The following is a 71,837-nucleotide window of genomic DNA, read 5'->3' as shown; positions in this document are numbered from 1 at the left end:
AGAGATCTCCCTATGCTACCAGACAAACCTAGGATAGAGGGGATAAGTAGAAGGAAACTATGCACTCCCCCAATGACACCACCCTTTGGGAGAGAAGGGAGAATAGAAGCTCTACCAGTTTATTAATTATAATAACTGACATTTATATTGAACTTTAGGAGCTGGGAGGTGTCACCATAGTGCATAGAGATCTGGGCCTGGAGTCAAGAAGACTCATCTTCTTGACTTCAAGTCTGGACTCAGACACTTACTAGCTATATGACCCTAGGCAAGTCATTTAACCCTGCTTGCCTCAGTTTCCTCATCTGCAAAATGAGCTGGGGAAGGAAATGACAAACCATTCCAGCATCTTTGCCGAGAAAACCCCAAATGAAGTCATGAAGAATCAGAGTGAAAAAATTACTCAGCAACAACAAATAGAACTTTATGGTTTCAAAAGAGTCTTACTTAAATGACCTCATTTGATCCCCACAACAACCTTGCCAAATAGAAATTACAGATACTATCGTCCCCACTTTACAGATGGGACAACTGAGATTCAGAGAGGTATGTGCCCTTCCCAAGGTCACATAGCTAGTAAGGGTCACAGACTAGAACCCAACATGGAGGACTCTTTCCACTACAACATGGTACTGTTCTTTTACAAAGCATTCACTCTCAGCAGCTCTAGGACGGAGGTAATGAAAGCATAGTTGTCTCCATTTCACAGATGAGAAAACTGAGGCTTAAGCAGAAGCATCTTCCCATGGTCATAGCTCACCAGTGACAAAGTGGGGCTCTTGTAGATGTTAACAGCAGAACTCTCAGATCAACAGGCCTGAAAATGGTTCTTTTTCCCTCCCAGCCCTACAAGTTTTCCCTTCAAGAAGTTAAGAATAAAAATTCTCATTTCAAAACCAATTTATGGAAGGCAGGGGGAACATAAAAATGGTATAAAACAGTTTGTATGACTTAATTAAAATGGAATTAATGACATTTTTCCTTAGATTAAGATAAATTCTGTACCTCCGGTCACCTTATGTGTTGTGACAATGCAGTGTCTATCGCTGTGATCTCTTCCTATCATTCACCATGTTTACACCAATTTGAAGCTGCCAATTAATCAGATCCTTATCAACAGAAAGCAGAAATTGGCAAATTGCTCCATATATCAGTCCTGAAGCTAACTTTTCTATGCCTCCAGGAGAGTCTCTGAAATTATTTAAACAATCTGATTTGTTATGAGTCCACAACACCAACAGTCAGGCTTCATAGGACAGCCCAAACTTAGATCTGGGACCTGGGCCCACTGGAACACTCGCCTTCTGCAGGGAGAATGCTCTGCAAAGCAAGCAAAAAGGGAGACAGTCGTCTCCTGTTGTAAGGGCCAACTCACGCTGTCCCCATGGTGTAGGGGGCCGAGTGTGGATGCAGAGCTGGGAAAGCCTGGACCTGCATCCAGTCTCAGACCCTTACTAGCTCCATGTACCCAGAGAAGGGGCTTAAATTTGATGAGCCTTAGTTTTCACACCTGTAAAATAGGATTCACAGTATCTGCAGCCCCTGCCTCACAATGTCATTGTAAAGTTCTAATGAAATGATGGATGTAAAGTGATATAATAATAATAGTAATAATAACTCACACTTCTAAAGTGCTTTACATATTACTTTGGTCACCACCAAAGCTCTCGAAGGTGGGAGCTATTATTGTCCTCAATTTACACATCAAGAAACTGAGGCTAAGAGAGGTTAGGAAACTTGTCTGGGGTCACACAGCTAATAAGTGATTTTGGCAGGATTTGAATTCAGATCTTGCCACTTTCCAGACCAGGACTCTCAGCTATAACTCCTGCATTCATTCCATATATGTTTAGTAAGCACTTACTGTGTGTCAGGCACTGTGATGACCACTGAGACAAAAACAAAGTAGCCTCTGGATGCACAGAGCTGAAGGCTAGGGTATATATATTCTGTAAACAGAATTTACATGAAACAGCTTAAAAAATAATTTGGGGAAGGGCATTAGCAACTGAGGGTGAGGATATGCTACATGTCAGGAAATGGCCCCTGATGGGAGGGATGAAGGAAGCCTGGGATTCAGTCTGACCGTGATCTGGAGCACTTCAGAACAGGCATGTGGCAGGGGATGCAGGGGTACGAGATGGAGGTGCAACGAGACAAGAAAGCCAGCCCTGGCTCGAGCCAGATGGCCAAGGCAAGATGGCCCTAGAGCCAAGAGGAAGCACAGGAGCTTCCTGAGCAGGGGAGCGCTATGGTCAGACCTGGGCAATATCAATATGGCGGTGATGTGGAAAATGGACTGCAGAGGGAAGGAAAAAGGAAAATATCCAGATCCATGAGTAGGCTGCCACAACAATCCAGGCAAAAGGCGATGGAGGGTCATGTTAGTGGCAAGAAAGAAGTGGGTGCAAAAGATACTGTGCCAAAGGTATTGGAAGCTGACTGGATATGGTGGGTGAGAGTGATGAGCACCAGATGATCTCGGGGTTAATTCCCTCAACCGAGCCCGAGAGGTGTAGAACATTCTGTACACGTCTTGTGTTGGTTGGCTTTGACACACTAATGGAGTTTGGGGTTTTTTCCCTCTGTTATTCTTTGTTATAAGGAATGGTTCTCTGGAAGGAGAAAAGGATGCATTTAGAAACACAGGCGATATGAAAACACAAGAGAAAAAAACAGGCATTTAAGGAAACAAGAAGGAAATTGAGGAAAAAGGGCTTGTTTGGGGGAGGACAGTGAGTTCTGCTTTGGAGTTGAGTTTGAGATGCTTCCAGGACATGCTGTGGGAAATGTCCAATGGGAAGCTGGTGATATAAAGCTAAAGAGAGAGAATGGGGCTGGATTACAGGTCAGAGAGTTATCTACCTGGAAACTATAGTTAAAACTCCGTAGGCTGATAAAGCCACCAAGAGAGAGTGTAGAGAGACAAGAAGCAGGAGAAGAGAGAATAAACATCTACATGGCACCTACTGTGTGGCAGGCACTGTGCTAAACACGTTCTACAAATAATATCTCAGTTGATTCTACAACAACCTTGCAGAGTAGGTGCTATTATCACAGGAAACTGAGGCAGAGGTTAAGTGTCTTGCCCAGTCACACAGCTAGTAAATGTCTGAGGCTAGATTTGAACTCAGGTCTTCCAGATTCCAGGCTCAATGTTCTATCCACTGCACCATCAGTTGCCTTGAGAGAATAAAAGCTTCTGGGTAATTCTGAGAGATAGCCTAATGCATCTCTTTTTCTATCACTGTGCCCAGTTTTCTGCAGGTTGGACACAAGGCAAAAAGTATTGCTCCATCATCAAAGGCAATCTGGCCCCAGGAACAAGGAGGAGGGGATGAAACAGCAGCACCAAAGCTGACTCCCTTCCCCTTCTCTGCTCCCCAGATTCTGTCTAATCCTCTGCTAGCATTGGAATTTGGCCGACCTGCAATAGGGAGAGAGTGCAACCCTACCCTAGACCATCACACACTGAGGATGAGAGCACTGTAACATCCGAGAGTTCGAGAAACCACTAGACTAGGGCCAGCCAGACCAGAAGGCAGAGGAGTGCTCCTAGGCTGCACCTACCTAGCTTGCCTTCTCCCCAACCCCATTCCTCAAGGCTTGACTCTCACCTAAGTAGCAGCTTAGACATTAAAAAAATCTAATAATTAATTCGCTGTAAGGTTTTAGTGATAGGCAGCATTGTACAGGAGAAAGACCGTTGGATTAGGAGTTAGAGGATTTACTGCCTGGGTGACCTTGGGGAAATCATTTCACTTCTCTCGCCTCAGTTTCCTCATCTGAAAAATGATGGGTGAAGTCTTTCCCAATTCTAAGTCTTTGATTCTAGCCAAATAATGGTTTAATCTCAGGGGATCTTAACCTGGGATCTACAACATTGTTTTTGGCAACAGATACATAGACAGATACATAGATAGATACATAGACAGAGAGACAAATAGAGACAGATGGATAGACAGATGACCTATATTTCAATATAACTGATTTCCTCTATAATCCCTACGTATTTTATTTTGTTCACTTAAAAATATTATTTGGAGAAGGGGTCCATAAGCTTCACTAGACTGCCAAAGGGGCCTATAACATGAAAAAGGTTAAGAAGCCCTGGTTTAATAGGTGTTGCTCCTGGATTAATGCACATTTTAACACAAGTGCTTGGGCATATAACGTTTTAACCAATGGAGTGACTATAACCAATACCAGTAATGGAAAGATTGCTGGGTTTGGAGTCAAAATACTGATGTGACAATCCCAGCTCTGTCCCTTACTATCTATGTGACCTTGAGCCAGGCTATGCCTCAGTTTTCCTCATCTGTAAAATGCAGGTAAAAATGTTTACATTCCTAACTCCCAGTGAGGACCAGATGAAGTCATTCATGCAAAGCTCTTTGTAGCCAGAAAGTGACAAATGAACAGGTTGTTTCTGTTACTGTTTACTCCTTTACAATCGTACTGGATTTTGTGACTCTGTTTAGGGTTTCTTTGGCAAAGATACAGGAGAGGCTCACCATTTCCTTCTCCAGCTCATTTTTTCTTCCAAATGAGGAAACTGAGGTAAATAGGGTTAAGTGACTTGCCCAGGGTCACACAACTAGTAAATGTCTGAGGCCAGATTTGAACTCAGGAAGATGAGTTCTTCCTGACTCCAGGCCCAGTGCTCTACCCACTGTGCTACCTACCTTTCCAGATAAATGAGGATCATTATTCATTTCATATACTGTAGGTAGAGGAAATTTTCCATTCCCCTTTACATTATAGCACATAGGTCCCTGACGACAACATGATGTGAGGTGGGCCGAGGGCTGGACTTGGAATCAGGACATGGGTTCAAATCCTGTCTTTCATACCTACTACTTGAGTGACCCTGCACAAGTTATTCAAGCTCTATACAGATCAAGAAACTACCAAAAAAAAAACATTTTTTTTTAAATCCCTTGGATTTATCCATGAAATCATACACAGGATGTCCAGGGGGAAAGGGTCACAGAGCCTCCTGTATTTTCATTTAATATAAAAAGCACTTATTAAACTGCAAAGCAGTGAATAAATATAAGGTATTATCATCTGATGTATTTGAGTAAACACAAAGCCAACCAGGACCTTCCATTACCAGCAGGGAAAAAAAATCCATGTGCTGCGTGAGCCTTCAGCGCCATCCAGTGGCTGGTCGCGCACACGACACCAACATTTCCGAGATCTTTTGAAAGACAAGCCCTTTTAAAAGGTGATGCAGAAGACGCCCCAGACACCTAACCAAAACCTAAAATAAAATCAGGGCATTCAAGCTCGTGGACTGTGGACTAATCGTTGTGACCCCAGGGCCGAGGGTTTGCTGCAAAGGCCCCCAGACCAGAACAACTCGGGACCTGGCAACCTCCCCCCTGTCACATGCTGCATTTCAAAAGCCCAAGTAGATCCAAACCAGTCTGGCACTAATTCTCCATCGCCTTACGGGGCAGGCCAGCATTCTTACTGTATTCCTCTAGCAGATGGAAAAGGCCTTCCAAATAAGCACCCGACAGAGAGTCGGGAGATCGGACAAATGGCGTAAAGAGAGAAGCTCCACAGGTGTTTTCAGATATCATGGAAGGGGCTGAAGACTGTGGCTCTGCGCTTTACAAAAGGGAATATTTGAAAAACGAAGAACTCTCCTCCTTTTGTTAATATGTGCATGGATGTTGGTAGCCTCCTCACAACGATGTGAAAGAATGGAACTTTGTAACAGTGAGCATCTCAAGATCACTGAAAACTGCTCAGTTCTCTAAATAAGAGCCCAACTCGTTTCCTCCTCTTTGCTCAGTTCTGGGTCCACTTCTTTGTTCTGACACACATCAGTCCTGGCATTGTGGACTAACTCATTGGGTGGCCATCTAGCTATGTGTCCAAAGCCTGAACAATATTTTCTTTCAGCCACTTTGTTTTTCCAGAGAAAAAACACAGAAGGTGCTGGCTTGGAATGAGAAAGGGTGGATGGACAGAAAGGTGTTCTGCTGTGGGTTTCACCAACTGAGGCCAGTAGATCAAAGGGGCAGATACCAAAGGTAAGATGTGGTATTGGTAACCCACAGAAGACAGAGAGAAGGGAGGAAAACAGCGGCTGGCTCTTGAGTTCTGGCATCTCACATGATTTCCACGAAGTCTCAACACCTACCTGTGGCTTCACGGGCTGTTCCTGTGCACAGAAAGCCAGCAGGAAGCCCTACCTGTGAGTGATTAATGTCCACTATCCCTCCCTTTGTCTGCTAGGGAGACAAGATGCCCACTGGGAGCTGAGATTCATGCAAATAATGAGTCCTGAGAAGCACTTTCATGTACTCTAATTCATGTTTGAAGTCATAATTATACGAAATGTTGTCACTGGTTTCAACCCAATGGAGATATGCATTGTGAATTGGAATGATGTGACCACTGTATGGGATTCATGATTTGCACTACTTGGGATTTAGTTATGCTTGTGAGTTGTTGCGGTGGTGAGAGGGTGAGATTTGAACAAAAAAAAAAAGTAGCCGACAGACAAGTAGATATGTGATAAATAGGTAGATAGAGAGATAGAGAAATGGATGAGATAAACGGATGATAGATGGATGATACATATACAGATAGATGGATGAAAGATGGATGGATGGGTAACAGATAGATGGATGATAAACAGATAGATGGATGATAGACACATAGATGGATGATAGGTAGATGGATGACAGATGATAGATAGACAGACAGACAGACAGACAGACAGACAGACAGACAGACAGACAGATAGATAGATAGATAGATAGATAGATAGATAGATAGATAGATAGATGGATGGATGGATGGATGACAGGTGGATAGGCAGGTAGGTAGACAGAGGTAGATAACAGATACTTCCATTCTGTGGAATTTCTTACCCTAATTCTAACTCTAGCCCACTTGCCCATCAGCTGAAGCTAATTAAACTTTCTTCTAGCCTTGCCTCTTGACCTATTGACCTCCAGTCAAATGGACCAGGGGGGAAGGAATTACTCTGCAGGAGAATCTTGGGATGTCTGGGCTGAGAAATTCCCCAACACTAGGGAATCTGGGTGAAAGCACTTCAGATTTCTTTTTTTTTTTCTTTTAATCCAATAAGCATTTATTGCACCAGTACCTATGCTGGATGCCAGGGATGCAAAGGAGAAAAAGTCCCTGCCTGCAAGGAGCTTCCATTCTATTGGAGGCCACTAAAGGAAAGAGAACCCTAACTCTGACATGTTTAAGAGGCCTCAAACTGCTTCCTGCGCTTCAAAAGAAGCCTTCAAATGCTGGCATGCAGATGTTAACAAATCAACTCATGGCAATAATATCATATCAAAATTAATATTAACGACAGAATCACGTTATCACTGCCGCCACTTTAATAGGGTCAGTGAGCCTGTATCCAAATTCCTTTCCTTGCTCATGGATTTGCCTTTTGTGAAAAAAGCATCATTCTCTGGTGACAACTTTGGCTAAGCGCCCTTTGGACCATTCCATTTACAAGGGTAGAACAGTGGGAAGGCACACTCTACCAGGAGTCAGGGTGTATGGGTCCAAATCCCAGCACTGACTCCCACTGGTTGCATGACCATGGGCAAGTGACTGCTTTGCTGAGCCTTTTTTTCCTCATCTATATAAGGGGGGTAAACAACACTTCTGTAATGTCTACCTCACACAACTGCCATCCCAAAAATATTTTGTAAACCTTAAAAAAAGACCCTATCTCCCAGTTCCATAGCATTTAAAAATTTTTAAATTATTTTCTTCTTAAGAACCCAGTGAGACAAGCAGTGTATTAGCTCCATTGAAAAGATAAGAAAACTAGCTTTGTGGGTGATTTGCCCACAGCGCCACCACTAATGAGTCTGGGGCAGCATTTGAACCCAGGTCTCCTGGCTGGGCACTGTAGCCACTACAAGATCATTAAGAATTCCCTGCCTCCTTTGGAAAGTCCCTTATTGTGGCTATCAACTCTTTTATTCTGAGCAAACAGCTGCTCCAGTAATTAGCTGGTAATCTGCTTTCCTCTATTCAAGCAGAGCTGAATCCCCACTTCCTTTTTCTTCCTTCACAACACAGAGGAGTTGTGATTACTGATCCCCTGGACAGCAATGCACCAGGGCAGCCGTGGCTTCTGAGATCTTGCACAGAGCCGCAGCCCACGTTGGCAGAGAAGTCTAAAATGGACCCAACCAAACAAAAAGAGGCTTGCAGGGGGTGAAAACAATAAAATCAACATTCTTCCTACCCACCCCTTATCAGCCCTTACTTTCAGGAAAAATGCCTGTAATCCAAAGCCCTGTGACCGATAAACCTATTTTCCTAGAAGAGACTGACTAGGGCTGACTAGAGTTTAACTAGGCAAAAACACAATGAGGCAAATTCAGCTTTGGGGAGGGCTGGGGGTGGCAGCTCCAGCATGCACTGGACATGGGGGAGGGGAGCAACAATATAAAGGAAAAAGGCAATCGGAGGAGACAAGGGTGAGGAAGTGCGCCTTCTCCAACTTCTGTACTTGGAGCAAAGCGCCATTGGCCCAGAGCTGGTGACAGCTCTCAATGGGACAAGAAACAGAAAATACCCTAATGACCTTGGCAACTGAGGGCAGTGGCTGTAGACAACATGGGGCAAGCAAAGTGGGCTAGATCTTTAGAGTTATGCTATTCGTTTCATTATTTTAAAGGCAGTGCAAATAAGAAAGAAATTGACATTTCTATGATTCTCTTACTTTGAATTTTTCAACTTGAAAACAGCTAGTATTTGTAGGGCACTTCAATAACAATAACAGCTCACATTTATGTCGTGCTTTCTACACTACGGGTCAGGAACTAGCATCTTTACAATTACTATCCATTTGATCCTCACAGCAACCCTGGGAAGAGTGGTTATTATCCCCATTTTACAGATGAGGAAACTGAGGATGACGGAGACTAAAACGATTTGTCCAGTCTCAAAGCCAGTGTTAGTGGCTTGATTCAAACTCAGATTTCCCAAACCTACCTTCCATTACACTCCTCCACCCTCAACCCCATACAATCTAGCACTTAATCATACAGTATCTTATATTGTCCTCTAGGGGCAGCAGAGCACACTTACACTGCATGGCCCTCTTTGCCTCCAGCCACTCCATAGGACTCACCTACTGAGCCCTGGATAGGCTTGGAATCTGTGCTGGTTAAAGGGACCCCCATGCCGATGGCACCCCAGAACCTTCGCTCCCCCATTGTTTCCTGTGTGCCAGCTACCCTTCTTATGCTGGGAAAAGTTCCTGCTCCCTTACTGGCTGTGCGATCCCCACTCTCAACCCATTTTCTCATCTGCAAAATGAGAATTCTCTTCCTAATTGGTTGTTGTGAAGAAAGTGCTCTGTAAACTCACACATGGCATACAAATATGAACTATCATGCCCACACATACACACCCAATCCAGTGGGGATTGGCTTAAGCATAGGAACCAAGTCTTCTCCATTCCCCACAAATCTGGGCACACTCTTGGCGCTCAATAAATACCCAATAATTGACTTTGCATCTGATTCTCCAGAAAGGTGCTTACATTTACTATTTGCTTACATGTTGGCATCACGGCTACAGTGTGGTGCAGGGGAAACGCTTGGTTCTCAGCGTGTTTCCTTATTTGTAAAATGGGGGTAAGACGGCACCTAGCTCCCAAGGTTATTTTGTGGCTCAAATGACATAACAAAAGGGCATATGCAGACCTTAGACAATGATATACATACTAATATCAGTACTAGATTCTTAAAGGATCCAACAGGATGTTGGTAAAGTGCCTAGTACACTGCCTTGCACACAGTGGGTGCTTAATACTTGTTCCTTTCCCTCCCCTAAAATAGAGTGGGATCCTTCGGATCAGAAATGTGTTCCTTTTGACCCCAGTGCTAAGAGGAGGGTTTCACATGCTTGGTACATGCTTCGTGCATGAGTGAAGGGAAAAGACGGGTGGACGTGCTCTTAAACCATGCTTTCTCCCCATTTGACTCTGTTTATTCTGCACCAAGTAAAACCACCTGGCTTCTCACTCAGATTTGTTTTCTTTCATGCTCCAGATGTCGATATGGTGAACAAGCAAATGTCCATCACTCAAACAAGCCCTTCATAAAGGCCAGGGGAGACCCCGGGTCCAAGGCATGACAGGCAGGCTGCGTGCAATGCAGAAGTTGTTTTCAGCAGCCTGAGCTCGGGCTCACCCCTTGGCCTCCTGGGGACGCAGAAGCCCTCCGTACCTGGCTTTACATACGGGTGATGCCCTCCTGCCTCTGCACAAAGGATTCCAGCCACCCTAGGACTCAAGGGGCTGGGGATCCCTCGGATCAGCCTGAAAGCATCAGAAACTGTCAGGGACTTAGTCCCTGACCTCAGAACCTCAGTCCACCCAGAAGTAAAGAGCAAACAAGTCAACAAAGGCAGATTCCCCATCCCAGGATTCGAGGACTCCTTTACTCAACTGCAGCTTCCCTTTCACAAAAGGGCATTGGACTGGAGTCACAGGTCCTGCATTCAAATCTTTCTTCTGCCATTCAGAACCCAGGAGACCTTTGGCTAGTTACAAGGTGTCTGAGCCTCTGTTTCTCCTCAGTAAGATGAGGGGATTGGACTAAACCATCGCTCAAGTCCTTCCCAGGTCTAAATCTATGGACACTGAACTCGGAGTCTAGAAGATTGGGTTCAAATTCCACTTAGTAGCTGTGGCCCTGGGCAGTGCCCCCAGTAACTAAGTCTATACTTAGAGGAAGCTGAGCCAGTCTGCTTTGGTAGAGGAAGCTATCCATACCAGGATTCCCTGAACTGACAAAAACTCAGGTCTGGTATAAAAATAATTTGTTCTTTGTTTGTTTCCATCATTTCTCACTCTTTGTCATCCCACCTGGGGTTTTCCTGGCAAAGACACTGGAATGGTTTGCCATTTCCTTCTCTAGCTCATTTTAACGATGAGGAAACTAAGACAGAGTTAAGTGACGTGCTCAGGGTCACCCAGCTAGGAACTATCTGAGGCCAGAACTGAACCAGTCTTTTCCTGACTCCCAGATCAGTACTCTATCCACTGCACCACCTAGCTGCCCCCATAAAAATAATTATTTGTATTAATAAAGACTTAGTTTACTATCTCTCAGATCAGAGATAATAGACAGTAGTGAAGAAATGGCCTTTAGGAGTTAGATGAGTCTAAGGACAGCCATGCTGCTTATCACTCCTGTGCGTTCTCTATAGAGCCCATCACTTTTTAAATTAACACCCTCATCTGTGCTATTAAACAGAAGGGAAAAGTCAACTTAGATAAGCAACACCACACCAGCTCAAAGAAAATAACATCAGCTACAAAAACATAAATACAACCCCAGGAGACAGGAACTTTCCAGATTGGCTGGGCAGGGTAGAAGTGATGGAGACAGTCTTTTTCCTTCTTTGTCACTGTGACTCAGGTCAACAGACTTACTTTCGAGCCCCCTCTGGACAGTGACCCGAATATCACATTACATCAGTCATGTCATCCCTTGACAAGGGTCTAACCAAGGCTTTGGCAGCACTGAGCACTTTGCAGAATCCCCCTTGGACAGGTCATAGTGGCAAACATGATGAAATTCCTACATTTCCATTTTGCTTTCCCACAAGGGGCAGGAGCAAAAACGGTCGCCATGGAGGACGTTGGAGGCTTAGAGGCCAACATCTCCTTGCAAGACAAGCAGTGCCAGATCGTTGAGAACTACAAGAGGGTCTACCTCCCCCTGACCTACAGCATCGTCTTTGTGCTGGGGCTGCCCCTCAACAGCGTCGTTCTCTGGCTCTCCTGGTGCCGCACCAAGCGCTGGACGTGCACCACCATCTATCTCTCCAACCTGATGGTGGCCGACCTGCTCCACATTGCCACGCTGCCCTTCCTGATCATCAACTACTCGCTGAGGGACCGATGGCCCTTTGGCAACTTCTTCTGCCGGCTGGTACGGTTCCTGTTTTACACCAACCTCTACGGCAGCATTCTGCTCCTGACATGCATCAGCGTGCACCGCTTCCTGGGCGTGTGCTACCCCATCCAGTCCTTGGCCTACCGCACCCGGAGACTGGCCCTCACAGGAACAGGTACCACATGGGCCCTGGTCATCCTGCAGGTACTGCCCACCCTGGTCTTCTCTGAAATGGGGCCCAAGAATGATCACATGGTCTGTTACGACCTGAGCCGACCCAACGTCTTTGGCTACTTCTTCGTCTATGGGATGATTCTGACTTTCTCGGGCTTCGTCTTGCCTTTTCTCATCATCCTCATCTGCTACTCACTAATGATCAAGAGCCTGGTAAAACCCATGGAGGCCCAGACAGGGCTGGGCACAGCTGCCCGGGCCAAGTCTGTCCGCACCATTCTCGTGGTGTGCAGCCTCTTCGCTCTCTGCTTTGGGCCCTTCCACGTCACTCGCTTCATCTACTTCTTGGCCAGGTTCTATGCCACCAAGAACTGTCCCCTGCTGAATGTGACCAGCATGGCTTATAAGGTTTGGCGGCCTCTGGTCAGCTTCAACACCTGCTTAAACCCAGTGCTCTTCTTCCTGTCTGGTGGCAGCAACAGAATCAGGCTGGCCCAGGAACTGAGGCGAAATAAGTGAAGCCAGGGCCTGCAAGAACAGCGAGAAGACACAGCCATGGATAGGTCCATTCATTGTGGAGACGGACCTCAGACACAACAGTGGTAGCTAGAACTCTTGGAACTAGGGCAAAAGTAATTTAATTAGGAAAAGAAAAAGGGCATTACAGTCCACTCTTGGTACAATCACATGGGAGGAGGGGGAGCAACTCATTGCTAACAGGGCAGCCTATCCCCTATTAGCCCCTTGCATTGCCACTGATTCCTGACCCTCCAGAGGAAACTGGCAAGCAGGCAATGGGGGAAAGGAAGCCCTGGAAAAGGACAGGTGGCCCAGGGTTAAGTCTGGGAGGGCACTTACCACAGACAGTTGGAGGGACCACAGGATGCCACAGGTAACAGCACATCCCTGCAGTCAGTGCCCTGGGCCAAACCCCTGACTGCCCTACCCTCGTTATGGGCTCTGCTCTGATGACTTGACTTCAGGAAATGTCTTAATGGAGAAGCGATGGAAACATTCTGGAAGATCAGAGATGATGACAAGCAAGGGAAAAAGGATCCTATCCAAAAACGTGAGGAACATGGCACATTTATTTCTTGCTTTTCTAAGAGGTCCCAGTGAAATCCCACACAACTAGTTCAGCTGAATCCCAACAAGCCCTGCCCCAAATGCCTTTCAGACTAAAAGGTGGCCAGCTCTTTGCCAGAGCTGCCGACAGCAGGAGGAGGTATGGGAGCAGCTGACATGAAAGGTTTTCAACTTCCCAAGCAAAACCTAAGCATTCAATAGTCAACCTAAATTCAAATTAACAGCACAAGTTATTGTAGGAAATATTTTTGAACACCACGTCCTGAAATTCATGATGGTGTCCCTCAGGTGTCCCCTTAAACTGCAAATTATACATGAGTCAAACCGCCTTAATGGAGAGAGGTAAGTTGAGGATGGGGGGGGGTAGGAGAAGGGAGAGGGAAGGGGGAAGGGAAGGAAAGGGAGGGGGAGGGAGAGAAAGAGAAAGAGAGAGAGAGGAAAGGAGGAAGAAAGGGAGGGGGGGGAGGCAAAAAGAGGGTGAAGGAGAGGTGGAAAGGGAAGAGAGAGGGAGAGGGAGGAAGAAGAAGGAAATAAGAAGGGGAGAAGAAGAGAGAGAGAACAGAAAAGAGGGAGAGGGGGTATAGTGTGATTTGAAGAATAGCAAACATAGGTTTGCTGCTCTTAAAATGCTCACCACAGTTTGAAGAATACATCCTAGATGTAGGAGTTCCTTGCAATTCTTTCTTTTAATGAAAAAATGTGGCCCTAAAGAACTCTCTAAGTTGCAGGGCAGGTACTGATAGATATTGGTAAAATCTAGCTTTTTAAAAAATCCTAGCTTATTAATATGACAAAGAAGGGAAATGGTGGCTGTTGGAGGGGATGTGGGAAAATGGAACACTAATGCACTGTTGGCAGAGTTGTGAACTGATCCAGTCATTCTGGAGAACAATTTGGCACTATACCCAAAGGGCTACAGAACTGTCCATACCTTTTGATCCAGAAATACCACTGCTAGGTCTTTACTCCAAAGAGATCAAAGGAAAAGAAAAGGACCTAAATGTACAATAATTATAGCAGCTCTTTTCCAGGTGGCAAAGAACTGGAAATTAAAGGAGTGCCCATCAACTGGGGAATGGCTGACCAAGTTATGGCATATGATTGTCATAGGACACTATTATAATATAAGAAATGATGAGCAGGATGGTTTCAGAAAAACTGAACTTACATGAACTGATGCAAAGTCAGGTGAGCAGAACCAGAAGGACATTGTGCACAGTAACAGCAATGTTGTACAAAGAAAAACTGAATATGATTTAGCTATTCTCAGCGATCCAATGATCCAAGACAATCCTAAAGGACTCATGATGAAAAATGCTATCCACCTCCAGAGAAAGAAATGATGTTGTCTGAATACAGAACAAATCACACCTTCTTTCTTTCTTTGAGTTTTCTTGCACAAAATGACGAATGTGGAAATGTTTTACATGATTACATGTGTATACCTGTATCAGACGGCTTACAATCTCAGGCAGGGGGTGGAGAGAAAGTGATAGAATTTGGAAGCCAACACTTTAAAAAAAACCTGAACATTAAAAATTGTTTTTACATGTAAATGGGGAAAAAATCAAAAAATATTAAAAAAAAAATTTAACATAGGTGAAACAAACCCAGTGCTCTTTTTCCTGTCTGGTGGCAGCAACAGAATCAGGCTGGCCCAGGAACTGAGGCAAAATAAGTGAAGCCAGGGCCTGCCACAACAGTGAGAAGACACAGCCATGGATAGGTCCACGCACTGTGGAGACGGACCTCAGACACAAGAGTGGTAGCTAGAACTCTTGGAACTAGTGCAAAGTAATTTAATCAGGAAGAGGAAAAGGGCATTACAGTTCCATTTTTCACAAGGATAAGACTGGGGAGGCACAGTGAGGCAACGAGTACCATGAAGATCTGGTGGGTTCAGAGGACCACAAGCTATGGGCCCAGCATGGTGCCACAGCCTGACAAAGGTCTATGACCTCGGATGCATTTGGAGGGGCAGAGCTCCCAGAACTAGGGAGGGGACTGGCCCACTGTCCTCCACTCTCTGTAGACCTCATCTCTAGCACTGAGCACCACAGTGTCACAAGGGCATGGACAACATGGACAATGCCCAGAGGGGGGTACCTAGGATGATGAAAGGCCCCGAGTCCATGACATTGGAGGATATCAGTTTAGCCAGGATTAAATAACACACAGGCTGTCTTCAGGAGAAGGTGGAGGGTTGTCCTGTGTGGTCCCAGAGGACAGGACCACAAGTAAAGAGGGAAATTTAGCCTTTGATGTTAAGAAAAATGATCTAACAGTTAAGACTGTCCCACAGTAGAGCAGGACCCCCATTCTTGGAGTTTGGTCACCTATCAGGGATATTAGAGCAGAGACTGCTTTCGTGTTTGGTTGGACTGGACAGCCAACTAAGATCCTTCCAACTCAAATTCTGGGACTGGCAATGATCATATAAGTTGTAACAAGATGTTATTAGAAAGTATAATTAACCGGCAGAGGAGTAAAACATAAGCCAAGTTACCAGGTGCAGTGAAACTACACTACAACCGTGTTAAACATTTTTTTTCCTGAGACAATGGGGGTAAGTGACTTGCCCAGGGTCACACAGCTAGGGAATGTTATGTGTCTGAGGCCAGATGTGAACTCAGGTCCTCCTGACTCCAAGGCTGGAGCTCTATCCACTGCACCACCTAGCTGCCTCTCATGTTAAACACTTTAAATAAATATTTTAAACAACTTTCACCTCTACCTGTTGTAGAATGTGATTAACTCTTGCCACAGTTGAATATCTGACTTACCAACAGCAGGCCCCAGGCTCGTAGAGGAGTACTGAGGATGGCTTTAGACTTTGTTCCTACAGAAGCTAAAAATATAAATGTTATGAGTCTAGGGAAAGATTTGTTTCCAAAATTAATTCAGTGGCTGTAATCTGTCCACATTTTCTTTGTTCTGGATCATCTATTAATTTCTAATTAAGAATGGAAATATTATTTAGTCACAGCATAAAGATAAAAATAAATGCTTGCTTATACATTTATTACAATAAAAATAGAAATAGGATTTTCCTTTTGTAACTTTTTATCTACTTGTATAAAGGTATACAATCGTCATCTTAATTAGGACATGTTTCAGTCGTTACAAAAAATGTAAAAGATATTTTGCCAACAGGACTACTCTAAGATAAAGAGAGGTTAAGAAATTTAAAGAGCTCTACCTAGCTAAGGAGATCTAGTCGTGATTATTAGTGAATTTTCCCTACATAAAAAGACCTTTTATCACCTGCATGTTCCCCATTACAAAAACAGAAGCAAATACACATTTCCGCTTACACTCCATTTTATTTGAGGTAAAACTCCAAGGTTCTTTTGGTTGGCTGGGGGCTGCTGGGTTGTTTGTTTTGGGTTTAAAAAAGGATAACCTACTCAAATGTCCAGATCCGGAAAATACAAAAATGAGATGACCTAGTAAAAAGCCCCTCAGCAGAGGCCGTCTTGTGCCCTTTCATTGACTGACCCTGGCAAAGTGCAGCAAGGCTTTCCAGAGCATTTGGCCAGACTTGGACACTAAATAAATTATTAGCAAGCAGGTAAAGGTGACCCCTTTGCAGCAAACCATACAAAAGACATGATCTAAGATAATGTACAATCTTACAGAAATATACTTGGAGAAAAGAACTCTGGAAAGAAGCTGTTAAACACACGCTAGAAGGCCCCTTCCAAAAGGCCACTTTCCACCTTCCAGACCATCCCTCCTTCCCCAGTGTCCGGCTCTCCCAAGCACAGGATGGCAGCTGCCTCTCTGGTGACGACTGCTCTTCAAATTCATCTGCAAACACACGTGAAAATGAGTCATGAGCACGAAAGCAGGACTGAGACTCTTGAGGACTTACAAGAAGGGTCCCAAACAGCACAGCCTCCACTTCCATTCTGTCCAGTCCTGGAATTCTCTGTCTTGCTCCGCAACGCCCAAAGCCCCGATGCACATGCACACAGGGTCAGGGCTCCGTCCCAACTCCCTCCAGGCCTACAGGCTGTTGGACACAGAGGCCCCAGGATGCCCTCGCTGCTCACATTACCATTACCATCATCGATGCTGTACAATACCACCTCCCCAGTGAGAGGGAACAGAGACTTTCTGAAGGGATGGCAGTCTTGCTGTCCCCTCCCTGCCTCATTCCTTTCGCTTGGTGCCGAGGAGTCTCGGCAGTGTTCTTAACCCAGCGGGCTTTCCCGGGTAGGGTCTCTCCAGAGCACTCAATCTCACCCCATTATCACAGCTTCTTAGGAAGAGCAGAGGTGCACCAATCAAAGCTGCCTAGAAACGACCCTAAGATCTGGCAGGGTGTCCAGCTGCCAGGAGGCTTCATTCAGGCCAATCCCAGCCAGAGATGAGGCCCAGCCTTGCTAACTCAGGGAGGCCTACCACAAATGGGCTGGCCCCAAGGATGAACGCTCTAGCTATGACAACCCATGAAACAGGGTTCTAGACGTTCAAGGATTAAAATGAAATGTCTTACAAGCTGCTACCTGGAATTTCTTTCAACCTCCAAAGTCAGCTGAGTAATAAATACAACGTTAACTGAAACACAGACCTTAAACCACGAAATCTGTTTGGGGCCAATTTTGAAAAGAAAACCAACTCTAGTGGACCCCGCACCCTTCAGATTCAATAGACTTTTCAATCAGAAACAGAACTTTTCTAATGGCTTCAGTAGGCCAGGCTAACCAGAAGAGCCCTAAATTTTATGTTAAGATATCTTAAAGCATTTTAACATCAACTAAAGTACGTTACGTAAAATGTGCACATCATTTAGCAATGTCTGGAATAAAAGAAAATGTCTTCTTTTTACCCCTGAAGCATTTACACAGTCACCAGAAGAGAAAGACAGATAAAGCTGGTATCCTAGGATTGTAGCCTTCTCCTCCCTCTAGGAAAGAAGGGGTGCTGGGCGTGTAAGGTAGTAACCCTCACTACAATGAAATCCATTCTATCTCGAGGAGAAAGGAATGATTACTGATATGGGTATGGCTTCCAACCAGGGGACTCTCACAGGATTACTGAGCACCCAAATCAGAGTTAGCGGGGAAGCCATGATCCAAAGATGCCGCCATTGCTGGGGCAGGATCACCAATGGCAACCTCCTTCCCGAGGGCCGTCTGTGCCCATCACCACTTACACGTCAACACGCGGCGGCAGGAAAAGAGCTTCCATCCCTTCTTATCGGTACCTAGGTCTGAGACAGCTTCTTGAACACCTACCACTGGGGCTCAGACTCACCCCACTTCCCTCCAATGCACAAGGTCAGGTGCTCCATCTTACTAAGCTGCTCTACATTAAAGCATTTCAAGACTCCTCTATCCATGACAAAGCAAAAGAGGGTCTTTACTGAGTTAGCAAGAAAATTAATCAGCCACGCCCTGGCCCACTGTTAACAGGCTAACAAGTTGAGGACTCACTGAGACTTCTGGCCTTCAAACACTTACTTGGTGTCAGTCATCTTTGACAGCTCCACCCTCTGTCTGGCAGAACAATTAAGGCTACCTCCTACAACACAAGAAGGGAGAGGAAGACTCAGTCAGGTCAGTGCTCACACCAACAAACAAGCAGGCTCATTAAGGCACAGACCAGCACTCTGGGGCGCAGCTCCCCCCAGCAGCACAGGAGGTGCCCCGTGAGAAGGGAAGGGCTGACTCCTCATTACAGCTCAGGAAACACAGCCAGGGAGGGCCAGGGCAGGCCTGGAAGCCGGGGCCACCCCCAAACACAGCGTTCTCTCCACTATACCAAACAAACACACAAGTGTGTATATCTATGTATATGCACATATGTACGTATATTTACGTATTCAATCCTACAAAAGGTTATTTCTGTGTGTATGTGTGTAAATATGTGTGAGACTGTGTGTGCGTATGTGTAAGAACAAAGTTGGTCTGTGGCTTGAGTGTGTACAAATGTGTGTGTATTCTTTTGCAGGACTGAATAGGAACATATAAAACCAAGTCCATTAACATATGCTAAACACAAGTGCTGAGCCCCCACGAAGACCCTTTAGGGAGTGAAATGGTTCCTCTCACACAATGAAGAACATGAAACAAATGAGTGCCTCTTGTTAAAGCTGGGGTGGGAATGCGCCTCTCTTTAATTCGCCACTCAAAATGGAAAGACGAGCGAAAAGAAGAAAAGAGCTTTTCAGACGTACATATGCCCCAACATGTCCCCAACCCCCACTGCGGTAACTTCTGATAAGGAGATTATATATCCCAGGGGATTTATTTGGCAATGAATGGAACCAGTGACATTTTAGGGCGGGCAGTACACACCAAGCAGTAACCAAAACACTAGTATGTAACTTCTAGCAATGCACATACAGAAACTAAGACAGAAGAAACTATGGGGGATAAAAAGAATCCTCATGCACAGTGACACCATTTCAAATGATCTGAAACAGCAGCACCCAGGGTTTAAAAGCCTCTTGTTACAGAAATGCCTTGTGTTTCAATATCACCTTCAGAGTGCCACTCAAAACTCACAAAACAATTAGTGGCACAAATTCTGAAAACACTGAACAGATTTATAAACCAAGACTGAATTCAACGTACTTCTGCCACTAGGATACTGAATACTAAATCAGTCCTAAATCCTTGCCCACCCCCCAATTTCACCCAGAATCAAGAGAGCAGCTTAATTACCTTACCTCGAGTGTAATCCACCAAGTACAGCAAAACCACCGCTAGAAGTGAAACTAGGGGGAAAAAAAGGGGGGAAAATCTTTTAAGGAAACGTTGCAGCCCAGTGATTCCTAGAATCACAAAGCGAGTCTGCAGCCCACTACAACTCCTGGGGATTCAGATACAAAGGGCAGAGAAAGTGGCTCCGCTTCCCAAGGAGCTGAGGTGAGCGCCACAGAGGGCAAAGCGCCAAGACCCCTACGCCCTCCCCTGCCCTGTTCCTGAGTCCCGCCACTGGGTCTCTCTTGGTGTTTTACCAAGAACTGCTGCCAGCCCATGCTAAGAATCGCTTGTTCTGCGGCACGCTGACTGGAAGTTCAGGACTAGGATTGCGGGGTCTGAGAAGGAACTCTGCCATTTTTTTAAGCTAAAGAAGCCATACCCCAGATCACAGAGGGAAGTCCGAGATCCCAGGTCTCCAAACCACCCTGCCTAAGGTGCATTTTCCACCGCATCCTACTGGAGCCCACAAATCTCAACACATCTATTGGATAACTTCCTAGGGTTTGGCCTCAGGGACAAACGAAACCTTCCTCTGCCCATCAGGAGACCAAAAAAGACTCCAAAAATACTTGTTATCAAGTACTTACCAGAAACACAGGCAATGAAGAATACTTCCAAAAAGAAATACCCCCAAAGATCCAATACTTCCCAGCAACTATGGACATTATGGCCAGGCCAAGATTCTGGATCGACTGCATGCTAAGAAACAAAAATTCACATGTGTAAGTTTTCCACCCAGACGCTTCAAAATTATTATTTACGTGCAAAACCGCCAACATGGACATTTGTTAACACAATAAATAAAGTTTAAGTAGCCTGATGATCAACAGTAAACTATTTCCACCTATCCCCTCAGCATGGGGAGTCCACCACAGCAGGCCTTCCTTTGGGACTCCTGACATTCTGTGGCTCCCAGGCAATCTCTGGGCCACTCAGTGGTTTGTCATCCCGAGCCTGGGCTATGTGACCAGTTCATCTCGCGTAAAGCCCCCTCTGACAGAATGGCTCCTCCGCAAGCCCAGCCGTCCACTTTCTCCACCTCGCCAGGCGGCACTGAGACTCTCCATCATGTCAGCTTCCTTTCACGCGCTGCTGTCCCCATCAGGATGTAAGCTCCTTGAGGGCAGGCGCTGCGTTCGTGTGTCCGCCATTCCCAGAGCTGAGCATCCTCCCTGGCGCCCCACAAACACCTCACAAATGCTTGCTGCCCAACTGGATGACTTCTGGGACACGGCCAGCAGCCTTTTCAGTCACCTACAGCTGCAAGGCTTAATGCAGATCACGGACTGTCTGAGTGAAGGAGAGTAAAGAATGGCAGCTTTCAATGCACTGCGAGGTTTCCCAACGAGTCTGTGGCCAAAGGGTTAATGAGGAAAGCCTGAGAATGGCCCTCACATCACCTGCTCCCTTCTCCCTGGAGCATGTCTGCTGCAGGCCCCTCAAACAATTCAACACCACTACTGACAGCAACATAGAAGTTCAAGGGAACCACGCCGCACAACAGGAAAACTAACCCAGAAAACATGTGGCCCGAGGCCTCGGCTTGGCACCCAAGCTCTGCTCTGGACACCCACCTTGTGTGCGTGTATGTCCGTGTCTGTGTGTCTGTGTCTCTGTGTGTGTGTATGTGTGTGTGTGTGTGTGTGTGTGTGTGTGTGTGTGTGTGTGTGTGTGTGTGCGTGTGTGTGTGTGTGTGTGTCTTCTGCACCTGGCCTGACGACTCCAGGAAGGAAGGCCCTAGGGTGAAAGAGGGAGTGCAGGATGGGCCCTGCTCCTCAGGGAAGTGTGGAGGCAGAGGCACGCTCTAACCATGAAGAGAGGGCAGCCAGGCCACCTCTGCTACTTCCTCAGGGTGTTGGCATGTAACATGCTGGCATGTAAAGAGGCACTTACACAGTCACCATTCAAACGTATATTGCAATGAAATGGACTACTTTTAAAAATATCTTTTTAACTGACACTTTTGTCACAATACAGTAAGACCTCTGCAGTTCACAATCCTGTGTAGCCAGGTTTTAAGGAGAGCTGTGGGTTAGTAAGGGGCAGCTAGGTGGTAGAGTAGACAAAGCACTGGGCTTGGAATCAGGGAGACCTCAGTTGTGTGACCTCGGACAAGTCACTTAACCCCTCTTTGCCTCAGTTCCTCATCATAAAATGGGGACACACTGGAGAAGGAAATGGCAAACCACTCCAGCGGCCTTGCCAAGAAACCCATGGACAAGTCCATGGGCTCAGGAGGAGTCGACGTGACTGAACAAATAAACGACAATGGGTGAATAACATTTTTAAGGTATTTTCCAAGAATTACACATTCAGAAATATTTCTATTTCTCACTTTCTTAATCAGAGTATACTGACCACAATTTCATTTTTTTTAGATGTCTCAGGATTGTCATCAAGGACATCGGCTACCGAGACACGCGTAAAGATGGGGGGCCAAAGGCGTGATACTGACGCCAAGGACTGGTTCTGGGCCTGCTTTCTGGAAGGCTGCAGGTTCTTGCCCCTGACATGAAAGTACAGTGAGGCAGATGCCACATGGGATCTTCAGAAGAGAGTCATCCCTCCGACTCTATCATCCAACTGGCCTCATCCCATCAGCTCCACCAAAATGGCGGGCAAGCAGCCAGTGAACGAGAGACGCACTCGGGAGCCCCAGGCACCGCCGCGGAGACGCCCTGCCTTGGAAAGCACATAGAGAGGTCCTGATCGACTTCCCTGACCCAGAGCTGGCCATTCCTCCTGTCCAGGGACATGGCTTCTCGTAGCATGTTGGGGTTGCACCAGCCACAGCCACGCGTGGTTGGGGATTTGGGTGGCAAGAGACGGTTTGCTTCCTACCAGCCAGACATCTGAGTCATGAACCATCCAAGGACCCGCATCACAAACTGCGTACAGCAGCGGGCCCCAGAGAACCCCGACGTGGCTCTGTGCTATGGATACTTACAAGCCGTACGCCGTCCCCAGCTGATGCTCTGGAACAACAAAAGCCACCATTGGCCACAATGCACAGGCAAGGAGGGAATAGGAGATTCCAAGGAGACACTGTGGGAAACAGCAACAGAAAAAGAGCCTTTAAACCCAGACGTTCAGAAACAGGCTTCTGCTTCTCTCTGCGGCATCTTCCAAGCCAGAAAAGACAAGACTAAAAGCCAGCTGACGTTTCAAAATTCACATTATAAAGAAGCCACGTGCGCATAATCTGAGACCGAGACCACATCTGTATGAAAAAGCATGTGAGAACATATCGTAAAGACCTGTCACCCTCTTCAGCCCAGAAGTGGTGGTTTAGCTCACTGTCAGTAACACAGGAATTGTGAATTCCTAGCAGCGTGATGGATTTCCTCTGACATCCACACAGCTTCCCCCTTCGGGCACCACAAAGGGGCTGACCGAGGGCTGGAGGCAAGCCTACTGCTAAGCAACTGAGCGGTGCTGACTGGGTCTATGTGGAGGCTGGAGCTACCTATGAATTACCAGCACCAGGCTCTAAGCAAGTGATTAAGAAAAGACAGTCACCTCAGGTCTCCTCCACAAGCACAAAGACTGAAGCTAAGAACGGAGTCGTTCTTTCATCTAAATAAGACTCTTATTTTCAACCTGAAGCAAAATTTAAAGTAGCTCTCACTGAGTGGAGGCCCATATAGAAGACCTGGTATTAACTATACTACTGCCTTAACATTTCAGAATCCAACGCTTCAGCCTCCTTGCTCTAAAAACACCGGGATCCACATAAAAGCCCCACCTCAAAGTCAAAGAGATCGTTTGGACCCACTGATAACAAATGACAGAACAGACAATTTAATGCTCTTTTGAGTTGCATCCCATGACTTTTACCACTTCTCACAAGGCAAAGATATAGGCCTATGAAAGGTTAAAATGCTGTTTCCCTCCACTTCACTACAGCTAATAACAATGATGGTGGTGGTGGTGGTGGTGGTGGTGGTGGTGGTGGCTAACATTCATGGAGTGCTTGTTATGTGCCAGGCACTGTGCTATGTGCTTAACACTTAGGAACTCATCTGATCTTCACGACAACCAGGAGAGGTAAGTGCTATTACTATTTCCATTTGGGCAGATGAGGAAACTGCAGCAGACACAAGTAAATGACCTGCCCACAGTCAGACGGCCAGATCTGAACTCAGATCTTCCTGACTCCAGGCCCACTGGACCATCTGGCTGCTCAGAGATTATTCTTGGGAATATATCCTTAACTGGGTCATTTCACATTTCAATACAATGATGTGAGACAAGCTAACGAGAAAGAATGGGGCTGGATTACAGGTCAGAGAGTTATCTGCCTGGAAACTATAGTTAAAACTATATAGGCTGATAAAGCCACCAAGAGAGAGTGTAGAGAGACAAGAAGCAGAAGAGAGAATAAACATCTATATGGCGCCTGCTGTGTGCAGGCACTGTGCTAAACACTTCCTACCAATAATATCTCATTTGATCCCACAACAACCTTGCAAAGTAGGGGTTATTATCACCCCCATTTTACAGTGAGGAAACTGAGGCAAGCAGAGGTTCAGTGTCTTGCCCAGTCATACAACTAGTAAATGTCTGAGACTGAATTTGAACTCAGGTCTTCCAGATTCCAGGCTCAATACTCTATCCACTGTGCCATCAGTTGCCTTGAGAGAATAAAAGAAAGCTCAGGCTAATCCCTGGAATACACCTACGCAAGACGGATGAGAGACACATTTGAATCCAACAAAGAAAGGTGGGGGAACAAGGAGAGAGAAATGTCGAGAAGGTCAGTTACTCTGTGTGGCTAGGTTTCACGTGTATGCCACTCTCCGTGGGAGAGTTCTAGGCCTTATTGCTCGATGGGGTTCTAAACTGATCTTGATTCTGCACGTGGAATCGGGTGCCTTCCAATTCTAAGCTTCTGGGTAATTCTGAGAGAGAGCCCACATACTGTGGGTAGAGAAAATTTTCCATTCCCCTTTACATTATAGCACATAGGTCCCTGACGACAACATGATGTGAGGTGGGCCGAGGGCTGGACTTGGAATCAGGACATGGGTTCAAATCCTGTCTTTCATACCTACTACTTGAGTGACCCTGCACAAGTTATTCAAGCTCTATACAGATCAAGAAACTACCAAAAAAAAAACATTTTTTTTTAAATCCCTTGGATTTATCCATGAAATCATACACAGGATGTCCAGGGGGAAAGGGTCACAGAGCCTCCTGTATTTTCATTTAATATAAAAAGCACTTATTAAACTGCAAAGCAGTGAATAAATATAAGGTATTATCATCTGATGTATTTGAGTAAACACAAAGCCAACCAGGACCTTCCATTACCAGCAGGGAAAAAAAATCCATGTGCTGCGTGAGCCTTCAGCGCCATCCAGTGGCTGGTCGCGCACACGACACCAACATTTCCGAGATCTTTTGAAAGACAAGCCCTTTTAAAAGGTGATGCAGAAGACGCCCCAGACACCTAACCAAAACCTAAAATAAAATCAGGGCATTCAAGCTCGTGGACTGTGGACTAATCGTTGTGACCCCAGGGCCGAGGGTTTGCTGCAAAGGCCCCCAGACCAGAACAACTCGGGACCTGGCAACCTCCCCCCTGTCACATGCTGCATTTCAAAAGCCCAAGTAGATCCAAACCAGTCTGGCACTAATTCTCCATCGCCTTACGGGGCAGGCCAGCATTCTTACTGTATTCCTCTAGCAGATGGAAAAGGCCTTCCAAATAAGCACCCGACAGAGAGTCGGGAGATCGGACAAATGGCGTAAAGAGAGAAGCTCCACAGGTGTTTTCAGATATCATGGAAGGGGCTGAAGACTGTGGCTCTGCGCTTTACAAAAGGGAATATTTGAAAAACGAAGAACTCTCCTCCTTTTGTTAATATGTGCATGGATGTTGGTAGCCTCCTCACAACGATGTGAAAGAATGGAACTTTGTAACAGTGAGCATCTCAAGATCACTGAAAACTGCTCAGTTCTCTAAATAAGAGCCCAACTCGTTTCCTCCTCTTTGCTCAGTTCTGGGTCCACTTCTTTGTTCTGACACACATCAGTCCTGGCATTGTGGACTAACTCATTGGGTGGCCATCTAGCTATGTGTCCAAAGCCTGAACAATATTTTCTTTCAGCCACTTTGTTTTTCCAGAGAAAAAACACAGAAGGTGCTGGCTTGGAATGAGAAAGGGTGGATGGACAGAAAGGTGTTCTGCTGTGGGTTTCACCAACTGAGGCCAGTAGATCAAAGGGGCAGATACCAAAGGTAAGATGTGGTATTGGTAACCCACAGAAGACAGAGAGAAGGGAGGAAAACAGCGGCTGGCTCTTGAGTTCTGGCATCTCACATGATTTCCACGAAGTCTCAACACCTACCTGTGGCTTCACGGGCTGTTCCTGTGCACAGAAAGCCAGCAGGAAGCCCTACCTGTGAGTGATTAATGTCCACTATCCCTCCCTTTGTCTGCTAGGGAGACAAGATGCCCACTGGGAGCTGAGATTCATGCAAATAATGAGTCCTGAGAAGCACTTTCATGTACTCTAATTCATGTTTGAAGTCATAATTATACGAAATGTTGTCACTGGTTTCAACCCAATGGAGATATGCATTGTGAATTGGAATGATGTGACCACTGTATGGGATTCATGATTTGCACTACTTGGGATTTAGTTATGCTTGTGAGTTGTTGCGGTGGTGAGAGGGTGAGATTTGAACAAAAAAAAAAAGTAGCCGACAGACAAGTAGATATGTGATAAATAGGTAGATAGAGAGATAGAGAAATGGATGAGATAAACGGATGATAGATGGATGATACATATACAGATAGATGGATGAAAGATGGATGGATGGGTAACAGATAGATGGATGATAAACAGATAGATGGATGATAGACACATAGATGGATGATAGGTAGATGGATGACAGATGATAGATAGACAGACAGACAGACAGACAGACAGACAGACAGACAGACAGATAGATAGATAGATAGATAGATAGATAGATAGATAGATAGATAGATAGATGGATGGATGGATGGATGACAGGTGGATAGGCAGGTAGGTAGACAGAGGTAGATAACAGATACTTCCATTCTGTGGAATTTCTTACCCTAATTCTAACTCTAGCCCACTTGCCCATCAGCTGAAGCTAATTAAACTTTCTTCTAGCCTTGCCTCTTGACCTATTGACCTCCAGTCAAATGGACCAGGGGGGAAGGAATTACTCTGCAGGAGAATCTTGGGATGTCTGGGCTGAGAAATTCCCCAACACTAGGGAATCTGGGTGAAAGCACTTCAGATTTCTTTTTTTTTTTCTTTTAATCCAATAAGCATTTATTGCACCAGTACCTATGCTGGATGCCAGGGATGCAAAGGAGAAAAAGTCCCTGCCTGCAAGGAGCTTCCATTCTATTGGAGGCCACTAAAGGAAAGAGAACCCTAACTCTGACATGTTTAAGAGGCCTCAAACTGCTTCCTGCGCTTCAAAAGAAGCCTTCAAATGCTGGCATGCAGATGTTAACAAATCAACTCATGGCAATAATATCATATCAAAATTAATATTAACGACAGAATCACATTACCACTGCTGCCACTTTAATAGGGTCAGTGAGCCTGTATCCAAATTCCTTTCCTTGCTCATGGATTTGCCTTTTGTGAAAAAAGCATCATTCTCTGGTGACAACTTTGGCTAAGCGCCCTTTGGACCATTCCATTTACAAGGGTAGAACAGTGGGAAGGCACACTCTACCAGGAGTCGGGGTGTATGGGTCCAAATCCCAGCACTGACTCCCACTGGTTGCATGACCATGGGCAAGTGACTGCTTTGCTGAGCCTTTTTTTCCTCATCTATATAAGGGGGGTAAACAACACTTCTGTAATGTCTACCTCACACAACTGCCATCCCAAAAATATTTTGTAAACCTTAAAAAAAGACCCTATCTCCCAGCTTCATAGCATTTAAAAATTTTTAAATTATTTTCTTCTTAAGAACCCAGTGAGACAAGCAGTGTTTTAGCTCCATTGAAATAAGAAAACTAGCTCTGTGGGTGATTTGCCCACAGCGCCACCACTAATGAGTCTGGGGCAGCATTTGAACCCAGGTCTCCTGGCTGGGCACTGTAGCCACTACAAGATCATTAAGAATTCCCTGCCTCCTTTGGAAAGTCCCTTATTGTGGCTATCAACTCTTTTATTCTGAGCAAACAGCTGCTCCAGTAATTAGCTGGTAATCTGCTTTCCTCTATTCAAGCAGAGCTGAATCTCTACTTCCTTTTCCTTCGTGCATGACACAAAGGAGCTGTGATTACAGCTCCCCTGGACAGCAATGCACCAGGGCAGCCGTGGCTTCTGAGATCTTGCACAGAGCTGCAGCCCACACTGGCAGAGATGTCTAAAACAGACCCAAATTCAATCAAAAAGAGGCTTGCATGGGGTTAAAGTAATAAAATCAACATTCTTCCTACCTACTCTTCATCAACCCTTCCTGTCTTGGGAAAAATGCCTGTAATCCAAACCCCTGTGACAGATAAACCCATTTTCTTTGAAGAGACTGACTAGGGCTGACTAGAGCTTAACTAGGCAAAAACAGGAGGCAAATTCAGCTTGGTCGGGGGGGGGGGGGAGCACGGCTCGAGCATGCACTGGACATGGTGGAGGAGAGCAGCAATATGAAGGAAAAAGGCAATCAGATTCATTTGGAAGAACAAAAGGTTTAGAACATCAAGGAAACTAATGAAAAGAAATGCAGGGGAAGGTAGCCTAGCAATTCCAGATCTTGAATTGCATTATAAAGCAGCAATCATCAAAACTTCTTGGTACTAGCTGAGGAATAGAGTGGTAGATTAGTGGAATAAGTTAAATATGCAAGACACAGTAGTCAATGACTAGAGTAATCTATTATTTGATAAACTCAAAGACCCCAGCTTCTGTGATAAGAACCCACCCTTTGAAAAAAACTGCTGGGAAAACTGGAAAAAAGTGTGGCAGAAACTAGGCATAGGCCCAAATCTCACACCATATACCAAAATAAAGTCAAAATGGGTTCATGATTGATATAAAGGCTGATACTATATAAGCAAACTGGAGAACAAGGAATAGTTTACCTATCAATCTATGGAGAACAGAAGAATTCATGACCAAACAGGAGATAGAGAACATTACAAAAAGCAAAATGGATAATTTTGATTACATTAAATTGAAAAGTTTTTGCACAAACAAAACCAATGCAACTAAATTAGAAGGAAGGTAGAAAATTGGGAAAGAATTTTTACAACCAGTCTCTCTGATAAGGCCTCATTTCTAAAATATATAGAGAATTAAGACAAATTTATAAGAACATAAGCCATTCCCCAATTGATAAATGGTCAAAGGATATGAAAGACAGTTCTCAGATGAAGAAATTAAAGCCATCTATAGTCATATGAAAAAATGCTCTAAATCACTATTGATTAGAGAAATGCAAATCAAAACAACTCTGAGGTACCACATCACACCTATCAGATTGGCCAACATGACAAAACAGGAAAATGATAAATGTTGGAGAAGATGTGGGAAAATTGGAACACTAATGCATTGTTGGTGGAGTTGTGAAATGATCCAACCATTTTGGAGAACAATTTGGAACTATGCCCAAAGGGCTATAAAAATGTGCATGCCCTTTGACCAGCAATAGCACTTCTAGGGCTATATCCCAAAGAGATCACACAAATGGGAAAAGGACCCACATGTACAAAAATATTCATAGCAGCTCTTTTTGTGGTGGTAAAGAATTGGAAATTGAGAGGATGCCCATCAACTGGGGAATGGCTGAGCAAGTTGTGGTATATGAATGTAATGGAATACTATTGTGCTATAAGAAATGATGAACAGGCTGACTTCAGAAAAACCTGGAAAGTCTTATATGGTCTGATGCTAAGTAAAGTGAGCAGAACCAAGAGGACTCTGTACACAGTAACAGCCACGTTGTGTGATGACTAATATTGATAAATTTAACCCTTCCCAGCAATACAAGGATCTGAGACATCTCCAGAGGACTTGTGATGGAAAGTGCTGTCCACATTCAAAGAAAGAACTACGGAAGTTGAATTGCTATTTTTTTTCTCTTCTGCTGAGTTTTGTTTCCTCTTTCTGATGGTTCCTCCTATTGGTTTTAATTTTTACTTACAACACTACTAACGTCAAAAAATATTTAATAGGAATGTAAATGTATAGCCTATATCAGATTGTGCACTGTTTTGGGGAGGGTGGTGGGGACATGGAGAAAAATTTTAAACTCAAAAGCATATGGAAGTGATTTTTGATAAATCAAAATAACTTAATAAAATTTAAAAAAAATAAATACCACTTCATAGGCAAAAAAATAAAAAACAAATTTGAGAAAAGGCGATATGCAGACCTTAGACAATGATATACATACTAATATCAGTACTAGTCATTCTTATAGGATCCAACAGCATAATTGTAAAGTGCCTAGTACAGTGCCTTGCACACAGTGGGCGCTTCATTCTTATTCCATTCCCTCCCCTAAAATAGAGTGGGATCCTTCGGATCAAGGACGTGTTCCTTTTGACCCCAGTGCTAAGAGGAGGGCTTCACATGCTTGGTACATGCTTCGTGCATGAGTGAAGAGGAAAGAAGGGCTGGACATGCTCTCAACCATGCTTTCTCCCCATTTGACTCTGTTTATTCTGCACCAAGTAAAACCACCTGGCTTCTCACTCAGATTTGTTTTCTTTCATGCTCCAGATGTCGATATGGTGAACAAGCAAATGTTCACCATTCAAATGAACCCTTCATAAAGGCCAGGGTAGACCCTGGCCCAAGGCATGACAGGCAGGCTGCATACAATGCAGAAGTTGTTTTCAGCAGCCTGAGCTCGGGCTCACCCCTTGGCCTCCTGGGGACGCAGAAGCCCTCCGTACCTGGCTTTACATACGGGTGATGCCCTCCTGCCTCTGCACAAAGGATTCCAGCCACCCTAGGACTCAAGGGGCTGGGGATCCCTCGGATCAGCCTGAAAGCATCAGAAACTGTCAGGGACTTAGTCCCTGACCTCAGAACCTCAGTCCACCCAGAAGTAAAGAGCAAACAAGTCAACAAAGGCAGATTCCCCATCCCAGGATTCGAGGACTCCTTTACTCAACTGCAGCTTCCCTTTCACAAAAGAGCATTGGACTGGAGTCACAGGTCCTGCATTCAAATCTTTCTTCTGCCATTCACAACCCAGGAGACCTTTGGCTAGTTACAAGGTGTCTGAGCCTCTGTTTCTCCTCAGTAAGATGAGGGGATTGGACTAAACCATCGCTCAAGTCCTTCCCAGGTCTAAATCTATGGACACTGAACTCGGAGTCTAGAAGATTGGGTTCAAATTCCACTTAGTAGCTGTGGCCCTGGGCAGTGCCCCCAGTAACTAAGTCTATACTTAGAGGAAGCTGAGCCAGTCTGCTTTGGTAGAGGAAGCTATCCATACCAGGATTCCCTGAACTGACAAAAACTCAGGTCTGGTATAAAAATAATTTGTTCTTTGTTTGTTTCCATCATTTCTCACTCTTTGTCATCCCACCTGGGGTTTTCCTGGCAAAGACACTGGAATGGTTTGCCATTTCCTTCTCTAGCTCATTTTAACGATGAGGAAACTAAGACAGAGTTAAGTGACGTGCTCAGGGTCACCCAGCTAGGAACTATCTGAGGCCAGAACTGAACCAGTCTTTTCCTGACTCCCAGATCAGTACTCTATCCACTGCACCACCTAGCTGCCCCCATAAAAATAATTATTTGTATTAATAAAGACTTAGTTTACTATCTCTCAGATCAGAGATAATAGACAGTAGTGAAGAAATGGCCTTTAGGAGTTAGATGAGTCTAAGGACAGCCATGCTGCTTATCACTCCTGTGCGTTCTCTATAGAGCCCATTTTTAAATTAACACCCTCATCTGTGCTATTAAACAGAAGGGAAAAGTCAACTTAGATAAGCAACACCACACCAGCTCAAAGAAAATAATATCAGCTACAAAAACATAAATACAACCCCAGGAGACAGGAACTTTCCAGATTGGCTGGGCAGGGTAGAAGTGATGGAGACAGTCTTTTTCCTTCTTTGTCACTGTGACTCAGGTCAACAGACTTACTTTCGAGCCCCCTCTGGACAGTGACCCGAATATCACATTACATCAGTCATGTCATCCCTTGACAAAGGGTCTAACCAAGGCTTTGGCAGCACTGAGCTACTTTGCAGAATCCCCCTTGGACAGGTCATAGTGGCAAACATGATGAAATTCCTACATTTCCATTTCCATTGCTTTCCCACAAGGGCAGGAGGAGCAAAAAACGGTCGCCATGGAGGACGTTGGAGGCTTAGAGGCCAACATCTCCTTGCAAGACAAGCAGTGCCAGATCACTGAGAACTACAAGAGGGTCTACCTCCCTGTGATCTACAGCATCGTCTTTGTGCTGGGGCTGCCCCTCAACAGCGTCGTTCTCTGGCTCTCCTGGTGCCGCACCAAGCGCTGGACGTGCACCACCATCTATCTCTCCAACCTGATGGTGGCCGACCTGCTCCACATTGCCACGCTGCCCTTCCTGATCATCAACTACTCGCTGAGGGACCAGTGGCCCTTTGGCAACTTCTTCTGCCGGCTGGTACGGTTCCTGTTTTACGCCAACCTCCACGGCAGCATCCTGCTGCTAACGTGCATCAGCGTGCACCGCTTCCTGGGCGTGTGCTACCCCATCCAGTCCTTGGCCTACCGCACCCGGAGACTGGCCCTCACAGGTACAGGTATCACGTGGGCCCTAGTCATCCTGCAGGCGCTGCCCACCCTGGTCTTCTCTGAAAAAGGGGTCCAACAACAGTCAGATCGTCTGTTACGACCTGAACCGACCCAACGTCTTTGGCCACTTCTTCGTCTATGGGATAACTCTGACTTTCTCGGGCTTCGTCTTGCCTTTTCTCATCATCCTCATCTGCTACTCACTAATGATCAAGAGCCTGGTAAAACCCATGGAGGCCCAGACAGGGCTGGGCACAGCTGCCCGGGCCAAGTCTGTCCGCACCATTCTCGTGGTGTGCAGCCTCTTCGCTCTCTGCTTTGGGCCCTTCCACGTCACTCGCTTCATCTACTTCTTGGCCAGGTTCTATGCCACCAAGAACTGTCCCCTGCTGAATGTGACCAGCATGGCTTATAAGGTTTGGCGGCCTCTGGTCAGCTTCAACACCTGCTTAAACCCAGTGCTCTTCTTCCTGTCTGGTGGCAGCAACAGAATCAGGCTGGCCCAGGAACTGAGGCGAAATAAGTGAAGCCAGGGCCTGCAAGAACAGTGAGAAGACACAGCCATGGATAGGTCCATTCATTGTGGAGACGGACCCTCGGACACAACAGTGGTAGCTAGAACTCTTGGAACTAGGGCAAAAGTAATTTAATTAGGAAAAGAAAAAGGGCATTACAGTCCACTCTTGGTACAATCACATGGGAGGAGGGGGAGCAACTCATTGCTAACAGGGCAGCCTATCCCCTATTGCCCCTTGCATTGCCACTGATTCCTGACCCTCCAGAGGAAACTGGCAAGCAGGCAATGGGGGAAAGGAAGCCCTGGAAAAGGACAGGTGGCCCAGGGTTAAGTCTGGGAGGGCACTTACCACAGACAGTTGGAGGGACCACAGGATGCCACAGGTAACAGCACATCCCTGCAGTCAGTGCCCTGGGCCAAACCCCTGACTGCCCTACCCTCGTTATGGGCTCTGCTCTGATGACTTGACTTCAGGAAATGTCTTAATGGAGAAGCGATGGAAACATTCTGGAAGATCAGAGATGATGACAAGCAAGGGAAAAAGGATCCTATCCAAAAATGTGAGGAACATGGCACATTTATTTCTTGCTTTTCTAAGAGGTCCCAGTGAAATCCCACACAACTAGTTCAGCTGAATCCCAACAAGCCCTGCCCCAAATGCCTTTCAGACTAAAAGGTGGCCAGCTCTTTGCCAGAGCTGCCGACAGCAGGAAGAGGTATGGGAGCAGCTGACAGGAAAGGTTTTCAACTTCCTAGACAAAATCTAAGAATTCAATAGTCAACCTAAATTCAAATTAACAGCATAAGTTATTATAGGAAATACTTTTGAACACCACGTCCTGAAATTCATGATGGTGTTCCTCAGGCGTCCCCTTAAACTGCAAATTATAGACGAGTCAAACCGGCTTAATGGAGAGAAGAAAGTTGAGGATGGGGGGGAGTGTAGGAGAAGAGACAGGGAAGGGGGAAAGGTAGGAAAGGGAGGGGGAGGGAGAGAAAGAGAAAGAGGAGGGAGGGAAAAAGTGAGGGAGGGAAAAAGTGAGAGAGGGAAAGGGAAAGGGGAAAGATGAAGAGAAGGGAGGGAGAGGGGAAGGCAAAAAGAGGGTGAAGGAGAGGTGGAAAGGGAAGAGAGAGAGAGAGAGGAAAAAGGAGAAGGAAATGAGAAGGGGGAAGAAGGAGAGAGGAGAAAAGAGGGAGAGGGTTATGGTATATTTTAAAGAATAGCAAAGATAAGTTTACTGCTCTTAAAATGCTCACCATAGTTTGAAGAATACATCCTAGATGTAGGAGTTCCTTGCAATTCTTTCTTTTAATGAAAAAATGTGGCCCTAAAGAACTCTCTAAGTTGCAAGGCAGGTACTGATGGATACTGGTAAAATCTGGCTTTTTAAAAAAAATTCTAGCTTATTAATATGACAAAGAAGGGAAATGGTGGCTGTTGGAGGGGATGTGGGAAAATGGAACACTAATGCACTGTTGGCAGAGTTGTGAACTGATCCAGTCATTCTGGAGAACAATTTGGCACTATACCCAAAGGGCTACAGAACTGTCCATACCTTTTGATCCAGAAATACCACTGCTAGGTCTTTACTCTAAAGAGATCAAAGAAAAAGAAAAGGCCCTAAATGTACAATAATTATAGTAGCTCCTTTCATGGTGACAAAGAACTAGAAATTAAAGGGGTGCCCATCAATTGGGGAATGGCTGACCAAGTTGTGGCATATGATTGTCATAGGACGCCACTGTAATATAAGAAATGATGAGCAGGATGGTTTCAGAAAAACTGAACTTACATGAACTGATGCAAAGTCAGGTGAGCAGAACCAGAAAGACATTGTGCACAGTAACAGCAATGTTGTACAAAGAAAAACTGAATATGATTTAGCTATTCTCAGCAATCCAATGATCCAAGACAGTCCTAAAGGACTCATGATGAAAAATGCTATCCATCTCCAGAGAAAGAAATGATGTTGTCTGAACCCAGACCAAAGCATACCCTCTTTCTTTGAGTTTTTGTTGTTTCTTTTTTTTTTTTGACAATTGGGGTTAAACGACTTGCCCAGGGTCACACAGCTAGTAAGTGTGTCAAGTGTTTTGGTCTGAGGCCAGATTTGAACTCAGGTTCTCCTGACTTCAGGGCTGGTGCTCTATCTACTGCACCACCTAGCTGCCCCTCTTTGAGTTTATTGTACAAAATGACGAATATGGAAATGTTTTACATGATTACACACGCATACCTGTATCAGACTGCTTATTGTCTCAGGGAGGGGGTGAAGAGAATGTGATAGAATTTGGAATTCAAGACTTTAAAAAAAGACTAAACGTTAAAAATTGTTTTTAACATGGAAATGGGTAAAAAAAAAATTATACTAAAATAATTTTTTAAACATAGGTGAAACAAAATCCTAGCTTACTCAGAAAAACTTCCCTGTACAGATGAAACTACAAGCGGGGGGTGGGTGGGAAGGGGAGGGTTGACAGTTCCATTTTTCACAAGGATAAGACTGGGGAGGCACAGTGAGACAACGAGTACCATGAAGATCTGTGGGTTCAGAGGACCACAAGCTATGGGCCCAGAGTGGTTCCACAGCCTGACAAAGGTCTATGATCTCGGATGCATTTGGAGGGGCAGAGCTCCCAGAACTAGGGAGGGGACTGGCCCACTGTCCTCCACTCTCTGTAGACCTCATCTCTAGCACTGAGCACCACAGTGTCACAAGGGCATGGACAACATGGACAATGCCCAGAGGGGGGGTACCTAGGATGATGAAAGGCCCCGAGTCCATGACATTGGAGGATATCAGTTTAGCCAGGATTAAATAACACACAGGCTGTCTTCAGGAGAAGGTGGAGGGTTGTCCTGTGTGGTCCCAGAGGACAGGACCACAAGTAAAGAGGGAAATTTAGCCTTTGATGTTAAGAAAAATGATCTAACAGTTAAGACTGTCCCACAGTAGAGCAGGACCCCCATTCTTGGAGTTTGGTCACCTATCAGGGATATTAGAGCAGAGACTGCTTTCGTGTTTGGTTGGACTGGACAGCCAACTAAGATCCTTCCAACTCAAATTCTGGGACTGGCAATGATCATATAAGTTGTAACAAGATGTTATTAGAAAGTATAATTAACCGGCAGAGGAGTAAAACATAAGCCAAGTTACCAGGTGCAGTGAAACTACACTACAACCGTGTTAAACATTTTTTTTCCTGAGACAATGGGGGTAAGTGACTTGCCCAGGGTCACACAGCTAGGGAATGTTATGTGTCTGAGGCCAGATGTGAACTCAGGTCCTCCTGACTCCAAGGCTGGAGCTCTATCCACTGCACCACCTAGCTGCCTCTCATGTTAAACACTTTAAATAAATATTTTAAACAACTTTCACCTCTACCTGTTGTAGAATGTGATTAACTCTTGCCACAGTTGAATATCTGACTTACCAACAGCAGGCCCCAGGCTCGTAGAGGAGTACTGAGGATGGCTTTAGACTTTGTTCCTACAGAAGCTAAAAATATAAATGTTATGAGTCTAGGGAAAGATTTGTTTCCAAATTAATTCAGTGGCTGTAATCTGTCCACATTTTCTTTGTTCTGGATCATCTATTAATTTCTAATTAAGAATGGAAATATTATTTAGTCACAGCATAAAGATAAAAATAAATGCTTGCTTATACATTTATTACAATAAAAATAGAAATAGGATTTTCCTTTTGTAACTTTTTATCTACTTGTATAAAGGTATACAATCGTCATCTTAATTAGGACATGTTTCAGTCGTTACAAAAATGTAAAAGATATTTTGCCAACAGGACTACTCTAAGATAAAGAGAGGTTAAGAAATTTAAAGAGCTCTACCTAGCTAAGGAGATCTAGTCGTGATTATTAGTGAATTTTCCCTACATAAAAGACCTTTTATCACCTGCATGTTCCCCATTACAAAAACAGAAGCAAATACACATTTCCGCTTACACTCCATTTTATTTGAGGTAAAACTCCAAGGTTCTTTTGGTTGGCTGGGGGCTGCTGGGTTGTTTGTTTTGGGTTTAAAAAAGGATAACCTACTCAAATGTCCAGATCCGGAAAAACAAAAATGAGATGACCTAGTAAAAAGCCCCTCAGCAGAGGCCGTCTTGTGCCCTTTCATTGACTGACCCTGGCAAAGTGCAGCAAGGCTTTCCAGAGCATTTGGCCAGACTTGGACACTAAATAAATTATTAGCAAGCAGGTAAAGGTGACCCCTTTGCAGCAAACCATACAAAAACATGATCTAAGATAATGTACAATCTTACAGAAATATACTTGGAGAAAAGAACTCTGGAAAGAAGCTGTTAAACACACGCTAGAAGGCCCCTTCCAAAAGGCCACTTTCCACCTTCCAGACCATCCTCCTTCCCAGTGTCCGGCTCTCCCAAGCACAGGATGGCAGCTGCCTCTCTGGTGACGACTGCTCTTCAAATTCATCTGCAAACACACGTGAAAATGAGTCATGAGCACGAAAGCAGGACTGAGACTCTTGAGGACTTACAAGAAGGGTCCCAAACAGCACAGCCTCCACTTCCATTCTGTCCAGTCCTGGAATTCTCTGTCTTGCTCCGCAACGCCCAAAGCCCCGATGCACATGCACACAGGGTCAGGGCTCCGTCCCAACTCCCTCCAGGCCTACAGGCTGTTGGACACAGAGGCCCCAGGATGCCCTCGCTGCTCACATTACCATTACCATCATCGATGCTGTACAATACCACCTCCCAGTGAGAGGGAACAGAGACTTTCTGAAGGGATGGCAGTCTTGCTGTCCCTCCCTGCCTCATTCCTTTCGCTTGGTGCCGAGGAGTCTCGGCAGTGTTCTTAACCCAGCGGGCTTTCCCGGGTAGGGTCTCTCCAGAGCACTCAATCTCACCCATTATCACAGCTTCTTAGGAAGAGCAGAGGTGCACCAATCAAAGCTGCCTAGAAACGACCCTAAGATCTGGCAGGGTGTCCAGCTGCCAGGAGGCTTCATTCAGGCCAATCCCAGCCAGAGATGAGGCCCAGCCTTGCTAACTCAGGGAGGCCTACCACAAATGGGCTGGCCCCAAGGATGAACGCTCTAGCTATGACAACCCATGAAACAGGGTTCTAGACGTTCAAGGATTAAAATGAAATGTCTTACAAGCTGCTACCTGGAATTTCTTTCAACCTCCAAAGTCAGCTGAGTAATAAATACAACGTTAACTGAAACACAGACCTTAAACCACGAAATCTGTTTGGGCCAATTTTGAAAAGAAAACCAACTCTAGTGGACCCCGCACCCTTCAGATTCAATAGACTTTTCAATCAGAAACAGAACTTTTCTAATGGCTTCAGTAGGCCAGGCTAACCAGAAGAGCCCTAAATTTTATGTTAAGATATCTTAAAGCATTTTAACATCAACTAAAGTACGTTACGTAAAATGTGCACATCATTTAGCAATGTCTGGAATAAAAGAAAATGTCTTCTTTTTACCCCTGAAGCATTTACACAGTCACCAGAAGAGAAAGACAGATAAAGCTGGTATCCTAGGATTGTAGCCTTCTCCTCCCTCTAGGAAAGAAGGGGTGCTGGGCGTGTAAGGTAGTAACCCTCACTACAATGAAATCCATTCTATCTCGAGGAGAAAGGAATGATTACTGATATGGGTATGGCTTCCAACCAGGGGACTCTCACAGGATTACTGAGCACCCAAATCAGAGTTAGCGGGGAAGCCATGATCCAAAGATGCCGCCATTGCTGGGGCAGGATCACCAATGGCAACCTCCTTCCCGAGGGCCGTCTGTGCCCATCACCACTTACACGTCAACACGCGGCGGCAGGAAAAGAGCTTCCATCCCTTCTTATCGGTACCTAGGTCTGAGACAGCTTCTTGAACACCTACCACTGGGGCTCAGACTCACCCCACTTCCCTCCAATGCACAAGGTCAGGTGCTCCATCTTACTAAGCTGCTCTACATTAAAGCATTTCAAGACTCCTCTATCCATGACAAAGCAAAAGAGGGTCTTTACTGAGTTAGCAAGAAAATTAATCAGCCACGCCCTGGCCCACTGTTAACAGGCTAACAAGTTGAGGACTCACTGAGACTTCTGGCCTTCAAACACTTACTTGGTGTCAGTCATCTTTGACAGCTCCACCCTCTGTCTGGCAGAACAATTAAGGCTACCTCCTACAACACAAGAAGGGAGAGGAAGACTCAGTCAGGTCAGTGCTCACACCAACAAACAAGCAGGCTCATTAAGGCACAGACCAGCACTCTGGGGCGCAGCTCCCCCCAGCAGCACAGGAGGTGCCCCGTGAGAAGGGAAGGGCTGACTCCTCATTACAGCTCAGGAAACACAGCCAGGGAGGGCCAGGGCAGGCCTGGAAGCCGGGGCCACCCCAAACACAGCGTTCTCTCCACTATACCAAACAAACACACAAGTGTGTATATCTATGTATATGCACATATGTACGTATATTTACGTATTCAATCCTACAAAAGGTTATTTCTGTGTGTATGTGTAAATATGTGTGAGACTGTGTGTGCGTATGTGTAAGAACAAAGTTGGTCTGTGGCTTGAGTGTGTACAAATGTGTGTGTATTCTTTTGCAGGACTGAATAGGAACATATAAAACCAAGTCCATTAACATATGCTAAACACAAGTGCTGAGCCCCCACGAAGACCCTTTAGGGAGTGAAATGGTTCCTCTCACACAATGAAGAACATGAAACAAATGAGTGCCTCTTGTTAAAGCTGGGGTGGGAATGCGCCTCTCTTTAATTCGCCACTCAAAATGGAAAGACGAGCGAAAAGAAGAAAAGAGCTTTTCAGACGTACATATGCCCCAACATGTCCCCAACCCCCACTGCGGTAACTTCTGATAAGGAGATTATATATCCCAGGGGATTTATTTGGCAATGAATGGAACCAGTGACATTTTAGGGCGGGCAGTACACACCAAGCAGTAACCAAAACACTAGTATGTAACTTCTAGCAATGCACATACAGAAACTAAGACAGAAGAAACTATGGGGATAAAAAGAATCCTCATGCACAGTGACACCATTTCAAATGATCTGAAACAGCAGCACCCAGGGTTTAAAAGCCTCTTGTTACAGAAATGCCTTGTGTTTCAATATCACCTTCAGAGTGCCACTCAAAACTCACAAAACAATTAGTGGCACAAATTCTGAAAACACTGAACAGATTTATAAACCAAGACTGAATTCAACGTACTTCTGCCACTAGGATACTGAATACTAAATCAGTCCTAAATCCTTGCCCACCCCCCAATTTCACCCAGAATCAAGAGAGCAGCTTAATTACCTTACCTCGAGTGTAATCCACCAAGTACAGCAAAACCACCGCTAGAAGTGAAACTAGGGGAAAAAAAGGGGGAAAATCTTTTAAGGAAACGTTGCAGCCCAGTGATTCCTAGAATCACAAAGCGAGTCTGCAGCCCACTACAACTCCTGGGGATTCAGATACAAAGGGCAGAGAAAGTGGCTCCGCTTCCCAAGGAGCTGAGGTGAGCGCCACAGAGGGCAAAGCGCCAAGACCCCTACGCCCTCCCCTGCCCTGTTCCTGAGTCCCGCCACTGGGTCTCTCTTGGTGTTTTACCAAGAACTGCTGCCAGCCCATGCTAAGAATCGCTTGTTCTGCGGCACGCTGACTGGAAGTTCAGGACTAGGATTGCGGGGTCTGAGAAGGAACTCTGCCATTTTTTTAAGCTAAAGAAGCCATACCCCAGATCACAGAGGGAAGTCCGAGATCCCAGGTCTCCAAACCACCCTGCCTAAGGTGCATTTTCCACCGCATCCTACTGGAGCCCACAAATCTCAACACATCTATTGGATAACTTCCTAGGGTTTGGCCTCAGGGACAAACGAAACCTTCCTCTGCCCATCAGGAGACCAAAAAAGACTCCAAAAATACTTGTTATCAAGTACTTACCAGAAACACAGGCAATGAAGAATACTTCCAAAAAGAAATACCCCCAAAGATCCAATACTTCCCCAGCAACTATGGACATTATGGCCAGGCCAAGATTCTGGATCGACTGCATGCTAAGAAACAAAAATTCACATGTGTAAGTTTTCCACCCAGACGCTTCAAAATTATTATTTACGTGCAAAACCGCCAACATGGACATTTGTTAACACAATAAATAAAGTTTAAGTAGCCTGATGATCAACAGTAAACTATTTCCACCTATCCCCTCAGCATGGGGAGTCCACCACAGAAGGCCTTCCTTTGGGACTCCTGACATTCTGTGGCTCCCAGGCAATCTCTGGGCCACTCAGTGGTTTGTCATCCCGAGCCTGGGCTATGTGACCAGTTCATCTCGCGTAAAGCCCCCTCTGACAGAATGGCTCCTCCGCAAGCCCAGCCGTCCACTTTCTCCACCTCGCCAGGCGGCACTGAGACTCTCCATCATGTCAGCTTCCTTTCACGCGCTGCTGTCCCCATCAGGATGTAAGCTCCTTGAGGGCAGGCGCTGCGTTCGTGTGTCCGCCATTCCCAGAGCTGAGCATCCTCCCTGGCGCCCCACAAACACCTCACAAATGCTTGCTGCCCAACTGGATGACTTCTGGGACACGGCCAGCAGCCTTTTCAGTCACCTACAGCTGCAAGGCTTAATGCAGATCACGGACTGTCTGAGTGAAGGAGAGTAAAGAATGGCAGCTTTCAATGCACTGCGAGGTTTCCCAACGAGTCTGTGGCCAAAGGGTTAATGAGGAAAGCCTGAGAATGGCCCTCACATCACCTGCTCCCTTCTCCCTGGAGCATGTCTGCTGCAGGCCCCTCAAACAATTCAACACCACTACTGACAGCAACATAGAAGTTCAAGGGAACCACGCCGCACAACAGGAAAACTAACCCAGAAAACATGTGGCCCGAGGCCTCGGCTTGGCACCCAAGCTCTGCTCTGGACACCCACCTTGTGTGCGTGTATGTCCGTGTCTGTGTGTCTGTGTCTCTGTGTGTGTGTATGTGTGTGTGTGTGTGTGTGTGTGTGTGTGTGTGTGTGTGTGTGTGTGTGCGTGTGTGTGTGTGTGTGTGTCTTCTGCACCTGGCCTGACGACTCCAGGAAGGAAGGCCCTAGGGTGAAAGAGGGAGTGCAGGATGGGCCCTGCTCCTCAGGGAAGTGTGGAGGCAGAGGCACGCTCTAACCATGAAGAGAGGGCAGCCAGGCCACCTCTGCTACTTCCTCAGGGTGTTGGCATGTAACATGCTGGCATGTAAAGAGGCACTTACACAGTCACCATTCAAACGTATATTGCAATGAAATGGACTACTTTTAAAAATATCTTTTTAACTGACACTTTTGTCACAATACAGTAAGACCTCTGCAGTTCACAATCCTGTGTAGCCAGGTTTTAAGGAGAGCTGTGGGTTAGTAAGGGGCAGCTAGGTGGTAGAGTAGACAAAGCACTGGGCTTGGAATCAGGGAGACCTCAGTTGTGTGACCTCGGACAAGTCACTTAACCCCTCTTTGCCTCAGTTCCTCATCATAAAATGGGGACACACTGGAGAAGGAAATGGCAAACCACTCCAGCGGCCTTGCCAAGAAACCCCATGGACAAGTCCATGGGCTCAGGAGGAGTCGACGTGACTGAACAAATAAACGACAATGGGTGAATAACATTTTTAAGGTATTTTCCAAGAATTACACATTCAGAAATATTTCTATTTCTCACTTTCTTAATCAGAGTATACTGACCACAATTTCATTTTTTCTTAGATGTCTCAGGATTGTCATCAAGGACATCGGCTACCGAGACACGCGTAAAGATGGGGGGCCAAAGGCGTGATACTGACGCCAAGGACTGGTTCTGGGCCTGCTTTCTGGAAGGCTGCAGGTTCTTGCCCCTGACATGAAAGTACAGTGAGGCAGATGCCACATGGGATCTTCAGAAGAGAGTCATCCCTCCGACTCTATCATCCAACTGGCCTCATCCCATCAGCTCCACCAAAATGGCGGGCAAGCAGCCAGTGAACGAGAGACGCACTCGGGAGCCCCAGGCACCGCCGCGGAGACGCCCTGCCTTGGAAAGCACATAGAGAGGTCCTGATCGACTTCCCTGACCCAGAGCTGGCCATTCCTCCTGTCCAGGGACATGGCTTCTCGTAGCATGTTGGGGTTGCACCAGCCACAGCCACGCGTGGTTGGGGATTTGGGTGGCAAGAGACGGTTTGCTTCCTACCAGCCAGACATCTGAGTCATGAACCATCCAAGGACCCGCATCACAAACTGCGTACAGCAGCGGGCCCCAGAGAACCCCGACGTGGCTCTGTGCTATGGATACTTACAAGCCGTACGCCGTCCCCAGCTGATGCTCTGGAACAACAAAAGCCACCATTGGCCACAATGCACAGGCAAGGAGGGAATAGGAGATTCCAAGGAGACACTGTGGGAAACAGCAACAGAAAAAGAGCCTTTAAACCCAGACGTTCAGAAACAGGCTTCTGCTTCTCTCTGCGGCATCTTCCAAGCCAGAAAAGACAAGACTAAAAGCCAGCTGACGTTTCAAAATTCACATTATAAAGAAGCCACGTGCGCATAATCTGAGACCGAGACCACATCTGTATGAAAAAGCATGTGAGAACATATCGTAAAGACCTGTCACCCTCTTCAGCCCAGAAGTGGTGGTTTAGCTCACTGTCAGTAACACAGGAATTGTGAATTCCTAGCAGCGTGATGGATTTCCTCTGACATCCACACAGCTTCCCCCTTCGGCACCACCAAAGGGGCTGACCGAGGGCTGGAGGCAAGCCTACTGCTAAGCAACTGAGCGTGCTGACTGGGTCTATGTGGAGGCTGGAGCTACCTATGAATTACCAGCACCAGGCTCTAAGCAAGTGATTAAGAAAAGACAGTCACCTCAGGTCTCCTCCACAAGCACAAAGACTGAAGCTAAGAACGGAGTCGTTCTTTCATCTAAATAAGACTCTTATTTTCAACCTGAAGCAAAATTTAAAGTAGCTCTCACTGAGTGGAGGCCCATATAGAAGACCTGGTATTAACTATACTACTGCCTTAACATTTCAGAATCCAACGCTTCAGCCTCCTTGCTCTAAAAACACCGGGATCCACATAAAAGCCCCACCTCAAAGTCAAAGAGATCGTTTGGACCCACTGATAACAAATGACAGAACAGACAATTTAATGCTCTTTTGAGTTGCATCCCATGACTTTTACCACTTCTCACAAGGCAAAGATATAGGCCTATGAAAGGTTAAAATGCTGTTTCCCCTCCACTTCACTACAGCTAATAACAATGATGGTGGTGGTGGTGGTGGTGGTGGTGGTGGTGGTGGCTAACATTCATGGAGTGCTTGTTATGTGCCAGGCACTGTGCTATGTGCTTAACACTTAGGAACTCATCTGATCTTCACGACAACCAGGAGAGGTAAGTGCTATTACTATTTCCATTTGGGCAGATGAGGAAACTGCAGCAGACACAGGTAAATGACCTGCCCACAGTGAGACATCCAGCAAGTTACCAGATGTGAACTCAGGTCTTCCTGACTCCAGGCCCAGCACTGTGTTCACTGAGCCATCTGGCTGCTCAGGATTATTCTTTGGAACATATCCTTAACTGGGTAGACAAATATAAAAGAAAATTTCACATTTCGATATAATAAATTTTACACGAAGCAAAAAGGAACCTGATGGGCATTTATGAAGACCCCATGTGCCAGACATTGTGCCAGGCACTGCAGTTACCAAGACTAGGAAAAGTGGAGGAGGAGGAGGAGGAGCTCATGACAAAGCTTCTCTTGTCTCTTAGTTAAGCACGAGGTGAAGTCCTGAGCTGACAGGGAATGGACAGAGTGGGAGACGTGAGAAGATGGGCGAAAAGCCTTCGTGGGGAGTCTGCTCATCCACAGAGAAGAGGAAAAGGACTGTGGGCTGTGGGGAGCCCTCTGCAGAGACCAGATCACACAGAAAGGAAACCAAGTATTCATCCCTCAGCTGAAATCACTGCTCACACAGACACTGCTGAGCAGGCCCTTCTACAGCCAGTCCATCTCGCTCTGACCCAGTTATAAAGGTTCCTACAGAAATCAGAAAGCATCACCCCAGGGCTCACACTTTACCATGGCGATCCACGGATTCCAGAAGGTAAATGCCAGCATTACGTGGGAAGCCATGGTGGCCACGACTGCACACAGAACCCAGAAGATGTTTCGGCCTGCTTTGTCCACCATCAGCCCAAAGATGGGAGACAGAGGAGCGGAGAGGACGTACACGATACTAACACAACAGGAGAGAGGGTGGAAGAAAATACAATATACCTAATGAATCAAAGGCAATAGAAACACTTCTCACCCTAAGCCAAACAAAGCACATCTCCACTTTACCTGCTCTGAAATCAACCACAGGCACACGTCAGAAGTTCCTCGGCAACCCCCAAGCCCACCAAACAGACAGTGCATGCACGCACTCACACACACCTCTCCCCAGGGCTGCGAGGCTCTGCAGGTGGCCCCAGGGACAGCTGGATCACCTCAGTCCTCACTACTACTGGGTGTCATACACTATTCAGCCTAAAAAAGCAATAAATGCTCTCATGTTTTTTCACACTGTTCTTGCACACCCTATAACCACCAACATTAGCACTAACAGATGTCTGATTGATTCAATACCTGTTAATTGCACTTGCTTCTTCTGTGGATACTTTAAATTTCCCCATAAAGAAGACCCTAAAATTGAAAGGAGTTGGGAAAGAGAAATAGAAAACAGCATTTTTTAGAAAAGGCTTCATTTGTCAAAAAAGTCAGACTAGAATAATAACAAGTTTTCTATGTGATGACACTTGAGGTTGAGGCAGAGGGGCACCCAAGGGGTGCCAATGGCCAGCGCTGCCCCTTCCCACCTCCCGCTGGGTTGGGCCAACAAGTCACTCGCCTTGCTTGGCTTCAGGGCCTCACACCAAGGCCTTTCCCAGCTCCTTCCATCTCAAACTCCATGAGCCTGTGCTCCTAAACTGGCTTAAAATGAGGCTGTCTTCAGAGCCTACTGAATATGAATTCTGAAATCTATAGGCTAAACTTGGGTGACACCTAATTATCTGAATTAAACAAACTCCGATTAATTCCCTGACCACTTCTGAAACATTAGTTGTAAATTTTCAAAAAAGAAGAATTTAACATTCAAATGACTGCACTAATTGGGTTCTCTACTTCATAATGACATCAACCTTTGTAGGAAATTATTTTAAACCATAATGTAAATGCAATAGTCACAAGTTCAAAAGTTGCTCTGTTCTGGTAGATGAGGATGTGAGAGAAACTTAGGAAGACCAGACAGGACGAAGAAGCTGCAGCTCTGGTCAAACAAATGTCCAGCCAGGCCAGCCCATCTTCCCTGCTCCCAGCCCGGCTGAAAGTGCCGTCAACTCCAAGTTTTTCACAGCATTTTTCCCTGGGATTCACTTTGGAACTCACCCCCTCCTGACCCATCAAAGTCATTGGTGAGACCATTTAATGGGAAAGGGTTGTTACAAGGGTGGAGAACCTGCAGCCCTGAGGCCACATGTGGCCTTCCAGATCCTCAAATGCGGCCTTCTAACTGAATCCAAATTTACAGAATTTGTTTTGTAAAATTCGGATTCAGTCCAAAGGCCGCACTTAAGGATTTTGAAGGCCACAGGCTCCCCACCTGTTAGAAGCTGCCTGGAGCAGGAAGGGGGGGCATTCTGGCTCATCTTTGCATTTCTAGAACACTGGACAAAGTAGGCCCGTGACAATAAGGTGTTTAATTTAATTAATGCTGAATGTGGCAGTCTTCCTAGCTACAGAAGTGACATACAAAGTCTGAAGTTAAGATTTAAACAGAATCAATTATGCCAGTCACTGTCACAAAGGGTTTTCTCAAAATTACCTGCAAACACTAACCCAAGGCTAACAAAATCATTTACACATCAAACAGGTACTTGCATTTTTTTTTATCTTCACTTTTTTCCACAAGCTAAGTGTATAACCCACATCTAAGAATGCAAGATTTCCCATGGAAGTATTGTGTGTGTCCAATCCAAGAGCACAAACCGAGGGCCTGGCGCTCCCACGAGGGGGCCAACATGCTTACTTGCCAAGTCCAATAAAAGGGAACACGGCCACATAGTAACACGCACAAATCACAAATATAAGCCACAGGGATAAGGAGAAGTCCTTCATGTCTGTCAATTTGATAACTTCCCCTGGAGGAACAAGAATAAGGATAATGAGTTTTCTTCTACCATTAGGATTTTACTTCTTTCATAATTTAGCTGAGTTTCACATGAAGTTAAATCATCTCTGAGCCCAAGTAAATTACTAACAGAATATGGTGGAATGATTCAAATGCATATAGGCAGCCTGAGAAGCTGAAATGTTCAAGTGAGGTTATCCCCTTTGCAATAATTTTTTTTACAAATATTCTATTTCTAAAAAACACAAAGCTTAATAAATAATGTTTTAAATCAGGTTTGAAAGAAAAACATCAATGTTTAAATTTAGACAACAGGAAATAAATTTTGGAAGTGAAAACCAAAAATCCATCATTTATTAAGCCCCCAATTTGGGCAGTCCACTCAGCAGCCTCCCCCAAAAAATCTCCATTGATAATCTCCAAATACAGAGTTCACGGCTTACCAGTCTTTCCCTGTTCTTTATGAAGGATTCGCTCAGCTCTCCAGTCCAAGTAGCCAAGAATCAACGCACAGATGAGTGAAAAGATACATGTTACACCCCCTGAAATAAAAGCCAAGAATTTAAATCTGCAGACTAGATTGTCAAGTACCTAAAAGCAGGGCTAGACTTTCATAAAGGAAACCCCGGGCTTTGAGGGAATCACTACTAACCATCCTTCCAACAGGAAGCTCCCCATCATTCTAGAAGGGTCTGAACAGCCAAACTGAAGGAGCTAGGGAAGCCCCACTAGATCTGGGGCTGTAGCCTGCTAAAGACTAGCAGGCTTCACCAGGTAAGCGTCAGGCTCAACCCCTTCACCTTTAATGATGACTGATAATGTGAGTAAAAGCAAAGCAAGCCAAGCCATCCTTCACTGCCTTTCTCTGGTCACCTCTGAACTCGCCTCTCCAGCCCAGCTGCCCCACTAGGAGTCCTCACTACACTGAGGAAACACCTCCAGCCAGCCCGGACCTGCCTTCTACCTCCAATCAAAATGCCCATTTCCTGAGCACAGTGGGGAGAGCTAGGGACTGAAGTAAAGGAATGAATGAGGGTCAACTGTCCCCAAGAGCTTTGCTAGGCCCCAAAGCATCTCCAACTGGTAATCTACATGGGAGAGCGAGATGGTTTTTAGAGGTTTAAGGTCAGAATAACATCCAAGCTTTGCCTGCCTCCTTAGAATAACTCCTCTTAGCAAATCTTTTAGCAGGTTTAATTTAAAGCATCAGTATGGCTGTCCACTCCAGTACTTCCCTTCACTGCCAAAAAACCTGCACCATTTGGGGCTGGAGAAAACAGTTACCCTCTGGGGAGAGAGCACAGTCAGTCTGCTGTGTCAGCCTACTGGAAAGTGAAAGTCACTGATCCCCAAAGAAAGTACTTTGCTGTATACACCCCCTCCCCCATGTTATGACCCCAACCATCTCTGGGACACCTGAAACTGATGGAAGGACATACTGGAATGCCCATCCCTTACTTCTCAGAAGCCCCTCAAGTGAGACAAAGCCAGGATTACGAGTTCCACTGTGCAGATGAGGAAACACAGGTCAGAGAGCTGGCCAACTTCTCTCTAGTCATACGGTGAGGAAGTGGCAGGAGCAGCGTAGACCTTGTATGTTCTCATGTCCCCAACGGCACCCCCTCTGCTACGTTCTTGAAGTGACAAAGATTCACTAACCAATCATAAGTGTGATGCCAAGTGTCGTGTGACCAGAGTAACCAAGCAAGCCTTCAACCCTGGAATACAGCCATCCCATAACATTCAGATTTACTGTACTCCCCTAAAAGATGAAAAGAAGCACATTGGAGTCTTCAGTCATACTAGCCTTTAAAAATACAGAAGAGGAAACGGGAGCAAATTAAGGTTCTGCTAAACCATAAAAGCAGTGATGAATATTTCTGATTTCTCTTCCAAGCACACTTTGGAGGGGTAAGTTTGGGGAGGATTAAAAATAAAAGAAACACACTTCATTCTAGGTCTTTTTAAAGGTTATTGAGAAAAACGCCCCCCTGGCCTGCCCCGATAATAGAAACTAGCAAATGACAAATGTTTGTACTGCATCAAAGTGGAAATATTCACACAAGGGGATTAAAGCAAACAAACAGCAAGTGTCCAATGATTCTGCTGCTGATGCTAAAACCCAATGTGCTCACTGAACAAAGAGCTACAAGTCAGCCTCATCTTAGAGAAAAAGTGCCTATGCCCAATGAAGTCGGGTCTCCTCTTACAAATGGTTAAGCTGCAAAATGGGCTGGAACAGAAAAATGACAGGAAGCCCTCCCCTCCAGGCTAAGAGGGGTTTCCAGGGACATTATGTGACTAGCACTCTGTCTGCATCCCTCGGAAAAGCCACATTATAATGGGCTGCTGCTAGTTTGCATTCACCAAATAATTATGACTAAATACAATAATGTTTCTCGGGGCCATTGTTTCTGAAGGAATGAAAGAAATGCATTACAAAAGAAGCCATCCTATTAAAAAGCTTATCTTTGTCGACTCATTGGGATGAAAAAATTAAGATGTAAGCATGGCAGCAGCGAGAGCCTGCTGCAAAGTGATATTGCTGCCTGTGTGAAATGTGTGCACTATGACTCTTCCACAAATCCTCCTTCAATAAAGCTGCCTGAGACTGGAAGCTCCCAAGGACAAGAACAAAGCCAGCCTCCCTCAATTTCGACCCCATGCTATGAATGCCACGACAGAAACTACTGCTCTTGCCCCCAGTCAAAGAACGCATTCGAGGGGTCTACAATGAAGGGCAGCTCACGGTGCCAAAACAAGCTTTGAGCCTGTCCTTTCTTTTTTAAAGACTGGGTCCCCCCTCTCGGTGAGGCAGGGGTGCCACCCAGGCCCAGGCCATGCCACCATTTCCCACCTGCGCTAACCCACCCTCTCCCAGGGGTCCACCACAGACATTAATGTCAAACTTGGCACAGACACCCAATCAGCTTATCCCATTCCAGCTCGGAACTCCCAGCTCGAGCAATCCCCCAGCCTCAGCCACAGCCCCCGCTTCTGAACACACGTCCCCTCTCCTCCCACTTGTCCACACATTGCACTACATGTTATCAATCATTAACAATAACCACGTCTTCAGACACACATGAAACAGGAGGATTAGCCAGGCCAGCTGGACAACAGACACTATTCTCAAGAGCCTCCAAATAACCAGGAGCCCAACAAGAGACATGTTTGGCAAGGGGGGTGGGGGGAAGGGGAAGGGGGTCCTCATGTTTTCTGAAGGGGAATCTACAAAGGGGCTCAGGGCACAGACACTGAGAAAACTGCTTCTATGCTTTAGAGGTTACTTGCTTTGTCTGTGTTCCTGCCTGAGGCAGTTGCCAAACAGGTCTTAGAAACACAAGCTGGTCTCTCTGGGAGAAGAGAAAACAAGAGGGTCCCCAGAATGGCCCTGCCCTCAACTCTGGAGAGGCTGGGCAGGACAGAGCAGTCACACTGGAAGAGGACACAGAGAAAAGGATTCCAAGGAAAGAGAAAGTCACTTAGTCCTTACAGCTGGGAGGGCAAAAGAACAACCCTAACGCAGAACAGAGAAGGACCCCTGGGCCAGGAGCATCCACTCAAATGCGGGCTAGGAAGAGGGGAGGGAAAGGTCACCAAACCCTGCCCAAGGACCCAGCCAGGGCCACAGGCCACGGAGTTCTAAAAGGTTAATTTATCTCTCTGCCTTCTTGTAGTTTTATTTTACTAAATATTTCAGGCAGGTGTTAGACACCTCTGCTCTGCACTGAGCTGGACAAAGAAATGAGATTCTTCATAGAGAGGAAGCAGTGAGACACCCACAAGAATTTACCTCCCTCCAAAAACACACACACACACACACACACACGCGCGCGCACACATGTGTGTGCACACCCCACTGTGTTCCGAAACACTGCTTGGAGAGAGGCCGCTCTGGGGCACAGAGGGCCCTGTTGTCGTTCACTCATTTCAGCCATGTCCAACTCTTCGTGACCCCATCTGAGGTTTTCTTGGCAAAGATATTGGAGCGGTTTGCCGTGTCCTTCTCCAGCTCATTTTACAGATGAGTAAACTGAGGCAAACAGAGGTAAGGTGACTCGCTCAAGGTCACATAGCTGGTTAAGTGTCTGAGGCTAGATCTGAACTCATGTCTTCCTGACTCCAGGCCTAGCATCCTACCCACTGAGCCACCTCGCTGCCCGCTACAGAAGACCCTGTGCCTGACTTAATGCAGGGATACCCTCTTCCAAGAGAGCACAAAAAAGGTGTTAGAGTCTGCCAAGACTCTGCAAAACCAATGCCCATTTCTACTGAAATAAGGACATTAGGGCAGATTCAGGAAGAAAAAGAAAAAGCAGCCAGGAAAACACCTGTGCTCTGTGTAGCCACTGTGTTTCCTAGCCAGGACTTTCTGTCTCAGGGCTTCTCTGGGCCTGCTTCCTCATCTATAAAATAGGAGCTCATCTCCATGATTTCCAAGGTCTCTTCCTCCTTGGGCTGCAGGCCACAACTTCCTAAAAAGAAAGGCTTGGGGAGCTAGCTGGAGGCCTGTGAGGAGGCTTCTGAGATGTTTGTGTCAGGACACAAGAAGGAATTTGGTTTTGTTTCTGCTTTTTCTATAAATATTATGAAGCTCGTGATTGGGAAGAAAATTGGTACTCTTAAACTTAAACCTTAAAGGAAAAGAGGAAAAGGTCCCAATAAAATTACAAAACTATGGAAAAAGTAAGTGTGATGTAAAAGGCACCAACAATTAAAGAGAAAACAACACACTCTCAAACTTGGCCGAGGGCCCAGAGCTCTGGAGGCCCGGCCCACCTGGGGGATCCCTCCTCTAAGCTGTGGTTTCCACAGCCAGAGGAGGAGGAGGTAGGACCGGGGGGGGGGGGCGCCTCCAACGTCCCGGCCAGCTCCCAGTGCAGAGGCCTAGGGAATAGTTCCTCCAAGAGCAGAGGAAGAGTCACAAGGACCCGAAGCTGAACGAGGAAGGATGCTCTCCAAGACGCTCCACAAGTGGTCAGCCAGTGAGAGGCAGCCCGAGGCCAGGCCACTGCTGGTCACTCCAAGGTTCCTCACATCACTCTTCAACTGGACTCTCTGCAATGCCACCTGGCGCCTGCCGCTCAGCCCTGAGGGGCTGAGCAGAATGAGGCTGGACCCTCCTCCAGGGGAACTCTTTCTACTACCAGAAGGCAGGAGACAGGGCCTCAAGGCCATTCTCTTCCAGGCTGCCCCCTGCTGGTACATGTTGAGTAATTCCCCCATGGCATCATCTCAAGGCCACCATTTTTATCCTGCCGCCCTCCCTGGATGCTAGGGATTTATCCATGCTCTTCTTAAACTGTGGCCCCCAGAACTGCACCTAATAACCAGGGCAGGGCCCCAAAGGACCATCACCTCCCTAGGCTTGGACACGAGGCTGCTCATGAAGCCATCAATTACTCTGGCCTCTTGGTGACTACATCAAACTGCTGAATGTGAAGGTGATTTTTTTTTAACCCAAGCATAAAAGACTTTAGATTTAACTCTTAAATTTCATATTATTAGACCAGGTCCCAGAGTCAAGCCCAACAAGATCTTTTGGGAACCTGACTACCATGTTACTACTACTTTTGTGCCACCTACAAATCCGACAAGCCCCTCTCCTGCCACTATCTCAGTAACAGATAATAATGTCAAATAGCACACTCCATTGGTACAGAAATCTATCTTACTCTACAGGAAAGTAGGAAGGGAGGGGATAAGAAAAGGAAGGGGAGGGGGAAACAGAAGAGGGGAGAGAGCAGTCAAAAGCAAAATACGTTTGAGGAGGGACAGGATGAAAGGAGAAAAAGAACAGAATAAATGGGGGGAGAGGAAGCATAGGATGAAGGAACATAAAGTTAGCAATAGTAACTGTGAAAAAATTTTTGAAGCAAATTTCTCTGATGAAGGCCTCATTCTCAAACATATAGAGAACTGAGTCAAATTTATGAAAGAGCCATTCCCCAACTGAGAAATGATCAAAAGATATGAACAGTTTTCAGATAAAGTAATTAAAGCTATCTATAGCCATATGAAAAAAATGCTCTAAGTCACTATTAATTGGAGAAATGCAAATTAAAACAATTCTGAGGTACTACCTCATGCCTATTAGACTAATAGGACAGCAAAGGAAAATGACAAATGTTGGAAGGGATGTGGGGAAAAATGAGACATTAATATACTGTTGGTGGAACTGTGAACTGATCCAACCATTCCGTAAAGCAATTTGGAACTATGCCCAAAGCATACCCTTTGACCCAGCCATACCACTACTAGGTCTGTATCCCAAAAGAGAAAAAACAAAAAGGAAAAGAACCTATATGTACAAAAATATTTATAGCAGCTCATTTCTGGGGGTAAAGAATGAGAAATTGAGGGGAAGTCCATCAATTAAACAAGTTGAGGTGGGTGATTAGGATGGCATACAACTGTACTCCAAGAAATGATGAGCACGATGTTCTCAGAAAAACCCGGAAAGATGAAGCAAAGTGAAATGTCCTGTGCACAAAATAACAGCAGTATTGTAAGACGATTAACTGTGAATAACCTAGCTATTCTCAGCCATACAATGATCCAAGACAACTCGGAAGGACTTAGGATGACAAATGCTATCCAACCCCAGACAAAGAACTGATGGTGTCTGAATACAGAATGACGTATTTTTTTTACTTTCTTTATTTTTCTTGAGTTGGTTTTTTTTGGTCTATGTTTTCTTTCACAATATGACTATTATGGATATGTTTTGCATGGCTACATATAACCTATATCAAACTGCTTGCTTTCTCAATGGGGGAGGTTGGGGGGGCAGAGTTGGGGAGGGAGGAAGAGAAAGAATTTGGAACTCAAAGTTTTACAAACGAATGTTGCAAATTGCTTTTATGTGTAACTGGGGAAAAACAAAATACTAAATAAAAGCTGAACAATTAAATTAAATGCTTAAAAACAGTTAAGAAAAATTTAATAAATTACCACAAAAATAGAGAACTTCTCATCCAAAAGATTAGACAATTAAGTCAGAAATGTCACCAGGGGAATTCCTGTACCAAGCATGATGACCTGGAAGGTCCCTCCAACACTGCATGGCTTCATATTGCACAATGTTTTATATATGTGAAAAATGGTGAAACATTACAGCAAGTAACTACTTAAAATACTGCAGAATTTCTAGAGAAATTTCTCATAAGCCAAATGTTAATAGCTTCATATGTGTGTTTGTGTAGATAACACTTAACAAACAAAACAAAAATTAAAAATTTATTAATGATTTACTAGCTTTATTGAAACACACTCACTCTCTCTCTCTCTCTCTCTCTCACACACCGTGTTATCTATAAAACCCTAAATAAGAACAGAAGATAATAAAACTACTTCTTTACTGCCTAGTCTACTTGAGCAACACAGCCTAATCAGAGCAAAAAGTGTGTGAAATACTGTCGCCATCGAAACATTCAATAGATCGGAAGTGTATTGTCCTACTCACAATTCTAGCCATGCTAAGTTGGAGTCCAAATACCAGGTTTAATTCTTTGCCCTTAAACCAACTCACAGCATAGGTATTTTGTGCAACTGCTAAGGACTCCCCACCAATCCTAAAAAAAGAAAACGAAAATCAATCATTCAATTCAACATTTATCATGTGCCAACTCTATTGCAATGCATCTTGTAAAGTATTAGGAATACAAAGACGAATGGGGCAGGTAAAAACGAGGCTAAGGTAAATGTCCACTTACACTGGCCACAAATCACAACCTAAGTGCATTAGAAACATCCTGACAGGCGCAGGAGTGATGTGAGGAGGAAAGAGTAATAGGGTTGATCTCAAAGAAGATTTCTTAGAACAGAAAGATTTCCAAAGGGCAGAGATGTAACAGAAGATAATTTCGAGCAGGGCTACCAGTGCTGCAGAGACAAGAAGACAGGAAACAAGACTGGGGGACAGCTGAAAGGGCAGCATGCAGGCCAGCAGCAGTGGGGTCAACTCAAAGAGACAGGCTCTGCAGAGGGGCACAGATCTACTCAGAAAAGCATGATGACCAAACATCATCTATGTTGTGCTGTATTTTTATTTATTTTGTTAAACACTTCCCAATTACACTTTCATCTAGTTCTGCCCTGGGGAGTTCTGCTGGCCCAGTTCAACACCTCTGTGATAGAGAATCACTTATAAAAGCCAGGCTGAGGAATATATATGTCTTTTGATAAGCAACAGGGACCTAATGATGATTCTTCAGCAGAAAAATGATGAGACCTGTGCACTGGAAGATTACTTTGGCAGATGTGTGAAGGATGAATTGAAGGAGAGGCTGGGAACAGAACACTTAGGAGGCACTGTGATAGTCCAGGGTAATGAAGGAGGAGGAGGACCAAAACCAGAAGTACTGACCCAGAAAGAGAGACGGGAAACAGCGACGCGGACCAAGGAAAGCAGGACAGCAAACTGCTCCTCCAACACTCGAGGTGATCTCCCTCTCTTTCTACTCCAGCTCCTCAATGACTCCATCGTCCCTCCCAGGTCTTCCTCCAGGCCTTCACGTCTCTCATTCCCTCTCTCCAGTCTTTCCTTTCTGTCCTTTCGCCATTACCAGTCCCAAAGCCCTGCTCCACCAACGCGCTCTTCCTGGGCCTGCAGATCTGTCCCCCAAAGCCAGGGCTACCAGAAAGTTGAAGTCACCTGGCTTTGCAGCACTGAAGTGTTCCTGCTGTTAATGGACTGACTTTCTGCAATGCACATATATTCCATGATACCTACCAAAGTAATCTCCTTAGTACACAGAACAGCCAGCTCATTCTTCAGCTCAATCACCTTCACTGGTCTTTGCCACCTCTGGCCAGACCCTTAAATGTTCTTCTCTCTCCTCCTCTCCACGTCACTCCTTCTCTCTTCCCTTCTGTTTTCTTTCTTGTTCTGAGGCCAAACACAGTGGCTCCCATGGGCACTGTCTGGTCTCCCCTAACGCACTGCTGGCACCTGAATCCCTATAAGTTAGCCTAGGAAATCACACACGTCCAGCTAGCAGACATTGTTGTTACGGGCACAGGCAATCAGCAACATTCTTGGCGATCTATTTATCTTATACTCAGTCCTTCATGCCACACTGCACCAATGACTGACCTCAGCTATCCAACATGAGGTCTCTCTAGCACCTGAGAGGCTAGTAACAAATGTGGCCCAAGGTTAGAACACACCCCTCTACCCAGGGGTTCATCAGCAAACCTTCTGTGTCAGTGAATCTGTTCTCTCCCCAAATTCTACAGCTTCAGGGAAGAACAGATCAACTCCTCATCACAAAAAAGTAGGGGACCCTATATGTTGCCCCAACATTTCCAAATTCAATTAAATGTACTCCCTGCCTGTGCTACCTTAAGCAGGTCACTTCTCACCACTGGGCCTCAGTTTTCTCGTCTGTGAAATGAGTATGGACTAAATGACCTCTGAAGTCTCATCCAACCCCACCCTAACTTCCTCCTCATGATGAACCGCCATTTCCTTTAAATTTCTCCCCCCGACACATTCCCTCCACTATCATTTCACTCCCTCACCTAATCTTAGAACTGTTCTGGTCACTTATCGTCTGTCTCATTTGTACACCTGGCCTAGCAAAGGCACAGAAAGGCCACGGGCCACCCTCCTCCATCCCTTCATCTTACTCCATCCCCACCCCCTCGACATCTTCTGGCTCAATCAGCTACTGAGCCACGCGCTGCCCCATGAACCAGTGCTCAAGGCCAGGCCCCCTCCTCAGGGGAAGCCTTTCCTAATGCTCCCTCCATGTGGAACAGCGTGCTTACCCCCATTTTTTTTGTATTTCCTTATGTGTGCACGTGTTTCAGAGAAGCAGCTGAGCAGGTCAGTGTGGTGCTGGGAGTCGGGAAGCCCTGAGTCTAAATGCTACCCTCACCCACTAGCTCTGGGGTCCTGGGCTGGTCCCTCTCTGTGTATCACGCAATGCTCTACGAAGCCACAGACAAGATGGCACACTGGTGAAGAGAACTCCCACACACCGTTTCCCATGCTGGCAAAATCCTCTTCTTTACATGCGGACAGGTGGCGTATCTGCAGCAAAATATAAGCTCCTTGGGGGCAGGTCCTGTTCCGTTTTTTTGTCTGTGTACGTCTGAACAGGGCTTTGCACATGGTAGGTGCCTAGCGGGTATTGAACCCTCCTCCTCCCACCTCTCTGCCAGTGCTGGGTACACGCAGGCTTTTAAAAATGCAAACGCAGGGGAAGCTAGGTGGCACAGTGGATAGAGCACTGGCCCTGGAGTCAGGAGGACCTGAGTTCAAATCTGGCCACAGATCAAACACTTGAAATTTACTAGCTGTGTGACCCTGGGCAAGTCACTTAACCCCAACTGCCTAAAAATGAATGAATGAATGAATGAATGAATGAATGAATGAATGAATGAAATAAATAATAAAATAAATGAATGAATGAATGAATAAAATAAAATAAAAGTGCAAACTCAACTAATCCCTCCAATGATCTTGGAATATAGAGACCTCCAATCCGTAGGATGGAGCCCTTTACCAAATACCCCTGCATGTGAATCCCAGTGAACGACCAGGCTATAATCAAATGGACTGGGCTTCCAAATAAGGCTTAATACCTTCCTGCCTCATGACAGTACAATAAAATCTCTAGCAGGAAGAGATGGCTAACTGCAACCAGGGCAGGGGCAACAACTCCAAGATTTTCTTTATGTTCACACTCCATATCATAAGCAGTCACAGCAATACTTCACCTATTCTTTAAGAAAAAAGGGGCGGGGATTTACAGGGGTCGTGTTGGTCTTCAAGACCTTCTTGGTGGGTAAGTTTATGTGCTTTATATAATTCAAAGAAAATAAACGGACAAATGTAAAAAGGGAAAGTTATAATTAGCCACTAAGGAATAAATGAAATGCTCTTTAACTTACCCAAATACAAATCTCCCCAACTGCATCAGCCAAAAAGCATTGACCAGGGCACCCATGGCAAAAATGACCTGTAATGCAAACATTCCTTAGCGATCCACGAACACGCACAGGTGCCCACCCGCAGCACACAGAGTGAAGAAATGCCCCCGCCTCTACAGGACCACAAGTGTCTATCACAACCATCTTAGCAGCCAAGTCCTAGGAAACTCCCCAAGGCAGAGAGTCGAAGCAGCCTGCCAGACTCACATGGCTGGTGTCAAAGGCAAACCTGACCAGAAACCCAGCCCGTGGCCAGGCCCTGCTGACCCAAAGGAAATGGACTGCGATAACTCAAACAGCAAAATACCAGACTGACCCCCCAGTCTGAAGGCAGATTTGACAGATACAGAACTCGGCTCAACTACTTCAGGGCCTGTACCCACACCTCACATCTAGCTAGGTATAAGAGTATTCACGATATTCTAAAAATTCATTGATTCAGGCAAGAATTCCAAAGCCTCACCAAGTCCTCCTTACCTGTCCAATACAAACCATGAGGCTAAATATAATGGAGCCCCACCTAGAAAGAAAGAGTTCAGAACAAATTACTATAATCCAATAACCAAGATGTCTATAAAATTCAATTCAATTTTCACTGCTGACAATCTTCCCACTCTCTCGAAGAAACACCAGTGATTTTAAATACTTAAAAATTTCTCCAGAAAATTCCAAAGGATTCAAGAACAGCAAATTTTAATTTAATTCACCTTAACTTCTTAAATAAAATGATGAAAATTGAAAAAGTTTCCACTGACCAGTACCACACACACTGCAACATATGTGTAGTAATAACAGTGGTAGGCTTGTTAACCAAGTAACCCCAAAACTCTGTAACAGTCACACAACCTTTGATGACATTGAAATATCACGTTATGTCGACCTTTGGCTCTAACTTACAGCCAGTGCTGGCTTATCCAGTCTCTTCATCAACACAAATAAAATGCAAAAATATGGGTTAAAAGAAATCTGTTAAGTGGCATCAACCTTCCCCCCATATTTTGTCCAGATCTAAAAACTGGCAAAACTGGTTGACTGGAATTTCATGCTCTCTCCTTCCCTCGCTCATCTTCTGATAGAAATGTAATAATGACTACTCAAGAAAAAGCAAATGTAGAAGGAAAAAGGCAGCCACCCCCCTAGACAAAGTACACACCACGTAATCTGTTCACTAAGTGAGTAAGGATAACTCCTCAGCAGCAATGTCTTCTGCAAGTATAAAAGTGAGCATTAACTTACCTTCAACCACTTTAGGAAACAAACAGTAAAGACTCAGAACCCACTCCAGAGAAACACAATGAAACCATAAACCGACCAGTTCTGAATACAGCCCTGATGACTCTTCAGAAAAGCCTGAATCGCATCAATCACCACTGTGACAGGCTATTAACCTCTTCGGCCAGCGTGCTACTCACCGGATTCCAAACACTCGATCTATCAGAAAGCCACCAAAGAAACAAAGAATGACATTGGGCCAAGAGTACCAGGAGTACAGAAGCATGAAGGTCACAGTGTGTATCTGCATATCCTAGACAGAAAAGATGTAAAAAATCATCATCAGTTACACTGTAGGCTACAGCTTGGCCACAAACAGGTCATGACCATCTCACTTTTCTGCATAGAGAAACATCTCCCACAGTGTTCCAGCCACAAGTGAAGAGGTTCATCCTCTCCTAAAGGCCCAGACCATGGATCTTTCCCTATACAAAAGTCAAATTTCCATGAAAAATATAAATAATCTGGGAAAAAGCAGAAAAACAATCATTTTACTCCATTTAAACTTGCAAGAGACAAATAGTGAATGAAGTATTCAAATGTGTCAGGAAAATTACAAATGAGCAGCAAAATTATGACAAATATAAAGATATGATAGGAAATTAAATAGCCCAGTGGTTAAAGCACTGAGTTCAAATGCTGCCTGAGACATTGACTAGTTGAGTGACCCTGAGCAAGTCACTTATTCTTTCAGCCTCAGTTTCCTGATCTGCAAAATGAGGCTATTAATAGAACCTATTTCACAAGGTTGTTGTGAGAATTAAATCAGACATACATACACATACACACACATACATACATGTTTACACATATATATACATACACACACATGTGTGTACAGTTATCCCTTCCACATCACAGGAGTTAGGGGCGCAGTGTCCCCACAATCTAGAAAATCCACATGAAATGTTTTGCTTCTTCCATTTGTACCAGAAAGGAAGCCTGAATTATTATGGTATTAAAAGATAAAATATGTTAATATTATACAATACTATACATATATTTTACGCTTTTCTGAGTTTCTAAACTTTTTCTGCGTCATCTCCTGGACTTTGTGCGCTGTCTGCGGCTTCCACAACACTCCCCAAAAATTCCCATTTAATTTCTTATGCCAACCTGTGATATAGTGAAACCGTGATGGGGAAAGTCATGACGTGGAAGGGGTCCCTGTGTACACTATAAAGCTTTTTACAAACCTTGAAGCAATATATAAACACCAGCTATTATTACACAAACACAGAACAAAAGAGGTTTTTAAGTAGTGCATTCAGTTAGAATTTCATAATTTGCCATATATCTGTTCCAATGCAACTTCTAACCTCAAAGCAATTACCTACCAAAAACCTCTGGCATAGGTATTTGTAAAAAATGCCATGCCTCCATCCTTCTTCCCCATCAGCCCCTCAAAGAAAATCTCCACAAGGATTCTCCACTGGCCAAGGAAGACCCCACACACACTCTCAAAGTTCTCCAAATCAAACGTGGTCAATGGAAAAGAACATTTGATCAGAAGACCCAGGTCTGGCTTCAAATTCCAGCTCAGTCACTAAGTTCTCTGGCCTCTGGGTCTCTTCGTCTTGAAATCAGTCTCTGTTAAGTCAGTCCAGATCCATCAATTACAGATTTTATGATCCTAAGTAGGGACTAATAAATTTCACCTGAAGAGTGAAAACCAGTCCCTACCTGTGGCCAATGCATGAGTCACTCATGGATTTTAATATGTTGATAAACGTGGACACCAGCACCCATCATAACTCGGACAACAGCAAACCGCAGCATCTGCAGACCAAAGGATTTCAGGAGCATCCTCCACATTTTTTCTCAGGCTGCCCGAAATCCTTCGGCATGCCCGTGGGCCATAAGCAGGCTGCACAGGCCTGTGCTATGCTGCGCTCCCCTCCCACCCCACTCACCCTTAAGGCAGAGACGACACAAATACGGAAGGCTGCTCTGCTCTCCATTCTCTGACTCCCTTGTATTAACACAGACAGGGTCTTTCTACTGAAACACACTCAAACCAGTCTCACCTTTAATACAACAGAAAAACCATCCATCCCAGTCTCCTCTCCACAAACAGGGTTAAGTGGCTTTTAGATAAAATCAAGAGACAGCTTGTGGTTTGATCTGACAAGTACTACCAACATTTCAAATCAGTTTAACTCTTCACATGACTTCTTAGGGGATAATGGGGATTCTTTAAGACATGTTATAAATCAGAGAATGTATCTGTAAACCTGATTTTCGTTCTCTGAGGGCTCCAGAACAGCTTGGGACTCCCAACCTCCACACACCTTTACCTCTCTTTGATTTGAGGACTACAAAAGCAAACTAACCTCAACTGTCACTGTGGAAGGCACACATAAGAGTTATGAGGGTCTCCAAGGGAAGGAGAAAGGTGAGAATGGGGCTTACCTCCTGAATCTGGATCTGGAGAGCAGCGGGATTGTCATAGCAGAAATAGCTGCCTAGAGAGAACAGAAGCCCAGCTGAACGCGCGATACACAGAGTCTCGGTTTACACGCCCTGGAAGGGCTCAGCTCTCAGGCATGGGAGTCTGCGCCACGGACCGGCGCCCAGGCTGGAAGGACAGGCCGGGTGGGCCGTGCACAGGCGGAGGCGGCGGCGAAGAGACGCTCAGGGAGGCGACTGACGGCCGAGCCGCCCCTTCCATCCCCCGGCGCCCCAGGCCCAGCCGGGGGCCTCGGGGACCCCGAGCGGCCCCGCGTTCTCCTTCCCCTCGTCTGGGAGTCTCTCCACCCCCGAGTCTCCATCCACGGCCCCCTTCGGGGTCTATCCTGACCCCCAGGACCCCCTCCTCGCCCACGCCGGGGTGCATCCCCACCAGCACCCGCAGACCCCCGGTCCTCGCCAGGCCCCCGCCCCCTCCCCGTCTCGACCCCGGGCACCTTCTGACGGGGCTCTCGCCCCCTTCCCCTTCTCGCCCTGCCAGAGGACGCAGAACGGGGCCCCGGTCGGAGGTGCCACGAAGCCGCCCCCCCCCCAGCTGGCCAGGCCCCGCCTCGACGCCCCGGAGTCCCCGGGCAGGCAGGGAAGGGCCCCGGCTCCCCTCCCCGGCCACTCACCGAAGCCCAGCAAGCACATGAAGGCCAGCGCCACTATCCGGTGCGCCAGGTGGGCCGGGTCGCAGAGCGCGGACAGCGGGGAGGCCCCGGCCCCGGACACCGACTCGGCCTCGGACTGCGCTCCGGTCCCGGCCCCAGGCCCGGGCTCCGAGAGCTCCGGCTCCGCCGCCAGCAGAGCTCGCTCCCCATCGCCCTCCTTCGCCATGGCACAGCCGCTGCAGCTGCCGTCGCCTCCTGTCACATGACGCCTCGCCGGCAGGCCGGGTTCGATCACGTGCCCAAGTCTCTCACGTGAGCCTGAGCGCCGGAGAGGAGGAGTCCCGTGTGGGGGCGGGGCGGGGAGGTGGCGCTGCGCCACAGCGCCCCCTGGAGCCCTGCGGAAGCGCCGCAGCTGCCCTGGGGACCAGCCTTTTGGGTGACTGACAAGTCATGTGTCTGGGCCTCAGTTTCTTCCCCTGTAAAACTCGATCGATTTTTCCATCGATTATTCGTTTATTGTTTATTTGCTTAACGTTTAAATCAATAAGCATTCATTGAGCACCTGCTGTGTGGCAATACCTAAAAAGGGAAAAGATGGTCCCTGCCCTCAAGGAGCTTACAGTCTAATGGTGGATAAAAGGACACAAATATGTAGGAAGGAGCTCTAGACAGGATACATGGGAGACAATTAACAGAAGCGGGGGGGGGGGGCCAGAATGAGGAGGGGCTGGCTTAGGGAGCCCTGACCCGGCGGTCAGGGGCCAGCCTGGCGTCCAGTTCTCTGACCAGTCCCATTTCCTCTCCGGGCCACGGTCTTCGTGCCTGGAGTCAGAGGAGCCAGACTCGATGCCCAGCACTACCACTTACTCCCCATGTGACCTTGAAGGAAAGATTTGAACCAGATGTCCTCAGATGCCCCCTCCAATTCTAGACCTATGCCTAGAATAATAATAACATCATTTATAAGGGGTTAACATTTGCAAATATCATCTCATTGGACTTACACAACAAAGTAGGTGCTGTTATTATCACTGTTTTACAGATGAGGAAACCAAGGCAGAGAGAAGTTAAATGACTTGCCCAAGGTCATACAGCTAGTGGCTGAGGCAGGATTAACCTTTGGCTCTTCTAGATTCCAAGACCAATTCTAATTCCAGTGCTCTATCCTCTTCGCTATCCAGCTGCCTGTGACCGGTCATCCGTTTACTCTATCACACTCGCATCAAGTAATTATGATGTGGTGACATACCTGGCGTGGACTCAGGAGAGACCCAGGTTTCAGTGTAGGTTTCACCAAGGTGCTGGCACACAGTAGGCACTTAATAAATGCTTCTTGACTTGACCTGATGCCTTTACTATTTGTAATCATTCATTTAGCTCCCCTGAGGCTCCATTTTCACCATTTACTATCAGTAAAAATGCTTTGCCAGTCTTCGGAAGACTATTAGACATGTCAGCTATTGGGACCCAATAGTTCTATTTCAGATTCATGGCCTTGTTAATGATGCCACGACCCAGGTGGAAATGAAAGAGGCCTTCTGGCCATGCGGCCAAGATCCAATATTTGGCATCTCTGGCTGCAAACAGTTAACTTTCTGTTCTTCATTCGTTTTGACTTCTGGATACTTGGACTTACCAACCAGCTGCCCTCTCAACTCATTAGGGGCGAATTCATTTTGCTCTCAATGAAGTCATGTTTTAAGTCTGGGCTGTTTAAAAGCTGGCCCTGGCAGACCTCTCTTGTCTTAAATTGAGCTGCTCTTCGAAGGCTTACAGTTACTTGTCAGCCCTTCCCAGAAATCTGTGATTCCCTGCCAGGCACTCTCCCATCATCGCTCATCATGGCCTCCTCACTCAGCTCTGCCGGCAGCCTTGTTTCATGGCTGCCCTCCAGGTAATCAGTTCGTACAAACTGCTGTCGGGAATCCCAGTCTTGGCAGGCACAGCTTGGCCAGACAATGAGGATGGCAGTTATACTGGGGAATCGTTGAAGGTCAAAATGGCATTAGCCCTGATCTTGTCTTGCCACAAAAATCTGCGATCAAAGACTCCAATCACAGGAGGCTGTGTATAAACACAAAGTGTGGGCAAACCTAGAGGTTTGAAAAGGGATCTTGCAAGGACTGGAAGAAAGGAGAGGAGAAAGACGGAGGAAGAAGCAAGAGGAATATGGAAGCTTCTCCAGCTCCACGCAATGGACCAGCATTGAGGGTTTTCCTTTCCCCTGTGGAACACTTGTATCCACTCTGTCCAGATATTCCGTTTTGTTACTACACCCAGTGAAAAACGACTGTACTCCCAATAGGGGCACCATTCCCTCCCCTTCACTGGTGCTCAGCCCTTCCAAAATGGTGGCAGTAGCTGCAGATACCTGGAGACCCAGCACAGCCAGAAAACAGACTGCTAAGAGAGAGCAGCTTTTCTAGTCCTCTGAGGGGCATTTACTCACCCACTGTGCCCTGCTCCAATACGGTGCATGCTAACAGTAGCGTCAAAGGCCCAGGAGCTAGACTGGATTCCCATTCCTACTTTTACAACCAATAAGATTTTATTTTTAGAGACTGTGTTGGCTATAGAGTCATAACTGGGTTTTTCTTTGGTTGATTTAAGCAACACAAACTATATCTTGGACAAATGGCCCTAAGCACACTGTCCTAGGGGTGGGGAAGAAGGGGCAGGTTCCAGGAAGGGAAGAGATCGCCCTATCCTTCTATCTGGTATTTTCCTGGTTTAGATGATTACGTTTACTAAGTAGATGCTGATTTCTAGCATGTTTATATATTGAAGGACTGAAAGTGCTGTCAGTTCCCTGTAAAACCCAGCCCTGGTGCAAAGCTCGGATCACCACACCCTAGTTATGATTCCAGCTGAATAGGAAACATTCCATCTGTAAAGGCAGTAGTTTATCACCATCATCATCATCATCATTATTACTGTTTGCTGAACGTGTTTATTGAACACAATTTTCCATTTGCTCCTATACAGACACATTCCGTCAGCAGTGTAGGCGTCTACAAATTAAGAGGGGGAAAAGGGGACTATGAGACGAAGATGAAGCTTAAAGAAGACTGCGGGCTAGTATTCTTTCAAAGCGTCTCTGAGGAGAGTTAGTAGAGTGATGAAATCAAGGCTGAAGCTCAAAGCTCCGAGCAGAGGAGAAAGCAGAGCCTCCTTGGGAGGCAGGTCCCAGACATCACCCAGCCCAGGCACGGGCTCTGCTGCAGAGGTCTCAGCTCTTGGGAGACTCCCTTCTGCCGTGTTTTCTTTCTTTTCAGGCACTCATGTAGAGACCTTCAAAAACATTAGCTTTGCTTTTGTTGAAAGCAGATTATAAAGACGAGACCTTCAAAGTGAGGCCGAGGAATGTAGCGAGAGGGCCAATGTGTGGTCTTGGCTGCATTCCATCCTCGGATAGGCAGGCAGCTTCTCCTGGCTCCAGTGTGAACTTGAAAGTGAGAAGTTTTGATCTTACGCTTGAACACAGAAGTTTCACATCTTTATTGAGGTTAAAGCATCTTGGCTCTCCAAGTGTGTTAAGTTTACAGAAAACACTGTCATCTCCCAGGCTGATTTTTTCATGGTTTTTCTGTGATGACTGCACCAACTCCTTGAACCCTTCTGGGCCTCAGTTTCCTCATCTGCAAAATGAGATAGCCAGTCTGGGTGACTGCTAAGGTCCCTTCACTGCTCCAGCGTTCTATGACCCTATACGTTGTGCCAACCTCTAAAAATGCCACAGAGGTATCCACATTCCAAGAATCAGGAAAAAAGAGATTGACAGCAGTCACTTTCTTGATGTGGAAACACAGGTGTGGAGATAAGCCAGCAAGCAGAGCACCCATCTAAGGAAGGCCTCTCCTCCCTTCCTTGTTGGAGAATCAGCAAAAGCAAATAGAATTGAAAATTACTAAGGCTGTTTGGCCAGAGGATGTCACTCTAGTCCTGCTCAGTCTCAGAGACACCGACGGAAGCCTTTTATTAATTTTGCCCTTCTGTTCCCATAGTTGAAGACAACAGTTTTCTTAAAAGACCACCTCCCAGGGTCTTAAAATAAAATAAGCCCTGCATTTCCACAAGCTGTGGCCTTTCAGAAAGCCTCAAGAATGATACGCATAATGGGAGAGAGCAATTTGTAAGGACAAAGGAAATCAATCCAGTGTGTCCAATATGAACCAAAGTGTGTTTTTCGTTTTGATCTGGTAACAAAGGTCGGTTAAATTAAGAACAAGATTTATGAGCAATGTGAACTAAAACATAACCACATGGTGTCTGATTTCTATAAATGTTAAAGGCTTAGCCTTTTTTCCCCCTTTAATGAAACTTCCTCCAGCTGTCAGAAGAGCAAGAGTAAAGACTCATATCCACCGAAGGGGGAGAGGGCACGGGAGGACTTACTTTGGCAGTTAGTGGCATTGCCTGACTTGAAAGGTAGGAGCTCCTGGTTTATCCTTCACAAGCCCTCTCTTAATATGCCCTTCGGAACCTTGTTCTTTAAATTAATTCCTAAAAACTTTGATGTTCAAAGAAGATAGTCATTGGAAGGGAGTTCTGAAAGGTTCAGAATTTATTCGGGAAGTATATAAAAATAAAGAATTCTCTTAACAAATCATTTTGCATCAGACAATTTTTTTTAATTTACATAGTATTACTCCCTTGTGCTTAGAAAAGCTGATTGCTTTTTTAAAAACCTGGACCTATTATTTCATTGTGGGGGGGGGTACCCCTCAGAACTCCTGGTATGGAAATCCCCTTCATCGATGATAATTGACAATTCTGCAGCTTTGAGAGGTGCCTGGGACACAGAGACATTGAGTGACCTGCCCAGAGCCACACAGCCAGGAGGGATCAAAATCAGGATGTGAACCCAAGTCTTCCTAACTCCAAGGCCAGCCCTTTACCCGATGTACCATGAGCTGAGTGATCTCACAGATTAGAGCTTACACTGCAGTGTTGTATTCCCACTGCTGTGAAATGCAGACTGTATTTCAATCACAAATGTCTCAGTTTAAATGGCAGAGCTTCGTTTTTTTGGTGGTGTTCGTGGTGGTGGTTGTTGGGGTGGGGGGAAGGGGGGGTTGTTTTTTGCTTAGGATTTAAGTCCTACTCTGAGGCCACACCATGGAATGGAGGTGATGTTAGGTTCTCAAAGGCTGTGTCATCACACTGCAAGCTCTGTCAGGGTCCACCAAGCTGGAAACGTTTCAGAAAGAGGCCCATGGATGGGCTACATTTCTGTCATCTGCAGATTCGCCTCCCTAAGCTAAAGAAGTAATCCTTTTATTTTGCAGATGAGGAAACTGAGGCTAGAAGTAGTTAAGTGCCTTACCCTGGATCACACAGGTGGGATCTGAGCCCACCTTGGACTCATCCTTACACTTGAACCTACCCGACAATCCCCTGGGATTCCTTCTGTATTACCTCAGGCCTCTGCTTCCTTACATGCAAGCCACGGAAACCTTCAGCTTTCCACCCCCTCTCAACATGCACAAAGATATGTCCTGTCTATTAGTCAATCAGTAACTAGAAAAGAGGTATCAGACATAGACTAATGCAACATCGATTGCTCACTGTAGATCTTTCAAAAGGCTTTACATACGCTAATGGACTTTTGGAAGAAACATCCCATTCAGGTGTGGGCTATCTTCTTGGCTGGAGACGGCTTTCTAGAATTTTTCTTTCTAAAATAGTCTAAAGGCTACTGAAAACAGACTCTTCCCAAATCTCCTAAACGTCCTTCCCTCCAGTCCTCTCCAGCAACAAAAGTACCAGGCCAGAATGCCTCTGTTCCCTCCTCAAACAGCTTTGTCTGACTTACATCATCGAGGCCTAGACTCTAAGCTGCCGGATAACCTGCTCAGGAATAAGGATGGTGTAAGAAAAACGGGCTCTGGCAGCCTGCCAACATTCATGCCAAGCTCACTCACCCTCCAACTGTTTTAGCCCATCCTTTAGGAATTTGAATAGAAGACTGATGGTAAGTGAAGGCCTTCACATCCAAGACTTGGTATCCTTCTCGTGGCCAGGATGGATGTGCAGACCAGCCCGATCCTCCTACTGAAAGGCACACAAGCTTTTGCCTGCCCTGTTCCCAGTCTGGGGGTCTCGGCAGCTGTTTAGGCAGCCTCGAACTCCTCTGCTCCCAGGGACTCACCGTACTGATGCCCAACGTAATGGGGACTCAGTCTGCGTTAGCCTTACTGCAGCTCACAACTCTGGCATGGAAGCGGTCCTCCAGCTTAGCAGTCCCAGAAGCAGAGACTACAGGCACAGGTCACCAGCCAAAGCTCAATTCTCAAGAAGACTAAACTGAGCTAAAAATGTCACGGCAAATCATTGGGATTGAGCCATTTTATTTCAAAGCTACTTCATCTGACAAGCCTTACTCAAGACTCCTCCATATCCTCTATCACTCCAAAAAGCTTCAACCAGTCATGTTGCAGAAAAATGATTTGTTGAAAGCTAGGAAGTAAATAACCAAATGACCTGCAGCTCTATCCCAGCCAGCTCTAAACAGACAATGCCATGGACAAAGAATGACAAACTCAGAGGCCTCGTACAAACACTGAGATACTGTCCCAGGACGTTTTGCTGCTGTTCACATGATTCTGCATGTACAGCCTCTTTCAGCAAAACCTTGTCCCTCTGCTGGTATTGTACTGAGGACTACGCAGACTGAGATCCAGGAAGGAAAAGGACCGACTTTGCCTACCCAGATTCTTCCTCTGTGCAGGAAGGCCATTCAGAGTAGTGGATACCCTTAGGGAAGCTAGAAGTGCACCCCATGCTGCTTGACTCTTTGTGGACTCAGGTACAAGTCCCTTGTGCTTTTCTCTTGAGTTAAATAAAACCTGTCCTTCATCTGATGCCATGTTCACCTGGGTACTTTCATGGGAGCTGAGGACTGATTTTATTTTGTTAGGGATTCTTAGGTACAAGCTAAGTTCCGATGTTCCCAGGCAAAATCTTGGGTTTTGTTATTATTAATTAATATGCAACTATTAACATTAGATAATTAACAATTAATTATTTAAACGTCTTATATATTAATAATGTATGTTTTATTATATTAATAATAAGGCATAGACCTTAGTTTCCCAGGCAAACCCTGGGAGAATGAGCCAAAGAGATTTTAAAAAGAAGCCTTCAAAATTTAACCCAATTGTGCAGGGGTAGGGGGGATTCTTATAGCAAGTTATTCAGGTAAGGCTTCATTTCTCAAATATATAAGAAAATAAGCCAAATTTATAAAAATAAGAGCCATTCCCTAATTAATAAATGTTCAAAGGATATAATCAGGAAGTTTTTAGAAGAAGAAATCAAAACTATCAACAGTCCCATGAAAAAAAATGCTCTAAATCATCATTGATTTGAGAAATATAAATTAAAACAACTCTGGGGTATCACCTCACACCTATCAAATTGATTAACATGACAGAAAAGGAAAATGAGGAATGATGGAGGGGAGGTGGAAAAGTTGGGACACTAATGCACTGTTAGTGGAGTTGTAAACTGGCCTAGCCTTTCTGGAAAACAATTTGGAACCATGCCAAATGGGCTCTAAAACTGTGCGTAATCTTTGACTGAGCAATAGCACTAGTAGGTCTGTACCCCAAATAGATCAAAGAAAAGGGAAAAGGACACATATGTACAAAAATATGTATAGCAACTCTTTTTGTGGTGTCAAAGAATTGGAGGTCAAGGGGATGCCAATCAATTGGGGAATGGCGAAACAAGCTGCAGTATGTGACTGTGATGGAGTACTGTTGTACTATAAGAAATGATAAGCGGGATGTTTCAGAAAAACCTGGGAGAACTTATATGAACTGATGCAAAGTGATGTGAGTGGAACTAGAAGAACATCGTAGACAGTAACAGCAATATGGTACAATGATCAACCATAAAAGACTCATTCTGATTAAGACAATGATACAAGACAATTCCATAGGACTCATGATAAAAAATGCCATTTGCCTCCAGAGAGAGAAATGCTAAACTCTAAATGCTGATTGAAGTATACTTTTTTTTTTGCTTTATGTTTCTTTCTTTTTTTGGCAACATGACTAAAATGGAAATATGTTTTGCATAACTTGACATGTGTAACTGATATCATATTGCTTTACCATCTCAATGGATTGGGGAGGGGCAGGCAGGAGGGAGAGAATTTGGAACTCAAATTTTTGTTAAAAGAAAGTTTAAAATAAATGAATTAATTAACTGATATATTTTTGGAAAATACAGCCCAGTTTGTATGAATTCAAAGTTGTGACTGGGAGGCAGCTGGATGGCACAGTGTATAGGGCTCCAGCCTTGGAGTCAGGCGGACCTGAATTCAAATCCAGCCTCAGACACTTGACACTTACTAGCTGTGTGACCCTGGGCAAGTCACTTAACCCCAATCGCTCACCAAAAAAAACCCAAAGTTGTGGCTGGCTCTGAGCCATGGGTTGCATCATATAAGTAATAGGGATGAACTCCCTTACCAAGGATACCTCCTGGAAGCCCTCAAAGTCCACCTGACCCTTCAGGCCCCAGTCATCACTTTCATTATTACTTCCCAGGTCTGTTGTAAGGATCATATGAGATAATAGTGGTCAAGCACTTAGCACAGTGCCTGGCACATAGTAAGCATTATATAAATGTTGACTATTATTTTATTATTATTTAGAAATTAGAGTTTCTGGCTCCCATCTGGCTTAATCCTCAGGGTTTTACACCGAATGAGGCCCATTCTATAAAACGTAGGTTGAAGGGTATGAAGGGAGGGGGTTTGGAAGTGGAACAAAATGTAGACAAATGGGCTCTAGGCTCACTCATAAACCCCGTAAAATGTAGGGCTCGTGTTCCTATTATTGAACTGAATGATTTCAGAAAGAAGAGAGGATTGGGAAAGGATTTTTCATTCAAATCATCAGAAAAACAAATCAGTTACTCAAGTAAGTTACACTGCCTTCCCACCAGAGGCAGTATCTCCCTACTAGCCAAGTATCTCCAAAGTTCCATGGCCTTGGAGAAGGGGAGGGAAATAAAGAGAAGCCCTCCTCTGTTCCCCCCACCCCACCCCAGGGATGTTCTCCACAAAGCACACAAGCCTGAGGCTCCTTAAACCCAGACTACAATAGTGATTTAAAGCCCTATAGCCAATGTCCAATTTTTGTTCATCTAATGAACAGAATGAATAGTGCAGCGAGGTGGTGCTGTGGATAGAGTTCCTGGCCT

The 71,837-nt window shown here is 45.6% G+C and overlaps 2 protein-coding genes across 4 annotated transcripts; one reads left to right on the top strand and one right to left on the bottom strand.

Moving 5' to 3' along the window:
• The first annotated feature begins 11,651 nt into the window (after window positions 1–11,651).
• LOC110210206 (P2Y purinoceptor 3-like) lies at window positions 11,652–12,611 on the top strand. Its single transcript, XM_020989055.1, has one exon. It carries the CDS (start codon window positions 11,652–11,654, stop codon window positions 12,609–12,611), a length of 960 nt encoding a protein of 319 aa, XP_020844714.1.
• Window positions 12,612–16,481: 3,870 nt separating this feature from the next.
• Window positions 16,482–62,909, bottom strand: LOC110210085 (lysosomal dipeptide transporter MFSD1). Of its 3 annotated transcripts, XM_020988867.2 has the most exons (20): window positions 62,643–62,909; window positions 61,972–62,024; window positions 59,700–59,812; window positions 58,765–58,807; window positions 58,249–58,316; window positions 54,812–54,920; window positions 49,003–49,105; window positions 47,787–47,885; window positions 47,242–47,353; window positions 45,801–45,857; window positions 45,252–45,408; window positions 43,461–43,558; window positions 41,100–41,212; window positions 40,478–40,525; window positions 39,271–39,331; window positions 22,842–22,939; window positions 20,482–20,593; window positions 19,858–19,905; window positions 18,647–18,707; window positions 16,482–16,988 (listed from the first exon to the last, which is right to left on the bottom strand). In XM_020988867.2, the coding sequence occupies exons 1-17, from the start codon at window positions 62,845–62,847 to the stop codon at window positions 20,559–20,561; spliced, it is 1,572 nt and encodes a 523-aa protein (XP_020844526.1). In that variant the 5' UTR covers window positions 62,848–62,909; the 3' UTR covers window positions 16,482–16,988; window positions 18,647–18,707; window positions 19,858–19,905; window positions 20,482–20,558. The 3 variants fall into 3 exon arrangements, with proteins under 3 accessions (XP_020844526.1, XP_020844527.1, XP_020844528.1); XM_020988868.2 differs by lacking the exons at window positions 16,482–16,988; window positions 18,647–18,707; window positions 19,858–19,905; window positions 20,482–20,593; window positions 22,842–22,939 and adding an exon at window positions 37,114–37,616 and having other exon boundaries at window positions 62,643–62,907; XM_020988869.2 differs by lacking the exons at window positions 16,482–16,988; window positions 18,647–18,707; window positions 19,858–19,905; window positions 20,482–20,593; window positions 22,842–22,939 and having other exon boundaries at window positions 39,267–39,331; window positions 62,643–62,907.
• Window positions 62,910–71,837: the final 8,928 nt, after the last annotated feature.

This window comes from Phascolarctos cinereus, unplaced genomic scaffold, assembly GCF_003287225.1.
Source record: "Phascolarctos cinereus isolate Bilbo 61053 unplaced genomic scaffold, phaCin_HiC Scaffold_7;HRSCAF=346, whole genome shotgun sequence".
Taxonomy (NCBI): Eukaryota; Metazoa; Chordata; class Mammalia; order Diprotodontia; family Phascolarctidae; genus Phascolarctos; species Phascolarctos cinereus.
The sequence above is the reverse complement of the archived record's forward strand: the minus strand, read 5'-3'. Positions and strand labels throughout refer to the sequence as shown.

Coding starts and splice junctions, on each gene's coding strand:
- LOC110210085 (XM_020988867.2), bottom strand. CDS start 62,847: ATGGCGAAGGAGGGCGATGGGGAGCGAGCTCTGCTGGCGGCGGAGCCG. Junction 58,808..59,699: donor GATCGAGTGTTTGGAATCCG/GTGAGTAGCACG, acceptor CTTTCTTTCTAG/GTGGGGCTCCATTATATTTA. Junction 47,886..49,002: donor TGGCATCACACTTATGATTG/GTTAGTGAATCT, acceptor CTTTTATTTCAG/GGGGTGTAACATGTATCTTT.
- LOC110210206 (XM_020989055.1), top strand. CDS start 11,652: ATGGAGGACGTTGGAGGCTTAGAGGCCAACATCTCCTTGCAAGACAAG.